Source organism: Lissotriton helveticus, assembly GCF_964261635.1.
Source record: "Lissotriton helveticus chromosome 1_1 unlocalized genomic scaffold, aLisHel1.1 SUPER_1_unloc_33, whole genome shotgun sequence".
NCBI lineage: Eukaryota > Metazoa > Chordata > Amphibia > Caudata > Salamandridae > Lissotriton > Lissotriton helveticus.
In genome coordinates, this window is record NW_027611674.1 from 468,740 (window position 1) to 540,828 (window position 72,089).

The following is a 72,089-nucleotide window of genomic DNA, read 5'->3' on the forward strand; positions in this document are numbered from 1 at the left end:
CCCTACCAGGGATGGTGGCCTGCTGGGCTCAGCAGACCACCATGTCTGGGACTGCTTTTTAATAAAGTAGCTTTTTTTTGTAAATGCAGCCCGTTTTTCTTAAAGGAAAACGGGATGCATTAAAAAAAAAACAATGAAACGTTTTAGTTTCATTCTTTAAGGGAAGGCAGTGGTACCTGGGACCACTGCCGGCCCGTAAAAAATATTTTTAGAGACAGTCACAAAGTGGAAGGGGTCCCCTGGGGTCCCCTTCGAAATTGTGACTGCATTACCACCGTCTTGAAGAGGGTGGTAATTTGCAAGTGTTTTGCGACCGCAATTGTGGTCACAAAACATTCACACATAGCATTGCGAACGCAATTAGGAAGGGAATGCCCCTTTCTAATTGAGACTCTCAATTCCTAAATAGCAAATAAACTGCGACTCGCTATTTTGGAATTGTACATGGCCAACAGCGATTTTGCATGTGCAAATGGGCTTGCAAACCCGTTTGCGCATGCAAAATAACGTCGTACATCTGGCCCCCTGTGATTGATTCCACTGACTCGCTAAACATTGTTGCAGAGGACACATGTGAAGCCTTGCATGAGGTACGATTGCAACGCAGGATGCCATCATTCCCAGCAGATGCATGAAGACTCTGACTGGTAATGATTGGTTGGGTTGAAATTGTAATAGTGTGGCCTGGATATTGTGACTCCTGGCTATATTGGGAGTGGCTAGAGCTTTGAGAGTGTTGATGGAGGCTCCCAGATAAGATTGCACTTGTGCCAGACACAGGTGAGATTTTTGTCCAATTATTGAAAACCCAACTGGTGAATGTAGATGTACTGTTGTCTGATTGTGTAATGTCCTTGGTGAGAGAGAGGATGAGCTGGGTGTCATGGGCATAGGAAAACACGTTATGGGACCTTCCTTTTTTCTCGGCCCCCGCTTCAAATGCAATATTTTAGACCCCGGGATTTCTCCTTCCCACGTAGCTAATTTTTAAACAAGCACAGGACCCCGCGCTTCGTTTTTATGTTTTTTTTACGGCGGATCCATGCACCCAGCGCAAAATTCTCCATTTACAGATGCGCGGATCCACTGCGGCCATAGATATATATGTACTTTTGATTGAAATTTTCTCATAAACTACTGAATAGATTTACACCATATAAGCAAAAGGCATGAGTCTGAACCAAGGACTACAACTTTGCCAAATTTGGTGTAATTCCGTTCAACCGTTCGGGCTGTAGCCGCGATGAACGTTACCTATGGAAAATTGCATGGAGAAAACACGTTTTGGGACCCCCCATTTTTCTCAGACCCCGCTTCACGAATCACCCCAAGACTTTCAGGATAGGAGCGTACCAGAGCGCCCCACCAAGTTTGGAAATTTCGCAAAGAATCGTCAACCGGCACCAAAGTTATTCCAAATAGAATGTTGTGGATTTCCTATGGAAAATAGGACCTAACTATAACTACCTACTGGCGACTGCCAGTAGGTAATATATATATATGTATGTATATATATATATATATATATATATATATATATATATATATATATATACATATATACATTACCAACTGGCGGTCGCCAGTAGGTACGTTATAATTAGAACCTAGTTTCCATAGGCAAAACATTTTTTCATTTGCGAATAACTTTGGCGTCGTTTGACGAATCTTCCTGAAATTTTCGCAAAAATAAGTCTATCCAGGTCAGCTCCTATCCGAAAAGTTTGGGGGTGATTCGTCAAGCAGGGGCTGAGAAATAAGCGGGGTCCCAAAACACATTTTCTCCATGGTAATTTCCATAGGAAATTTTGCGACAAGCTACAGCCCGAACTGCTGAACGGAATTACCCGAAATTTGGCAAAAAGGTAGAGCTTGGTTCAGAATGCAACCTTTTTTTAAATGGTGTAAATCCGTACAGTAGTTTTTTAGAAAATCAAAAAATAAGAGTAAAAAAAATCAATTTCCCATAGGAAAATTTGTGCAAGGCTACAGCCGAAACTACTGAACGGAATTACCCCAAATTTGGCAAAAAGGTAGTGCTTGGGTCAGAAGGCGACCTTTTTAGGTCTCACCTGAGCCACTGGCAAGACTTTTAATAAGTGGGCTTTAGAAAATTCTACCACTGTGGCCTAGAGCTTGCGGTTACGCTCTCGGGCGTGCTCTCACGAGCAGAGGAGCTATCTGGCTTTCCTCTCTCCTCATGGGTCATCAGCTTTCAAAATACGAGAGCTTTCTTTCACATTCCTGAAGTTGATAGCTTCCTTTTCATTTGACTATATATCCCTACCTCTCTTCTACCCCTCTACCTCTACTCTACCCCTCTACCTCTACTCTACCTCTCTTCTACCCCTCTACCTCTCTTCTACCCCTCTACTTCTCTTCTACCGCTCTACCTCTCTTCATCCCTCTACCTTTCTTCTATCCCGCTACCTCTCCTCTACACCTCTACCTCTCTTCTACCCTCTACCTCTACTCTACCTCTCTTCTACCTCTCTTCTATCCCCCTACCTCTCTTCTATCCCTCAACCTCTCCTCTACCCCTCTACCTTTCTTCTACTCTTCTATCCCTCTACCTCTCTTCTAGCCCTCTACCTCTCCTCTACTCCTCTACCTCTCCTCTACCGTTCTATCTCTACTCTACCTCTCTTCTACCCCTCTACCTCTCTTCTACCCCTCTAACCCTCTTCTACCCCTCTAACCCTCTTCTACCCCTCTACTCCTCTAATTTCCCTCTTCTAACCCTCTACACCTCTTGTACCCCTCTACTACCCTCTACCATAATACCCCTCTAACCTACTACCCCTCTATTACCCCTCTACCTCCCCTCTACCTCTCTTCTACCCCTCTACCTCTACTCTACCTTTCTTCTACCCCTCTACCTCTCTTCTACCCCTGTACATTTACTCTACCTCTCTTCTACCCCTCAACCTCTCTTCTACCCCTCTACCTCTACTCTACCTCTATTTTACCCCTCTAACTCTCTTCTACCCCTCTACTATACCTCTACCCCTCTTTTATCCTTCTACCCATCTACCCCTCTACCTCTCTTCTACCCCTCTACCTCTACTCTACCTCTCTTCTATCCCTCGACCTCTCTTCTACCCTTCTACCCCACTACACCTCTATCCCTCTTATACCCCTCTACACCGCTACCCTTTGTCTACCCCTCTACTACCCTTCTACTCCCTTCTACCCCTCTTCTACAGCTCTACCCCTCTTCTACCCCTCTACCCCTTTCTACCCCTCTAACCCTCTAATAATCCTCTACCCCTTTTCTACTCTTCTATCCCTCCTCTACCCCTCCTCTACCTCTGCACTACCTCTCCTCTACCCCTCAACCTCTAGTCTACCTCTCTTCTACCCCTCTACCTCTCTCCTACCCTTCTACCCCTCTACCTCTACTCTATCTCTCTTCTAACCCTCTACCCCTCTTCTACCCCTCTACCTCTCTTCTACCCCTCTACCCTTTTTCTACCCCTCTCCTACCCCTCTACCCCTCGTATACCCCTCTACTATACCTCAACCCCTCTACTACCCCTCTACCACTGCTATCCTACCACTCTACCGCTCTACTACTCCTCTTCTACCACTCCATAACCCGCTTCTCCCGTGCATCATAGATCCAAATGCGGTACTTCTATCACAACGTAGGGGGGCCAGAGGTTTGATTAAAGCCACTGAACAAGGTAGGAGACTAAGGTGAGTCAACAAGGACAGTGAGGCATTTTACAGAATCTTACTTACACAGGCCGAGTCCAACGTTTGGAAGTGTTTGGACTTGGAGGTTGAGGGGGCAGACCTGATCAAGGCATTTGAGGGAGCGGCCAAACAAATAGATGGCTTACTTAGGGGCAGGAAGATCAACAAGGAACACAGTGCACCAAGGTGGTTCGATCATGACTGCACCCTCACCTTGTGGGATCTGAAATCGCCTCTGAAATGCGTAACTAGGGACAGAGGGAAGGTTTCAAGCTGCAGGGCTAGGTACAATAAAACACTAAGATGCAGCAGAACCGTATTGCAGAACCAGGTATAGGAAAACTTGAGAGAAGCGGCCGAGACAAAGGGCTTGACTGCTTTTTGGAGAGTTGTTAATGAACCATGCTTTCAGGATTCAAATAAACGCAAGCTGGCCTGCCACATCCTCCCAGAAACCTGGCTTGAGCATTACAAGGGCCTGTATAACCATGGTATCATTGAGAACTGGAAAGTGTGAACCCACCCCAGATTACCTTTTCCTTGGGAGAAATAAAGGCGGGGATTGAGGGACTAACCCGTAATAAGGCGCCAGGACCTGATGGGATTCCACCAGATCTACTCTTAAGCCAGAAAGAACTCTGGGTGCCCATACTCACCAGAGTAATGAATACCGCAGTGCAAACAATGATGCCAATATCCTGGTCTACGGCCACAATAGTCCCCATATTTTAAAAAGGGGACAGAAATAGCCCTCAATGCTATAGGCCTATCTCATTAATTGATGTTACCGTGAAAGTGCTAGGTAGGGCCATTCTTAACCGATTGATTGATTGGGCGGAGTAACATGAGATCATTACGGATACCCAGTATGGGTTTAGGTACCACAGATCAATGCCTTAATTTATATCTCCTGGCAGCCAAGCACACCGTAGCCAGTGAGGGCACGGTGTACATGGCTTTCATGGACCTCACCGCGGCATTTGATCGAGTAAATCGGAAGAAATTGTGGGGACTATTGGGGGCCTTGGGAGTCGACCCTGGTCTGGTAAATATATTACGGACACTGCATCAGAATACTTCTGCCCAGGTCAGATATGATAAGGAGGGAAAAGTCACAGACCACGTCCCATGCTCAAGGGGAGTGAGGCAGGGATGTATTTTGGCCCCCTTCCTCTTTACTTTATATATAAATGGTTTGACCCAGGCGCTGGTAGCTCTAGGGGTGGACTGCCCGCAGATAGGTTGGAGAGGGATACCGGTGTTACTGTATGCAGATGACGCGGTACTCTTGGCCCGCACTGCGCGTGGACTGCAGCGCCTCATAGATGGCTTTGTCCATTTTATGGATAGCTTAGATTTGTCTCCGAACCTCACCAAATCATATGTTATGGAGGTAGGGAAGGACCATACAACAAAACTAAGTATACAATAGGCACACAGGGACTGGAAAAGGTCAAGTCATTTTCATATCAGGGGATCATGTTCGACAGTCGCCATAGTTTTAAAGCCCTTGTGGAGGAGAAATGCAATAAACTAATTAACTCAACAGGGGCAACTATGAATTTTGCAAAAAGGCTAGGCCGATGGTCTCCGGAACAAATCCTGAACCTCTACAGTTCTGTAAGCTGTGCCAAAGTTTTATATGGGAGTGAGGTCTGGGGCTTTATAGACCCGCTTAAGTTACAAATAGAAGGAAACAAATATTTGAGGCGGGTACTGAAAGTCCCACAAAGCATTTCCTCCTACGTGGTTCATGAGGAACTGAGTATAACCCATCTGTGCGATAGGCTGCAATGGAAGCCCCTCGCATGCTGGATTAAGGTATGGACAAACCCAGAGGCGGCGTTAAGTCAACAAATAATATCAGACTGCATTGCACGGGCACGGAGTTACAATATTCCTTGGAGTAGACACATCAAGGAAAACCGGTTAGCCATGGGTTGTGTTGAATATTTTACCTACCCGACCAAATTGCTATCTAAGGATAAGGGCTGTATTAAGTCAGAATTTTTAAACAGAGCCACGTCAAATAGGGAAGCAAGAGAGGTGACTAAGCCATCAGTAAGAACTCATCAGTTAACAAAGTCGTGCCTGGGCGTGGAACCTTATTTGAGTCTTATTTACAATCCTCAAGACAGATTTCTCATGACCCGTTTCAGGCTAGATTTGTTACACCATACTTTGGCGGTTCTAGCAGGGTATACAAAGCATTTGGAGAGTAAGGGCTCCTGTGGCTGCAACCAACGGTCTCCACAGGATACGCTCCATTTGGTCCTACTATGCCCATTTTACGCTTACCCTAGGTGACTATTTTTAAAAGGTATTTTAAGGAAGGCCAAGTTCAAACAAGTTAAGGTGGTCCTACTGTTTCTGTAAATTGTCAGTAGAGCCTTTAACACTTTCCTGTGTAGTATATTTTCTAAGATTAGCGATGAAACTCAGAACCAGTAGAGGGGAGGAATAATGGTCCTGTGTGTTCAATATTTGCTCTGATTTGCACTATACTTTGGATGAAACATTTTTAACCGGGTACCTCCTTGTCATTTCTATAAGATGATCCCCGTGCCAAATCATTTATCTTTTATGTATTGATGTTAAACAGGTTTTTAGTATGGTTTTTATAATGTATGAGATATTGTTTTTTAACACTGTACTTTTATGGTATTCGTTTATGCCAAATAAAGTATATTTTGAATTGACTTGATTTTGTTTTATTTTAACAAATGTACATAGCAGATATTGGTGCTTGCTTGTTTCACAAAAATGATCGGATACCTGCCTCGGAGCGCACTTCTTACAGACGAGTATGGGGGTATCATGTTGCTGCTACAAGGTCCTTACCTGTGTGAGTTATCGGGAACGATGCAGGGGGCAGACCCAAACCAGCCACACATGGAGATCAATGACAAATACTGAAGAATTAACTGAGCGTCCAAGCTGATGACCATTACTTAATTGACCTTGAAAATAAAAGACACGTTTTAGTATCCTGGTGACTCATGACCATAAAAAACAAAGGTTATAAATTCAATATTGTGTCAAATACTTAAAAAATTTAACTGGATGTGCTGAATCGGAAGTTGTCCCAGGTCATGCGTGACACCTTCCACCACTATTGCTTATGGGACTTGTAGTTTTGTTTTTCTCATTAAAAGGATGGGCTCTAACGTCCCAGTGTTCTAAGCGATGTTGGTCAAAATCAGAGGCCTGACGGAGGATGAAGCATGACATGGCCCTGCTTAGCAGTGAGATGAATGACAGTTCCCCAGCCCTTCCAATCTTTGACAGACAGAGGCTCGTTCGCCATTCATATTTTTTTGCAATGACAAAGAAACTTTTATTGTAGCTTCTGTCAACTGAAGAGATAAAACCCCTGGGCATGTTTAATTAACTACTGACAAACATGAAAAATCAAGAACATGAGTTTCTGGAAAACTATCAAGCACCCAATCAGAATCAGCCGCCCTTCACACCCAGGAATTCTTGAGGCTTGGCTTTGGAGAGGATGAATTGCACGTGGTATAAGCAGTGGCGGTTGGTTCATAGGGGCGAATGGGCCGTTGCCCCACTAGCCTCGGGAGTCGGGACGGGGAGGAAGACAAGAGAGACACGTACCACACGCACGCAATGCAGCAGCGTCAAATCAATGAACTGCTCACTGCCCCGTGTGTCACAAATTAAATTCAGTCAGTCTGACTCCGACTGTTTTGTCTTTTTTCGTCAAGGGACGGACGATGACGAGGGCACAGAAGGTCAGAGACCTCCTGCGCATGTGCTGGCCGGGGCGAGGAATATTGCTCACCCTGGAAGCACATGCGGAAAGAGTGGTGTCACCATGAAGGGAGTGGCGTAATAAAGGGAAAAAAGGCCTGGTTTCAAATGGGTACAAAAGGGGGTGGTGATGGACGGCGCATCTGAACCAATCAAACACTCACACCCAGTCAACAGATCTGGATTTAATCCATAACTGTTCTTTAGCCCACTCTGCCACCCCAGTTCAGACATGGCCATATGCAAATCTGTCTGACCCTGTGCCTCATGGGAACAGCCCAGCCCGAACTGCCAAGCCATGCCTTCCCTGGACCGGAAACAAGCTTCCTAGGACCGTTTTCTGGCATTTCAGCTGAACAAAGCGGTCCATCACCACCCCCTTTTGTACTGCTTTGTTCGCCATAAGTTGGCAGGGTATGCTCGGACGTGAGTCCCTTGCTCACTATGCCACTGGATTCGAGCAAGCCTGGCTGAAGACGGCTGAAATGACAGAAACCGGTCCTAGGAAGCTTGTATCTGGAGCGGAGACACCCGCGAGCAGCAGGTTAACAGCAGCAGCATGTGCGCATTTCTATTTTGCTGCATTGTTTTCCTGCCCTGAGGAAAGGGATGGCTTACTTCATTTAACTACAGTAGATGCGGCTTCATTTTGCATACGTTATGCCACTTGATTGGTAAAAGAAATAAATGAAATACCGCTATTCCAAATATTGGCAGGTGTAGCTGTGACGTTAAATGGGTGCTGTGTTGATGTATGTGACTGTTTTTGTATCAATACATCTGTCTCCCATTCCATGTTTGCATTGAGTAAAAGACAGCCTGTTTCTGTTTACCAATCTATGTACAAGCATTTGTAATGCAATAGGTCTCGCAATTACACGAGTTTAAGCTATTGGTATTGTAAATGACAATGCCTTTTATTTATGTTTTAAAAACGAATCAAAAATAAAAGGCATTGTTATTTGTAATGTTAATAGCTCAAACTCGTGTAAATGCGAGACCTAGTGCATTGTAAATTGTTGTTTTGTAAAAGCGCCCCATACTGCTCTTTCACTTTAATGGCGACCCACCCCTTTCTTTAGACACGGCTCGTCTAAGAAAAGGGGCCCGGACAACATTAAAGTTAATGCGCTGCATGGGCGTTTTTACAAACAGGCATTTGCAATGCAATAGGTGTCGCATTTACGAAACTCTGGTAAATGCGAGACCTATTGCATTGCAAATGCTAGTTTCAATTTACCATGAGCAATATCGACCTTTTTAAAACAAACTCTTTTCCATGTGCACCTTTTGCATTTTCGTGCTAAAGCAATACATATATTTTTGATAAAACAAAGAGGGTGGCACATAACTCAGCAGGCCACAGGTTGGTCATTTAGACTCAAATGTGCAAATGGCAGGTCAATACACATGTCCAGCGCTTACAAATCCAAGGGCGTGAACACACATCTTTCTGGGGGTTGGGGCAATGCACCAGTGAGAAAAGACCAGGTAGAATGTACTACTTTTCTCAGTTCTCCCATTAGAATCGAAATAATGTTGATAACTATGCAGTGTAAGCATCTTGTAGAGTTAAGCACCTAAAGGAAATAGGCCCCAGAGCTGTGAACACTTCACAACTAATGTGCTTGCACCATTTGCTTTGTGGAAAGATCGAGCTGTAAGAAATAAGACTAGAATCAGTTCCTATTGTAAACATTTTGTTACATTGAGCAGAAAAAATGAGAAGACCGAATGCACTCAACTATACCTGGAACAAGAAGCCAGGTGCTTTGAAATTCCGTTTAACTGTATCCACTCTTCAAAAACCCGCCATGGGGCCCCCTGAGGAACTAAAAACTGAGACACCTTGTCCCAGACCCACCTGGACACCCAGGGAGCTGTCAATGGCGCCTGTGCCAAACAACCTATCAGCGCGGGGTAGAGGCTTTGCATTAACTGCGCATGCGCTCAAGACAGACACTGGTGAAGATTGCATATGCTTAACAACTGCGCATGCGCTGAGGATAGACAGCGATTGCATAATGATTAACAACTGCGCATGCGCGGAGGACTGATCACGGCTGGCGATTGCTACTGATTAACAACTGCGCATGCGCGGTGTTCTTCTATTTCGTTCCCACTGCGCAGCCCCCGAGCGAGGGTTACTGAGGGTCTTTTGGATGAACCACCTGAGCATGCGCTGAGGACAGACAGCACTGCGAGTGTGGGTTGAAGATTGTCTTTTGATTAACAACTGCGCATGCGCAGAGTATTGACACTACGATCCCACTGCGCAGCACCCGATGGAGGGTTACTGAGGGTCTGTTGGGTGAACCACTGCGCATGCGCGGGGGACAGACGGCACAATCGGGCCTTATATCAACAGCTGAGCATGCGCGGAGGACAGACAGCTCTCTCGGGCCCTATATCCAGGGCACGAGTCGGGGTACCACGCGGGTGGACGGCATCCCCCCACTTATTTCTGAGGGTTTTTCAGGGTGGACGCCGTCCACCCTGCTAAATCAAAACCGCGTCCACCATTAAAAAAACGGGAGCGCGGCGCGCACAAAGTAAATAAAGCATTTCCGTAATTTGAACCGGGCACAGCTTGCCCCCACCTCCCTTCTTGACTCCGAGGCTGTATGAAAGCTCCGACCCCCAGCAGCAGCAGCACTGTAGAGGCACAGCGGGATGGCAGCCCTCACACCTCCAGCCCTTGATGAGCTGTTAAGAGGTGCGTGAAGGTGACAGAGGGAGGTGCTGCAGGTTCAGGAGCAGGGCATCCATTCGCATGCAAACAGCCCTGAATGCGTCTTGTATCTGCTATTTAAAGGGGGGCTCACACATTCCATTTCTACCCCAAACATCCTAGACTCGGCCAGATTACACCCCTGATTACACCGAGGCAGCACCTGCTTCTCTTCACCGAGCTTAATTACTGTCCCTAATTTGTAAGCAAACCTCGGTTCTTCAAACATGCATAATGTAATACAATAAAGAAATGGCACAATCGCACCCACACTGATGAACAAAGTATGGAGGACAATCAGTTCAATCAGTTCTCTTAGAGTATCTTCTGTAAGTACTGTATATCACAGTGGGGGGTGGCATTTTGGACATAGAGCCTGTCTTCTTGTTGTCTTGTGCAGGAGGGAGCGAGAAGCCCAAGATGATACTAGAATACTGCATGCCCACCCTGGTGGATCACCTTCCCTCTCCTGTGATGACTCCTGCTCCTGTCCCCCCATGTTGTGGCTCCAGTCCACCCCCGCCTGTGATGGCTCCTGTCCCCCATGTGGTGGCTCCAGTCCACCCCCGCCTGTGATGGCTCCTGTCCCGCATGTTGTGGCTCCAGTCCACCCCCGCCTGTGATGGCTCTTGTCCCCCCCTGTGGTGGATCCTGTCTCCGCCCTGGGTGGCTTCTGTCCCAGTCCTGGAACGGCCCCTGCAGCGAGGGTGAAGTTCTTGATGGGCCTCTTCTCAAAAGGGCTCAGCTCAAAATTAATATGGAAAGGTGGGCGAGTGAGTAAGTGAAGGGATGTGTGAATGGCTGGATGAATTAGTGAAAGGGTGAATGGATGAATGAAAGATTGAATAAATGGATAATGAGAGAGGATAGATGGATTGATGAGTGAGGGGAAGGATGGAGAGAAAATGTAAATAGCTGGATGTATGGGTGGAAGGGTAGCTGGATGATTGATGAGGGGAAAGATGGATGAGGGGAAGGATGAGGGATGGAGGGGAAGGATGGATGAGAGGAAGGATAAATGGATGAGGGGAAGGATAAATGGATGAGGGGAAGGGGGAAACAACCATTACAATGCATGAGTCATAATCGGCCCTTTTTTTAGGAACTATCACAAAAATAAACAGTATTAATACAAAGTAAAGCAATGTTTATATTTTGTTGCACTGAAGTAAATTAAGGCAAATAAGTCAAACTAAAATATACCAAAACTAAATACATTTCCTAAAATAAATAGAAATAAATAAATCTGCTAAAATAAATACAATGGCCAGTTAATATATCTAAAATTTAGGCATTGACCCAAGCTAATGCCCCGGCAGCTCCATTGTCTTCAGCCAAGATTCCCAATGTTAGACTAATGTTCTGATTTGTTACCTTTGCTGCAAATTGTAAAGCGTTCTGATATCCTTCGGGATCAAGTTCGCGCTATATAAAACTTTATAAATAAAATAAATAAATCTAGCCACAGCTAGAGAGAGGCAGCTGGGACAAAACTATTTAATACAGAGTCGCTAGTTTACAATAGGTGGGGAGATAACATATAACACTCATCAATAGAATAACGTGAATATGGAGCCCTACTGTGTGTAATAGTCATTATCGAGTGTGGGAAGCAGCCTCTCTGGGAACCTGTAATGTATACTAAATCTTGCAGTCAAACTTTCCTGTAGCGTTTTGAAAATGTGTTCATGTCACCTTCGCCAAACTTCATCCACATTTGGGCTGCTAATTCCTCCATGCAGGGACCTTAAGTCACAGGCTTAAGTACCAAGCAGCTTCAATTGTTAAATCTTGCATTATATGCAAATGATAGATCTGCCTTACATGTGATGTCACTTCCTGCTGTGATGCCACTTCCTGTTGTGATGTCACTTCCTGTCGTGATGTCACTTCCTGTCGTGATGTCACTTCCTGTGACCACGCCTACCTTGGAGAGTCCCCCCACTTCTTTTTTTAGGACTTGTGCCCTGCCTATATCACCAGCTGAGCATGCGCTGAGGACAGACACTGCCCCCTGTACCGGGGCACGAGAAGTCATCGAATGAAGTGCATTGGAAGAAATAAATATCAGAAATTTCTATATTTTGAACAATGAGAACCTCTAAACAAATTTTGAAAATAATGGGAAACAACTGAAATGAAAGGTCACTAACATATTTATTTATTTATTTATTTATTTATTTATTTATGCGATTTTCTATAGCGCGAACTTTACCCGAAGGTGTCAGAGCGCTTTACATAAGCACCAGTTGAAAAACATAAGGACTTAGGATTACATGTGTTACAAAAAGGTTACACACGGAAAAAATTGCAAATGTACAAGATGTAAAGTCACACAAGGAGGAGATACAAGTGGATATACTCTAAGAGTCATATAAGAATGGTAGATAGTATAAAGGTCTACAGCATGTACTAGTGAATAGAGTTATCTCTATATACAGAGGGAAGGGATACGAATGGATATACTCTAAGAGTCACATAGAAATGGAAGAGAGCACAACAGTCTACTGCATATACTAGTGATTAGAGTTATCCCTATATATATATATGTATACACACATAGTAGAATTTCTTAGGCAGAGGTCCCTTAAGTGGGGTCGTAGGGGGGCATGTGGTCACAACACCAAGGGAGGGTGGGAGGGAATCAAGGGTAAGGAGAGAAGGCAAGGCAGAAAAGGGAAGAAAACATTTGAGGAACATCGAGGGGGAAACGAGGGAAAAGGTTAAAAGACGAAGGAATGGAAAGGAAAGACGGCCGAGAACAGCAGCAAAATGGCGGGCAGGACAGAAGGGAAATTAAAGAAATCCATGAGAGTCTGTGGTCCACAAATTCAGTGCCCCAAGTGTTTCCCGTACCGGGGTCTGTAATTATGGCCATCCGACTCTCCGATGCGTCTAATAGGAGTGCCCCTGGCCATTTTGAAGTCAGAATGCTCTTCGTGCGTACAGACTTGCTGACGGGGCGATGGCCAGAGCGATTAGTTTTTTCCAAGGGGTTCCCCATTGTGCTCTCATGGGTGTCTGTGCTCCGCTTAGTCAAATTGGGGGCATTGGGAGTCAGCAAACTTTATTTGTTGTTGGGGAGGTCGTGAGTGGCGGCCATTTTCAAGTCAAGTCAAGTCAAACATTTGTATAGCGCGCTACTCACCGGAGGGTCTCAAGGCGCTTAAGGAAGATGAGTTCACTACTGATCGAACAGCCAGGTTTTGAGTTGCTTTCTGAAGGAGAGGTGGTTCTGTGTGAGACGGAGGTGGGTGGGGAGGGAGTTCCAGGTCTTGGCCGCCAGGTAGGAGAAGGATCTTCCTCCCATGGTGGCTTTCCGGATGCGTGGAATCGTGGCGAGGGCTTGGTTGGACGATCGAAGATGGCGGGTGGGGGTGTAGAAGGTCAGGCGAGTGTTGAGATATCTGGGACCTAGGTCGTGTAGTGCCTTGTGTGCGTGGGTGAGGAGACGGAACGTGATTCTTTTGTTGACTGGGAGCCAGTGCAGGTCTCTCAGGTGACCGGATATATGGTTGTGGCGGGGTATGTCTAGGATGAGTCAAGCGGAGGTGTTCTGAATACGTTGAAGTCTTTTCTGCAATTTGGCTGTGGTTCCGGCGTAAAGGGTATTTCCGTAGTCCAAACGACTGGTGATGAGTGCTTGGTTGACTGTCTTCCTTGTTTCGGTGGGGATCCATCGGAAGATCTTTCGGAGCATGCAAAGGATGTTGAAGCATGATGAGGAGACGGCGTTAATTTGTCTGGTCATCGAGAGGGAGGAGTCTAGGATGAATCCCAAGTTGCGAGCATGGTCAGTTGGTTTTGGTGCATTGCCTAGTGCCGGGGGCCACCATGAGTCGTCCCAGGCAGAGGGAGATGTGCCTAGGATGAGGACTTCCGTCTTGTCAGAGTTCAGTTTTAGGCGTCTATTCTTCATCAATGCGGCTACGTCTTTCATCCCTTCGTGTAGATTGGTTTTGGCGGTGGTTGGGTCTTTGGTGCGGGAGAGGATCAGCTGGGTGTCGTCTGCGTATTAGATGATGTTGAGGTTGTGTTGGCGTGCGATGGATGCGAGGGGGCACATGTAGATGTTGAAGAGGGTGGGGCTGAGCGATGATCCTTGTGGAACGCCGCATATGACTTCGGTGGCCTCTGATCTGAAAGGGAGGCGGCAAACTCGCTGGGTTCTTCCAGCGAGGAACGAGATGATCCAAGCTAATGCCTTATCCTGTATCCCGACGTCACTGAGGCGTTGTACAAAGGTGCGGTGGCAGACCGTGTCGAACGTTGCGGAGAGGTCCAGGAGTATGAGGGCCGCTGTTTCTCCGTTGTCGAGCAGGGTCCGGATGTCGTCTGTGGCTGCAATGAGGGCGGTCTCGGTGCTGTGGTTGGCTCGGAACCCGGATTGTGAGGGGTCGAGGGAATTGTTTGATTCGAAGAAGGCGGCGAGCTGACTGTTAACGGTCTTCTCTAAGACCTTGGCGGGGAACGGGAGGAGTGAGATGGGGCGGTAGTTTTTAAGTTCGGTGGGGTCTGCTGTAGGTTTCTTCAGGAGGGCGCTGAGTTTGGCATGTTTCCAGCTTTCCGGGAAGGTAGCGGTGTCAAATGAGCAGTTGATGATGTCCCGAAGTTGGGGTGCGATGACGGAGTCGGCCTTGTTGAAGATGTAATGGGGACATGGGTCGGTTGGAGATCCGGAGTGGATGGAGTTCATCATGCGGATGGTGTCTTCACTGCTGATCAGGGTCCAGGCGTGGAGGGTGTTGGTGGGGGGCTTCGGTTCGGTGGTGGGGGGAGTGGACTGGTCGCAGAAGCTGTTGTGTATGTCTGCTATCTTGCTGTGGAAGAACGAGGCTAGAGAGTCGCAGAGGTCTTGAGAGGGAGTGATGTCGTTGTTGCCGGCGTTGGGATTGGTGAGCTCTTTGACAATGCTAAAGAGTTCCTTGCTGTTATGAGCGTTGTTGTCTAGTTGATCCTTGAACGCTGATTTCTTGGTGGTGCGGATTAGCTGGTGGTGTTTGCGGGTGGCGTTCTTGAGGGCGGTCATGTTGTCTGTGGTGGGGTTTCTTCGCCAGGTTTTCTCTAGGGTGCGGCAGTTCTTTTTGGAGTTCTTGAGGTCGTCATTGAACCAGGAGGCTTTTTTGCTTCCTGTCTTGTTGGGATGGTTTTTCAAGGGTGCTAGTTCATCAGCGCAGTGGGTGATCCACTTTGCGAGATTGATGGCTGCTTGATTTGGGTCCGTTGATGTGGCAAGGGGTTTTTGGTTCAGAGATGTGGTGAGCTGGTCGTGGTAGTTTTGTTCCAGTTTCGGTGGGGAATTTCTTGCGGGTGGTGGTGGGTCGTAGTCTTTCTGAAGCTAAAGTGGACGGAGCTGTGGTCTGTCCAGTGGAGTCCTATGATATAATTAAAGGTGATGTGCTTGCTGGAGGAGAAGATTGGGTCAAGCGTGTGACCGGTGTAGTGGGTGGGGGTGTTCACCAGTTGTCTGAGTCCAAGATTGGCGAGGTTGTCCAGCAGGGTGATGGTGTTGTTGTCATTGTTATTTTCCAGGTGGAAGTTGAGGTCCCCAAGGAGAATGTAGTCCTCGGAGGGGAGGGCGTGTGGGCTGACGAAGTCAGCGAAGTCTTCGCTGAATTGTGTGTGGGGTCCTGGGGGTCTGTATATGAGAGTGTTGTCTTGGGGTCGGTTTGGATTTGGAAGTGGAGGTGTTCGGTGGCTATGGGGGTGTCGTCGGAGTTGGTCGAGATGCGGATGGTGTTCTTGTGGATAATGGCGATGCCTCCTCCTGTTTTGTTGATGCGGTCTCTTCGGATGATCTTGTATCCGTCCGGGATGGCTATGGCGATGTCGGGTGCTGATGAGGCGTTCATCCAGGTTTCCGTGAGAAAGGCGACGTCCGGCGCTGTGGTGTCGAGTAGGTTTCATAGTTCAATGGCATGTCTGTGGACCGAGCGGGTGTTGAGCAGGATGCACTTCAGGTGGTTGTTGTTGGAGTTCAGTTTGGTGTTAGTGATTGCAGCTTGGGTCCTGATGCAGCAGAACGTGCAGGAATGGCAAGTGAAGGGTCCATGGGTACTTCCTGGGGCGGCTCTGTGACAGTCGATAAGGCGTCCGGTGTTGAGTGCAGTGAGGGTTGCGGCGTCGTAAGTTCGGCGGGTGGGATGGTCTCTGGGTGGGCCAGGGGGTCTGGCGCTGGGCGCGGTCCAGGCGCGGACGGGCGTAGACGAGCTTACCTTTGGCGTGCCTTCAGTGGGGAGGGGATCGTGATGCTGGAGGGAGCGGGGGTGGGGCCGCGGGGGAGCAGCGGCGGGGATCGCGATGTACACAAAACTAAATTAGGCACAATAATAAAGCAGGCACAACAGTATCAGCAGGGGCATGGAGGACGATGAAATAAAATCAGTGCAGCAGCAATACCAAATGAATGCAGCCTCACAACACAACAGTACAGCAGGGGCACAGAGGACAATAAAATAAAATCAATGCAGCAACAATACCAAATGAATGCAGCCTCAGAACTTATCTCCGGAGGGCAGCGGCAGCGATGGGGCGTGAGGAGCGACCGGCACTGACCAGGTCAGGTCGGATCACAGCTCCTGGCTTATCGGACCTCTCCTTTTGGTTCCAGTGGGAGGGAGGAGCAGCTGGGAGGCGGGTGCGGGGTTGCGAGTGGGGAGGGGATCGGTGATGCTGGAGGGAGTGGGTTGTGCCGCGGGGGAGCAGTGGCGGGGATCGCGATGTACACAAAACTAAATTAAGCACAATAATAAAGCAGGCACAACAGTATCAGCAGGGGCACGGAGGACGATGAAATAAAATCAGTGCAGCAGCAATACCAAATGAATGCAGCCTCAGAACTTATCTCCGGAGGGCAGCGGCAGCGATGGGGCGTGAGGAGCGACCGGCAGTCAGATTGCTCTTCGTGCGTCCAGACTTGCTGACAGGACAGTGGCAAGAGCGATTATATTTTTGTATGGTTCCCCTTTGTGCTCTCCTGGGAGTCTGTGCTCCGCTTAATCAAATTGGGGGCATTGGGAGTCGGCGAGCTTCATTTGTTGTTGGTGAGGTCGCGCGTGGCGGCCATTTTGGGGTCAGGCGTCCTACCTCCGGCGCTACTCCAGTGGAGAGTTGGACTTGAATCCTTCCAAAAATAAGATCAGCAGTCCGTGCACATGGCTGAGTATTCGGTCGGATTGGGGTCTCACTTGGTGGTTTCTCGTGGGGCTGCAGAGGAGGTTCCAGGCGTGCTGCAGGGGGATCCTGGTCGGGCCGTTGTTTCATCAGAGGAGTGGCGTAGGAAGCATCCATTAGTTTTCAGCAGACGGTGCCAGGTCCAGGCGCGAGGGCACCTTCTGCCCCGCTTCCTGCTGTTCCCGTCCGGCTCCCTCCGCAGGATCTGCCGCAGTGCCTTTGAGATGCCCTCGAATCTGCCTCCTTCACCAGGCGTCTGCTCGTCCGTGCAGGGCCGCCATTTTAAAGTCTCGGTCAGACGGGCTGCTGCGGGTGAGAAAATGCACTTTTCTTCCATGCCGATCTCGCTACTGCGATACTGCGCATACAACCTCTTTCTAATATAACTACATTTTTAAACTAATAGCGGCAATGAAGACACATGAGAAGGAAGTTTGATGGGGCTGTGAGACACTTGCTTAGCTTGACAAGACCTCACTCGTGGTCGTGGATCAACACTGGGAAGCAGCAGACAAAAAGGAAGTTTTAGAGGCCAGTGCGTCAAGAAATATAGACGGGCCAGTTACTCTGAATCACTTTTGCAAGTGTGCGCTCTGTACAATTATACAAATCTCAATCTCAGCTGCACAGAGAGTGTTATTATTGGTGCAGAAAAGAATGATGCTTCATTTCAACCGCGCTATTCTAAAATACAGACTCTTATTTCCTCTGCAAACAACGTAATAATTAGTTGCCCGTCAATTGTCAAGGTACGAAATTGTGGCTAACATGAGGCTTTTCCAAAAATGACATTGCCATGAAGTAAATGCTAAGTAAGGGATTTTTGCACATTGGTCAGGTGGGCTGAGGGACTTCCTGACGCTTTAAATCACAGACGGGCAAAGTTAGTTTATGCCATTGTTATTTACGAGTGGGAGGCCAAGGGGGGGGAGTCGAAAGCACCTCCGCTGTGTAACTGTGTGTAAGTGTCTAAGTAGAGTAAGTGAGGAGGGAGCGTGCTCGGTGCGGAGGGCCGGGCGGCAGCGTTTAAACAGCAATCACGTAACTGCCTCCAGATGCTATTGTTTGTGAAATAATTTTTTCTGTTGATGATCAGACAGACTTGTGCCGCTCCGCAGCTGTACTGACACAAAAGTACAATAATAAACTGACTGTACAGTTCTAAGTCAGTCACGGCTCTGCCTGACGTGCAGCACTTTGCCTGTTGGGCTGATGTAACTTAAGTAACACTTACTTGGACTAGACGAGTTCAGACTGCTGTCTCTTCCTGGTCCGTCAGCAGTGCACCTTATGCCACACAATGCACATGAAGGACATGTTGCCGATGATGCCCACGGCGAAGATGATCGAGGAGAGCAGCATCACGGCATAAGCGCTATACGAGTTCTCCGTCATGGCGTAGAGTGGGTTCTGGACTTGCGGGCGCTTCTGGTCGGTCGTGGTTCGGTTCCCCAGGGTTCCCGCTCTCAACCCTGTCTGTCTCCGAGGCCCCGCCATGCCTGACTTTGGATGCGTCTGTGATTGACGTGAGTAGTGGCTTGGTAGGCCTCAGGTGGCTCACACTGCTGCACGGCCTTACATCTGAAGTCCCAGGTCTTTACAGGTATAAATGCTTGTTTGTGTGAAATGTATTCACTGCTGGAGGCGGCGGTTCCGTCAGTGGCCACTAGAGGGTTCTCCTCGCCTGCTGATGAAACCCGCTAAGCTGCACATTGGATGAAAGGGAGAAGGGTTTCCTCTTCCGGGTCAGCGCCGGCAGAGACAGCACCAGCAGCGGTGCTGGCATCACTTCCGGCCTCTCCTGGTGTGTTCAGCCTGCTGCAGAGGAGGAAGGAGCCGTGTCTGGTGAGCAGTTACCTTCATCTTTCGACCCTCACAGACCCCCCCCCCGAGACACCAGATCTGCCCCCCCCCCCGCCCCAGCCCCAGGGAGAGGAGAGAACCTGGACATATCTGCGCAGGTCTCTGCTCAGGTAGGAGATTGTCTGCACCTTCTGCTGTGTTTGTAGAAATAGACTGAATAATCCTGGAGGGATTCTCTGCAGGTTTGCTATGTGTGACATTTTCATAATTTTAGTGTAATTGTGAGTGACATTTCAAGGACTAAGAGTGACACTTTCTCGCGAGCAAAAATCAAGAAATTAAACATAGGGAAACATAATATTAGAAATTACACCCATTTGACCAACAAGAAACCCTTGCAAGGTTTTAAACCTACTGCAAAGCACCAGAAATTGAAAAACGGGTGTGCCCTTGTAACCACCAGATCATAGTGTTAAACGAATGAGTAACCATGATATTAAACACGTTTTTCAAAAGCAGTTATGTATTAAAGTTCTGTGCCCATACGGTAGACATACTCCAAGGTTGGGCAGGAGAACAGGCTGAGGCAGGAAAACATCGAAGCTGGGCTGCTAGAGCCTGGTTGGAATGATTGATGTGTTGTAAATGTAAATGTATTTGAGCTTATATAGCGCACAGCTACCCGCAGTGGGTTTCCCGGCGCTTGCTTAGGGAACCCGTCTTGGTATTCCCCTGTGAGATAACCACAGGGGACGGCAGGGTATCCACAAGGTGAAAGCCAGGCATCCCGCCGCGAGGGGCCGTTGTGGAGATTAAGCAAGCTATTGCCCAGAGTCGCAGAGTGTGAACCCGTGAGTCGAGAAGGCACCGGAGCGAGAATTATCGAGTCCGTGGAATTTTTAGCCCAAGACCCGCCGAGGCGGGGAATTGAACCCTGGTCCAGGGACGATCTCAGCTTCCGGGTCTGCCGCCTCTAACCCCTGAGCCACACTTCTCCACTAGTTGCCAGACAGATCGACAGAAAAGCCAATTACCAACAGATTGCCATAGCCAGGCTTTGCCGACTAGGCCCCTGACTCCTCCCTGGCTATTAATGGTGCGCAACTGCAGACCATCACAGTGTGGACTCCAGGGCCTTTCTGTCCCACGTGGGACCCGGCCCAAACAGGATGCAAGGCCCCAACAAAATTCTTATCTTGGCCCTCAGTAGTGTTGCAGGATGGGCAGAAGAAAAACAACTTGATTCCTCCCTCAGCCCGCCTTTGCCCACTGGGCCCCACTGGATCCCCTCAGGGAACCCATCAAATGCAATAAGTCTTGTCTATGAGGCTTATTGGCTCTACCAATCCATCATGCTGTACTCTTTACGGCATGAGCACAAAGAGGGAATAAAGGCATGATAGAGCCTACGTGATCCTTTATATGTGTCATTATGCAAGGGCCTTGTGCATGACCATGTTTCCAAATTGACTCAAGAGCCTCTTTTTGACATTTTGTTACGAGAGGAATAGGTAAATCGCTATGCTTTTAAAGCGATTTCCCCGAATTTTTTATTTGAAGTATAAAATTAAAAAGCAGTAATATAAATACATAGGACTGAGGTGGGGGCGGAGGGGGGGAGCAGCACTCAAGGGAGAGGAATACTGTGGGATCGGGAGGAGCATTCAAACGAACGACAGCAAGAGGGAGCCTGGGTGAGAAAGAGCAACATGGAGCTGCTCCCATGCTACAGATGACTTGCGTACAGAAGGATTATCAATGCACGCTGCACAACTGTGATACTTCTGTTCCATTTGAATGGCACCTAAACATGTTGCATCACTTCTATTTGCATGTCACTAGTATGCATGACTAAGCAAGGCTTAGTCATGCATACTAGTGACATTGGTGGGTCACAGCTGAGTCGGCAGCCAGGAAGTGTAGTTATTCATAAAAACTATGACTACTCTCTCGGGCCAAAACGAACTAAATCATTACCCCAAAGTGGATACTTTCCTAGGCCCGCACGCAATGCCGCCAGCAGCACAGATGTGCTTGGGTCTCAGCAACATATCTTATAACATAGAATCAACACCCAAAAGTCAGTACCAAACGCGCGAACTCGACAGCAGCACCTCCGGGGATTGATTAGGCAAGCCTAATGCTGAGGCACCGCAACAGGCGCTGTAATTGTTATTACAAGACGCGTTGGACGGCTCATCGCTTAAATTACACTGCTGAGTCCTCCCTCTCAACCCGCACACCTGACCCACACCTAACGGCATCATCCCTGGCCGCTGTTCTCCCACACCCTGCTCTCCCCCAAACCCTGCTCCCCCTGTCCCCACTCTACCAGTAGCTGAGCCCAGCATTTACAAGATGCAAGGACTCACACCCTGCTCTCCCCCAAAGCCTGCTCCCCCTGTCCCCACTCTACCTGTGGCTGAGCCCAGCATTTCCAAGATGCAAGGACTCACACCCTGCTCTCCCCCAAACCCTGCTTCCCCTGTCCCCACTCTAAGTGTAGCTGAGCCCAGCATTTCCAAGATGCAAGGACTCACACCCTGCTCTCCCCCAAACCCTGCCCCCCCTGTCCCCACTCTACCTGTAGCTGAGCCCAGCATTTCTAAGATGCAAGGGCTCACACCCTGCTCTCCCCCAAACCCCGCCCCCTGTCCCCACTCTACCTGTAGCTGAGCCCAGCATTTCCAAGATGCAAGGACTCACATCCTGCTCTCCACCAAACCCTGCTCCCCCTGTCCCCACTGTACCTGTAGCTGAGCCCAGCATTTCCAAGATGCAAGGACTCACACCCTGCTCTCCCCCAAACCCTGCTCCCCCTGTCCCCACTCTACCTGTGGCTGAGCCCAGCATTTCCAAGATGCAAGGACTCACACCCTGCTCTCCCCCAAACCCTGCTCCCGCTGTCCCCACTCTACCTGTGGCTGAGCCCAGCATTTCTAAGATGCAAGGGCTCACACCCTGCTCTCCCCCAAACCCCGCCCCCTGTCCCCACTCTACCTGTAGCTGAGCCCAGCATTTCCAAGATGCAAGGACTCACACCCTGCTCTCCACCAAACCCTGCTCCCCCTGTCCCCACTGTACCTGTAGCTGAGCCCAGCATTTCCAAGATGCAAGGACTCACACCCTGCTCTCCCCCAAACCCTGCTCCCCCTGTCCCCACTCTACCTGTGGCTGAGCCCAGCATTTCCAAGATGCAAGGACTCACACCCTGCTCTCCCCCAAACCCTGCTCCCCCTGTCCCCACTCTACCTGTGGCTGAGCCCAGCATTTCCAAGATGCAAGGACTCACACCCTGCTCTCCACCAAACCCTGCTCCCCCTGTCCCCACTGTACCTGTAGCTGAGCCCAGCATTTCCAAGATGCAAGGACTCACACCCTGCTCTCCCCCAAACCCTGCTCCACCTGTCCCCACTCTACCTGTGGCTGAGCCCAGCATTTCCAAGATGCAAGGACTCACACCCTGCTCTCCCCCAAACCCTGCTTCCCCTGTCCCCACTCTAAGTGTAGCTGAGCCCAGCATTTCCAAGATGCAAGGACTCACACCCTGCTCTCCCCCAAACCCTGCTCCCCCTGTCCCCACTGTACCTGTAGCTGAGCCCAGCATTTCCAAGATGCAAGGACTCTGTTGGATTCGTCAAAGCAGAAAAAGGGATTGAGGCTTTAAGGGCCGCACCGAGGGTCAAGTTCCTATTGTTACTATAATATGGGTGCAAATGGTCTGGGATACAACCCCCTAGATCCCAACATAAAACAAATAGGAATTTGTTCTATACATCAAACTTCACAAGTTGACCTCGCACACCAAAAACAGTATAATAAACACGATATTAGTGCTTGGTAAACATTTGTTTTGTGACAAAGATGGAATCCAACAGTTCTCCCAAGAAAATTCCAAGTCAATTTTCTTCATTTTATTCTTTCTTTTATTATTCAAAATTCGCAGATAAAAATAGCCAACGCGTTTCGTCCGAAACCGGACTTCTTCAGGGCTACATTTAAAAAAGATACAAAAGTATATATAAGTGTGTGTATAGATACAGAAGTACGTGCACAGATAAATAGATCATACAATTTAAACTCAGAGAAACAATTTATAATACACCAGACAATTTAGAAATGTACAACATACGAAAAAGAGGACTTGGAAGAAATGCATATAAATTCCAGGGAGAACATATGTTGTTGCCAAAAATTATTCTAGATATAAAACGATATACTGTATACAGAGTATTATTAACCTAACCATTTAAGAAAGGGATTGTGAAAAGAGAGTGACTACTGAACTCTAACTTAAGTACACATTATGGTATTTACATAACAACTTTATAAACATAAATGGTTTTAAATACCTTTACGCAGTGTATTTTTATGCTATGCGTCCCATCCGTCTTGATAGTTGTCTGAACAATGGGGTTCTATAAGTAAATATATCCATGTTTTAGAGAGCATGGTCATATTTAAGATCCTATATTAACAAACAACCGTTGGTATCTATAAGGTTTAAAACTAGTTTTGGTAGAAGCATAGTCGATATCTAAATAGTATGCCTAATCTATGGGGCTATTTTATGAAAATATGCTTTTATTTAAAAACAATAAACTGGCAAAGGAGAGCCTACCTGTTTAAAAACACAAAAGTGTATATAGGGGTTAGAGAACGTTTGTTAATCACAGAGATGGGAAAATGAGCACTTACTATAATTGTGTAGTTGGCAAATCTAATAACATCCATTCGTTAAGATCCAGTGGGACAAGAGAAGAACAAAGTGTATGCCTGAAAAGAAGGATTGGCAGAATATTACAAAGAGAAGTGAAAACTATATGTTATAAGACCAGAGACAACAGTTATTAATTAGTAAATGGTAGTCATCAGAATGAAAGCCTTTCTACATATATCCGTATGAGTAAACGAGGAGTGTTGGACAAATGTCTAAAAAGCCCATAATCACTGTAGTCAATATTTAGACATGTGCGATTTTGAACACATCGCGATAGTGAGGGAGTTCAACTAATTTGAGAAATAGCCTGAGAGTACTTAAATCCCTAAGAATTGAGCACTATCGATATTACGTAAAGATGCAAAAAATACGTGTTAGTTGAAAAACAATCACGCAATAAGGCTAAATATATTATGAAAAGCTATCTCATGGTACATAAGCACAAGCGGCAAACAGATAAAATAAGCCGATTGTGCATGATAATAGTCAAAAAGTAATCCCCAACCTGTTACACAGTAAGTCATGTACCGACCGAAAAAAGACACGAGAACGTGCCCGCCATCTTAGCGCGTATAGCCTGCATAGTCAGTCAGCTACAAAAGTCCATACACAGTAAATATTATGATAGGATTAGACCCAGTGAGGCAGCATAACTGTCAGAGGGTTATAAAAAGTATGTCTAAAAAGACAATTCAGGAACCCCATATAGCGTTATCCTTTGGGACTCACCATTTATTCGGCGGCGTCGTCTCGTGCGTATGTGGTCGTCTGGTCTGCCGGTGAATAATGAGGGCATTTTTTGGAGGGTATATATATCCTCCAGAGGTGTATAATTAATCAATTGAGATCACTAATTAGTCAAACACTAAAAGCGCGCAGTCCCTGATTACGTGAAGGACAATACTAACATGGCCGCCATCTTAGTCTAGTCAAGAAAAGGCGGAGAAAGTAACGAAAACGGATGAAGAGACGGTTTCTTGTTCTTTTATGCAAAAAGCAAGATTGTTTAGTGGCCGATAATATTACTAGGGATGGTTATAATTAGAAATCGTGCTAGCAAGTTAAAAAAGGAGCCTATTTATGGAATATTTATGGACGGTAAGACAAATATGTTAAGGTCCCAAAAGACATAAGTGCGAGCAGACATCTTGTACTGGTAAAAAATGGTCATGAGAAGCCATAGACACTTAGAAACAAGAGTCATACATATCGTTATTGGGCTTACAATTATATACTGGCGTGATGTGAACAATTTGAAAGCAAAATAAGCGCAATTGAATATTTTGCACATATTTATCAAAAAGTCCCGAATTATATCCCGTTTGAGGAATCTTTGCTCACCTCAAATATTGGTGCTTATATATGCACGATTAAAGGTAAGGAAGCTAAATAACGCACATACATTTATACTCACAGACCAGGCATGTATAATGGCCAGCAGTGTGGAAAAAGGGTCAGATGTTAGTTTAGAGAGAACGCACTCAATGTTGTACAAAACTGGCCATTGCGTCTATGGCCAGATATAAATGAGAATCTAATCGATATGGCTATACAACACAAATGTAGTCATGGTCATCAACCAGGCCAATGTATTGGCCAACAGACTAAGTATTAGATCATGGCATTGTAAACACATGTGACAAGTAGAAATTATTTGATACCTGAGCAAATGATTGGTGTAATAGTAACAGAAAATGTTAGGTCTAAGTTCAAAGGAATAACTCAACAAAAAGCTCACATCAGTTACCCAGATGTGATACTAAAAAAGCCCCAGTCATTACACAAAGTTCTAACTTTATGTACTTGAATTTAGACAGAAAACAACCAAGGACAGATGCAGTTGATCTAATGTGAAAATAACATGCAATGACATACAAATCAAGTCTCTAATGTATTTGTAAGAGACCGACAAAAAGAATTTCTGGGTCAGCAGTAATCTTACAAGGAAACCTCAAAAAGATAGGATGGAATAAGCTGATTCACAAAAAGTGATGGAATTCATTGTTCGCATTTAATCCCTGATCTACAGCTCTAAGTCTACATATCCAGCGGGCCTCAAGTTGTCTGAGGCATGTGATCCTGTCACCACCACGTTTTCCTGGCGCCACCCTATCAATTGCATGGAATTTGATTTCTTTTTCGTCCGGGTGGTTGCCTGTGATATGTTGTGCCACTGGGCTACGGAGATCATTGCTTTTGATGTTTCTAATGTGTTCCTGAATACGTGTTTTTAAGCATCTGGTGCTGCTACCAACATAGATCATGTTACAGTGGCAAATGATTACATAAACTACAAAAGTAGTATTGCAGTTAATAAAAGAAGTAACCCTATGTGTCCTAGGGCTGTTATACCTGTAGTCAACCAATTTGTTTATGCCGTATTCACACACTGTACAGTTACCACATACAAAAAAGCCAGCCGGCTTCTCTGTAAGCCATGCAGAGCCACTTGTCTTTGGGGGATCTACATGACTGGGGCAGAGAATGTTCTTAATGGTTCTGCCCTTTTTGTAAATGACCTTAGGTTTGTCAGGAATAATACCTTTCGGTAGTGTGTCAGATTTTAAGAGGTGCCAGTGCCGCCTCAAGATGTTGTATATATGATTACTATACATCCCGTATTCAGTTATGAAAGCACATTGATCATGGGGTACACTGGTGTTCTTTTTGGGTTGTTTGAGCAAGGTTTCATGGCGTTTCTTTTTTCTAATTTTACTCTCTGCCCTGTCAACATCTTTCTCAACATACCCCCTCGCCAAAAAATCATTCTTCATTCTTTGTATGGTGTTTTCAAAGTTGGTATCTTCACTGCAATTTCGGCGAGCACGTATCATCTCACCATAAGGAATAGCCACTATGGTGTTCCTAGGATGACAACTTTCAGCATGAAGTATGCTGTTGCAGGAAGTAGGCTTTTTGTGCATTTTGCTCTGGATGCTGCCTTCTTTTATATAGAGATGCAAGTCAAGAAACACAATTTCACTTTGGGAGGAGCTCATGGTGAGCTTAATATTACGATCATTACTGTTAAGGAAGCGAAAGTAATTGGTCAACCCATCAGTACTGCCCTTCCAAATAAGGAAAATGTCGTCAATGTAGCGTACATAAAAAATTATGTCATCTATCCATTGACTTGCACCATGACCCCAGGCATGCTCCATCTCAAACAGACCCATAAATAGGTTTGCATAAGATGGAGCAAACCTGGAGCCCATGGCAGTCCCCTGTGTCTGTAGGTACCAATCGTCTTCGTGCAAAAAGACATTGTGAGTCAAAATCAATTTTTCTAGTCGGAAATGAAATGAACTTACCTGACCTGACCCAAAAAAACTATGAGATCTTAAAAAAGGAATTGACTAGTTACCAACTCTACATCAAGGGTAAGAAACAACAAAAAATAGAGCAAGATCGCGGGGACTATGAAAGGGGACGTATATTTACCTTTGCGCGAAAATTTGATGATGTAGCCCCAAGAAATACCACGGCCCCTATTGCTGTAATACGTACACCAAGTATATCATCAAGCAGCACGTCTATCTCCTCTATTTCATCAATTGAAACTGACCCAGGGGAGGGAACTAGTACTGCTACCTCTAACCCAATCCCAGAGTCGGATTTTTTAAAAGAGGTACAGAGGTACTGATGAAGCAAAGCTTCGCATATTTTGCGGCTTGCCGAAATCAAGAACCTCGTTTATGTGTAATAAGGTAACAAAAATGTATGTTTTACTAACATTTATTTTGTTTAAGCAAAGTTCCCGAAGCTTGCCTATGTGTATTTCTAATGAATTAATCCGTGTCCCTAAAAAAAAAAAAAAAATGGCCGCCGCTTGTATTTTAGTTACTGCGCATGCGTCAGCCACACTCACGTGTCCTGACGCGTCTGCAGAAGTGGAGGGAAAGTTATGCGCATGCATAATTCATAGCTGTGCTTATCATGTGGTACTGCTCGTGCCACTGCTCTTGTGTCCGTATCAATGTAGCTAATATTTAGATGCAATAAGTTTATTTCTTGATGATGAGTTAAAAGTACAAACCCTGTGATGTGTTTTCATAATGACATTATTATGTATTAATTTGTTTTCGCTTACTTTTCATGTACCGCGGGAAATGGGGGTCTGAGTGAGAGGAGAGCCATATTGGAGGTCCCTTCTGCGCCTGTGCGACATTCGGCAGCACGAGGGACCTTGGCTGATGGAACATAGCCAGTTGGCAGTGATGGGCGAGATGCTCCTGAGAAAGTCACCTCTGCCCTGCGAGAACAGCGAATGTGGCTCCTTATATGATACATTGTAATATTGCGCTACTGTTTGCCGTGTAACTTCTCATGGGAACCCCAAACCTGCTAGGCGGTACCCAAATATGTTAATGAAGGCTTCAAATCGTGTATTGTGATTGGTGTGTTACCCAAACCCTACCTTAGGACCAATCGAAATTGAGGGATTCTGACACTTTGCAACATTGGGGGGTGGTACACTGTCCCCAAACTGTATATCTACCCTGGGTTCACCTAGTGAACCGTCCGACTTGTCTGGTTTAGCTGACCTGTCACTGACCCAACGCACTCAATAGGTGACTGAAGATACAGAGCGCTGCGGAGCACTCTGTCCGAATTCGACCATAGACTAAGGTTCTACTGAACCTTAAAGTGCTGGCGAAGCACTTTGCTGGGAGTTTCTGACCCAATCGGGGTCTTGATCGATAGCTGTAGAGCGGGTGGAGCGCAGGCGTTGCTTCCGAACTGTGGGTTCCGGTCCTGTCCTGAAGAGGGTCCTGTCCTGAGGGTTTGCTGTCCTGTCCTGAGGGTCCTGTCCTGATTCCTTTTCCGAGGGTATCCTGTCCTGTCCTGGGTGTCCATTCTGCACCTGCTGTCCTTTGAGGGGTATCCTTCCTTGAGGGTTTTCCTGTCCTTAACTGACCCGTGGCCAGGGTTTGGTTTCCACACCTTTCTAGGTAAATATTGCTCTGAACCTCTTGAAATTCTTGCACCTTCTGAATTTCTAACTTTTGCTTTAATAAAGTTCAATATTGCATATGTTATATTTTCCATGCCTTTCCGCAACTATTGAAAGTCATTTATAATTTTTGCAAAGTTATTCCTATGCCTTCTCATTTGGTAGAAATTATATTTTGCATAGCAGTGTGTCATTTCCTGATATGGTCTAGAACTTCGTTGCCTAGATTGTTCAAAGGCCACTTCACCTTAAGTGAAGCGTGGTATTCATTATAAGCTCTCCTATAGTCACACACACTTAGCCTATCCCTGTTTAGATAATACTGACTTACATAGTATTTTTCTCGCTACATTTTATTAGTACCTTGATGATTACTCTGTCATTATTTCTTCATGCTTATGTGATTTACGTTATCTTGGTTATTGATTGCCTTATTTTACTGTACCTCATGCAAGAAAATATTGAACTTTAGATAAACATTTTAAAACTTCCAGTTGTCCGTGGTCATTTTAAACAGTATTTGAATGTTATTGGTTGGGTTTGTATATGCTGCCTTTCTTTTACAGCTAGCTCCCTGATTCATTGTGGTCATTAGGCACCCGCATCGGTGGATGGTAAGTCGGGTGCACCGAAATTTGGTAGCAGGGAACACACACACACCAACTTGATAGAGCTCGTGAAGTCACCTGATCGATGTATATGGTGATTTGAAAAGTATATGGGCCCTGAAGCCGGAAACGGCGAAAACTGTTGGTCGGGTGGCCTCGCGCGCTCTATCAGTTTTCTGGTAGCTAGAGGATGGTTAGGGACTAGTTGAGAGTAGGGCAGGGATTAGTTGGACTAGTTAAGTCGGAAGCTGCTATTATATTAATGCTGCTATAAGAGCGGCTGTTCTGAGAGAACTGATCACTCTCTTGTGAATACGCTGCTGAAATTCATGAATTGCTGTATTGTTATTATTCTTGTTCTTATATTGTTATATGTACTAATTCATGCAATTGTCAACCGTTTAGTTAAGTGTTGTCCGAACTCCCCGGGGAATTGAAAGGGCAAGTGGTGAATAGAATCCATTGTCCTGAGGTCACAGGTTCGAGGAAAGTTAGGTGCAGGTTAGGATAACCGGGAAGCACTAACTAGGGTTTTCTGAATACATGTGTGAATAAATGACAGTAACGGGGTTCATTGGCAAAATTCCCATAGTGGCGTAACCTAGTAAGGGTCACATCGGAAGAGTAGCAGGTTCCTCGGAGCTAGCGTGAAAGCAGAGGGGTCCGCTGAGAAACCTTAAACTCGGAACATATCCCGGAAAGAAGTGGATGAGTTTAGGGGAATAACAGGTTCACCGATGCTAGAGTGAAGGGTAGGCGGAAGAGATCTGCCCGCAGCGCGTGAAAGGTAAATGGAAGTAGTTTACTTGCAGTAAAAGAATTCTTTCTCTGTCTAGACACTTGAGCACTGTGGCGAATGTGTATTTGTTGTAAAATAACCAAGCACTGAGCACTTTAAAAGAAAGAAAGTTTCCGTTACCTTGTGAAGGGAGGGAGTCAGTCGCGAAGCGCCTCTGACGTCACTCTGTGCCGCGCTGGGATTGGTAGAAGCAGCGGGCGGGTAGCGGAGCTGAAATTGTAAAGGAGGGGTGAGCGCCGGAGCGTGGGAACTGTCTCACGAAGGGGCCGCGCACCCATTGGCGGAGCTTATTTAGTGTCGCGCACCCATTGGTTGCACGAATTTCTGAAGCGCGTTCTGATTGGAGGTAGTTTGTAAACAAAGTTAGCGCAGAAGTCGTATGTGGCACTCGCAGACTACAGAGACTCGACCTGATCCAAGGCATCTAGGGTTTGAAAGGGATCAGTGGAAGGCTAATAGATACGATATTATGTACGGAACCAAGAGAAAAATGTCCCTTGTAAGTAAGGTGAAAAATTATTTTAAAACGGACAAACCGATTAAATCTAGAGAAGGTGTTCTTGTCCCAGCACCCAATACTCCCGCCTCATTCATGATGTTTGACCGAGGGTACAATACCTGTGTGTGGCTGGAGAATTGGGTGAAGTACACAAAAGATGACGGAGTATTGGCTTTTCCGTTAGATGGTACTTTCAATGGTAGGATCTTATTTAATTTAAGAACCCGAATGAATGAACTGCATCCCAGACCGAGACTAACGCAGTATGAGGCATTAGAGGAATGGGAGATTGAGGCTTTTGAAAGAGAAAGACCCCGAATGGACAAGGGTTTGACCAAGTGGTACCCCAGGCAGAAACAGGAATCCAGGGATAAAAGGATGAAACAGTGGAGGCAGAGCATGATTGTTGAGGGTCTGTTTCCCATGATGCCTGCATGTCATAACATTGGAGCGGGTGAGAAAAGTACTGAAAAATGTACGCATTGGGGGGCCCTGGGGGATTCAGATGATGAACTAATAGATGACATCTGTACCAGAAGTCCGCCACCTTACAATGAGGGAACCCGACCTTCCAGTGTAGGAGATGTTCCCCGACGCCACTTCCTAAAAGAAGAAGACAGGTCCCTGGGACTGGGAGGGGGTGGTCAAGTATTGCCCTATCCTGAAAAACCCGAACTGACGGAAACAAGGGATATATATCCCAAAGTGCCCGCAAGTCAGGAAGAAAAATATTCACGTACGAAAACCTTTTTTCCCAGACCCTTGTATGAAAGCGAAGAGAAACCCTCGAATTCAGGACTGCCTTTTGTTCAACCTCCATATGGGGAAGAGCGCAGGTCCTTTAATACTGGAACTTTATTCCCGAAACCAAATTATGGGGGAGGACCAAGTGAAACGCATCCTACTGCCCCGAGTTTTACTCCTCCATTGACCCCCCAGATATTACATGACACAACTCTAAGAAGGGTACTAGTGGAAAAGGAGCAAGAGGCTCTAGCTAGACAAAGAACAGAAATAATTCAGAAAATTTCTCAGTTAAATACCAGTCCTGAGGCATTGACTATTCCAGTAACTATTGGACCGGTGGTCCCGTTATATGGAAATGGTCAGGGAAATCCGATTACTCCAGTTATGACCCCAGTCATGGCAACCCCGAGACAGGAACCGATCATTATAGATGATCAGTCCAGTGAGTGCGAGTCTGAAGTTGCGTTTTTGGAATTGCCAAACAAACAGACTGGAAAAGGAACACAGCAGAGGTATAACCCTTTTAATACAAAAGAAATTAAATTAGAGACAGCAACAGGTACTAGGAATGTCTCTCTGGTAACTCCGGATGAAATTGAGAGTTGGAGTCGTGAATTAGAGAAACAGACTCCGCAAACAAAACCTTTAGACCTCTACAAACTGAGGGTCGAAATAGAAGAATTAATGGCAGGAAATGTGGGGTTGGATCGATTGAATACCTACTCTGAAGAAGAATTGTCGTTCATATGTAAAAGCTTTACAAGGAACACCAGAGTGCTCCACGAAAAACTGACCGAAACAGCAGTTAGTATGGGGGTAGATATCTCAAAATCCAAGCCCTTACAGAAACCGTACAGAGCAGACTTCTCAGACAAAGATATAGAACACCTGAATGTGGCAGGGAAGAAGTTGCAGATTAAAGAATTAATGGGGGTACTGCAGAAATGGGGAGATGTGGAAAAATGGAGAAGCAGGTGGGCGAAAAAGAGGGAAGAGGTTCGCTCCCGACAAGTGACTCCCGAGTTTGCTTTAAGAGAGGTAGAAAAACCTGAGCAGTTATGCCCCATGCGCGAAGTTCCAGGGGGAAAATATGTGCATGTCCCCTGGTCTAGGCAGGATATTGTGTCCTTCACGAACGATTTTCCAAAATTACGAGAGAAACCAGTTGACTGGTACAGGCAGGTGGAAAGGTTCGTGAAGGTACAGAAATGTCTGTGGAAAGACCTGGATGGGTTTTTCGACATTGTGGTTCCGGTAGATTTATGGACCCAGTGTAAAATAAACATAGACTGGCCGAGTGAGGAGTACCCCAGAAACAAGGAAACTGGAGAGCCATCAAAGGATGTCATGCGAAAATATGAGCAGGTAATTCAGCATTTGAAAGAAAAGGTGCCCGCAAAGGAAACTGATTGGACAAAAATAGATAGAACAACACAGGAAAGGGACGAGACAGTGCACTCCTTCTATGAGAGGTTATTGCAGGTATTTAAAACATACAGTGGTATTGACAACATCGACCTGAAGGATATGACGCACTTTATTTACAGGTTTGTAAATGGTTTAAGACCTGAAATTTGTCAGTGGATAAAAGATAATAAAATCTGTTGGCATACTAAGAAAATGGATGAGGTCCTGCGGTACGCTAAGTACTGCGAGGACGAGATGGCAGAAAAGAAAAAGGCCCTTAAGGAGAAGGTTATGTGGGCTCAGGTGAAGCTTGCAGAACAACAGGAAAAACAATTGAGTAACATGGTTAAAAATGCTGAGAACAAAGGTCCTGGGGGAGGGGGTGGAGGAAAGCCCCGGCCCAAATTTAGCAGGGAAGAGGCTATGAAAAAATTTCCCTGCCATCAGTGCGGCGAAATTGGACACTGGCGAAACGAGTGTCCCCAATTAGTCGATGTTAATGAGAAAACTCCTGATTTAACTCCACAGACGCAGAAAGAAAGACCAAGAAAGACTCAACCCCAGGTAAAAACAGTTCAGGTGCCTCGAGCACCCAAGCAGGTATACAGGGGAAGACAGGCAGAAAATGAAGAGATAGAGGTTTGGGAAAGCGGGGAGAACAGAAATACAGCAACTTCGCAGTATCTGCTGAATGATACCTTCCTTTGTAATGATCAGGACTGACGGGGCCTGAGAGGGGAGGACGAGGAGTGCGTACTTGGCGCTTCCTTGCCGGTAGACCAGTCTGGACCATATATTGAAGGAAAGGTTGACGGAAATGATGTCACCTTTCTGTTGGACACTGGCGCTACCCGTTCTACTGTAAGAACAGTGGACGTTCCAAACCTACCCCTCTCGGGAGAAAATATCCAAGTAGTGGGTGTATCTAATCAATTGATTAGTACTCCTGTTACCGAACCAATGGAGATTTCAATTGGAAATTTTAAACAGATGCATAGATTTGTCGTCTGTGACACCAGTCCAGTGAATCTACTGGGTCGTGATTTGCTGTGCAAAATGAACTGTACCATCTTTTGCACACCAAAGGGTGTTGAAATACAGACCCCAGATGAAGACGGCATTTATAAATTATTGTTGCTTAGACCTGACTCAGAAATTAAAAGATTGACCCTGCAGGACTTGCCCCAAGAACTCCAGGAAGCCGTAAAGCCAGAAGTGTGGGATTTCACTGGAAAAGATGTGGGTTTGATGAAAGATGTGGACCCCATACAAATAGCCATCAAGGACAATGCAGTATATCCTAACACTAGGCCCTACCGAATGAATGCTGAAGTGAAAGCAGGTGTCACTCTGGAAATACAAAAATTATTGGAAGGAAACATCATACAGGAAGTGATGAGCAGCCCATGCAACTCACCGATTATGGGCATCAAAAAGCCTAGCGGCAAGTATAGGGTAGTGCAGGACCTGAGAAAGGTTAACAAAATTGTAGTTCCTTGCTGCCCTATTGTCCCAAACCCTGCAGTGATATTATACCAGATTCCTTGGGATGCTGAATGGTTCACTGTGATTGATTTGTGTCATGCATTCTTTTCGATACCCCTGCACCCCGACAGCAAATTTCTTTTCTCATTTGCTTTTGAGGGTCACGTGTATTGTTGGAACAGGGTCCCTCAAGGGTATACAGAGAGCCCCTCTATCTTTAATCAGATCTTGAAAAAATGTCTAGAGACTTTGATCTTACCTGGGAACTCTGTGTTAGTGCAGTACATAGACGACCTTCTAGTGGCGTCTAAAAGTCACCGGGACTGTGTGGTTGACACCATTGCCCTCCTAAATCATCTGTGTGAGAAAGGGCATAAAGTAGCCCCTGACAAACTACAGTTCTGTGCGAAATCTGTAAAATATCTGGGACACCAAATAGAAAAGGGTGTCAGAAAAGTCACATCAGAAAGAGTGAGAATAATTAAAAAAATGCAGTTGCCCCGTACTCAAAAAGATGTCAGAATGTTCCTGGGTGTATTAGGGTACTGCAGGCAGTGGATTCTGGGATTTGCAGCCTTAGCCAGGCCCTTGATAAAAATGACCACGAGAGGGATGCCAGATGTTGTACAGTGGGACGATGAAAGTCTAATGGCTTTCACAAGATTGAAGAACTGTCTGTGTACCGCCCCTGCGTTGGGAATGCCAGATTATTCCAAAGAGTTTGCCCTTTTCTGTGACACTCGCGATAATTGCGCATTGTCTGTCCTGACTCAAGAACATGGCACGACCAGAAGGCCTGTGGCTTATTTCTCTGCCACACTGGACCCAGTAGCTGCTGGGTTACCAGGCTGTCTGAAAGCAGTAGCTGCTACCTGTGCAAGTTTGGAACAGAGTGAGTCCATTGTCATGGGACATCCTGTGACCGTGTATGTTTCACATGGAGTGGTAATTCTATTGACCAGAACTAAAACACAGTATCTCACCCCTAGTCGGCTGACTAAATACGAGAGGATTCTTGTGGGTGCAGCAAATGTAAGCATTGTTAGGTGCGGTATTCTGAACCCTGCCACCTTACTCCCCGATCCCTTGGAAATGGAAGGTGGGGATGATGATGAACATGATTGTATTGACCTGACAGAGTTCAGTACCAAGCCACGCCCAGACATAAAAGAAGTACCATTGCCTGAGCATGATAAAGAACTATTTGTGGATGGTTCCTGTCTAAGACATGAATTAGGAGGCTTGAGTGCTGCTTATGCAGTAGTGTCTTTCACAAAAATTGAACAAGCAGGTTACCTATATAACATCAAGTCTGCACAAGTAGCCGAATTGATAGCCATGATAAAGGCTTGCAAAATTGGGAAGGACTTACGCATAACAGTGTATACTGACAGTCAGTACTGTTATGGCGTTGTGCATGACTTTGGCCAATTATGGCTACAGAGGGAATTCATGACTTCCTCAGGTACTCCCATTCGGAATGCAAAGGTTGTTCATGACCTTTTAGAGGCCATCCAGTTGCCCAAAGAACTGGCAGTGGTAAAATGTACTGCTCATCAAAAGAGCATGGACAGAGTATCACTGGGGAACGATTATGCTGATCGAGTGGCTCAATGGTGTGCCAAAGATCGGTATATTGTAAATCCAAAACGAGGGGGGCCAGGAACCAGCTGCCAGCTTCAGGTGTTTGAGGAAGTGCCTACATGGGATGAGGTGAGAGAGTGGCAGGAGTCGGCTCCTTGGCAAGAAAGAGAGAAATGGAAGGAGGATGGGTGTAGACCGAGACGTGTGGATGGTGTGATTTTGGGCCCAACTGGTATGCCTGTGTTACCCCGACACTTGCTTGGCACAATGGCAAGATTAATACATGAAGGATCACACATTGGTAGGGATGCCATGATTCTGGTATTTCAACAGACTTGGTACAGTAAAAAGTTCAGGAAGGTAGCAGAGTCCCTCTGCCAGAGGTGCCTGTCATGTCAACAGATGAACCCAGGCAAGAGGACAATGGTTGAACTGAGCAAGATTGGGAGATCAGGGGGTCCCTTTATAAGGATACAGGTTGATTTTATCACCATGCCCCGTTGTGAAGGGAAACGATATGTCCTTGTCATTGTTTGCGTATTTTCAAAATGGGTAGAAGCTTACCCTACTCCTCAAAGTGACGCACTGACAGTAGCGAAGTGTTTACTAAAAGAACTGATACCTAGGTTCGGAATACCATGCATTATTGAATCAGATAAGGGTGGACATTTCCAGAATGACATACTGGCTGAACTCTGTAAGGCCTTCGGAATAAGGCAGAAACTCCATTGTGCATACCACCCAGAGGCTTCTGGAATAGTGGAACAAGTAAATGGAACTATCAAAAACAGACTAGCAAAGCTGACAGATGCTACTGGCATGACCTGGGTGAAGGCCCTGCCCCTGGTCCTGATGGGACTAAGAAGTGTTCCAGACCGCAAGACAGGCCTAAGTCCCCATGAAATCATTATGGGAAGAGTGATGAGACAAGCATGGGTGCCAGGAAGCAAACTGTTGAGTATTACTGATGATTTGGTGCTTGAATACTGCAGAAGATTGGGTGACCAAGTGCGTTCTATCTCTCGCCAGATTGGAGACGACGGCATCCTCAATCCAACGACTCCTCTCCACAGCTTGGTTCCAGGAGATTGGGTCAAAATAAAGAAGCACACTCGATCAAGCTGTCTGGCACCAAGGTGGGGAAAGAAACGCCAAGTAATCCTGGTGACAACCACTGCAGTGAAGGTCGCAGGTGTTCCTCAGTGGATCCACGCTGGACACACCCAGAAGGTATTGCCAGACAGAGGATTTGAAGAAGAAGGGCAACCAGCAGAGGACCCTGAAGGAGCCAGACCAGAAGCAACTGACAACGAGCAGCCCAGCACCAGTCAGGTTGCAGGAACAGCAGACGTTGGCCCAGGAGTAGTTGACTACGAACTGCCAAGAATCCAGCCTGCTGAAGAGGTCCAGGAAACTGAGCCAGGAGTAGCTGAAGACGAGCTGCCAAGCATATGGCCAGAAGAATGGATACCGATGATTGATCTGACCGAAGATCCTATCAGAACAAGAGAACGACTTAGTGAAGGTAGAGAGTGGACTAGTCAGGAAAAGCAAGGCACAGGCGAAGAACCTCAGCCGCTTGAGATTCAAATCAAAACTGAGGAAGGAGAAGGTCAGACAGGGACAGAGCAGGTATTCGATACACCACCGCGAACACCTGATGCAGATAAGGGAGAGACTAGAAAAAGAGTGATAGTTCGAGCAGAAGAAAATCAAGAGATCGAAGTGCTTGAACAGGATCAGAGAGGGTTAGAAGAACGGGTTCAGGAAACAGAAACAGAAATAAAGACAATCGAAAGCCAAAAACAAAATATTCCTGAACAAGGCCAGATTAGCAACCAGGCAGAAGAATTTGATGCTAGCCCTGGAACTAGCCAGATAAGGGAAGTAGGAGAAGAAAGTGGAGAAGAATTACCACAAGATAGAGAGAACAAGAAAATAAGAAAAGAAAGTGAAGTCCAAGTACCGACTAAGAGACTAAAGAAAAGAAACAACCTTGAGCCTAGGTTTGTGAAAAGATTGAGACTTAGGATAAAGACAGTGGAAGAAAAACGTGCAGAGGCAAGAAGAAGTGCTCGAATAGCAGAGCAAGAAGAAGACTCTTCCAAAAGAAGGAGTGAGCGAATAAAAAGACAAAACAAAAAGTACAAGTCTCCTGAATGGACACTGGTTTTGGAAGAACTTGAAGATCTTGATATAACTGACGTGAGCGACGGGGAGCCTGTCCCAGAGTACTCAGCTGAAGAGGAAGACGAACCACCGTGAATTTGCACAAAGTAAGCTAGTTGTGTAAAAAGCTAAAAAGAGGGGTGAGAACACTCCTTCTGAGCTAAAATGTCTGATTCAACAGTGAATGGTAGACCTAGTTGCAGCCGTTTTAAGACGTGTTGCAAGGTGTGTATATGTAGTGTAGTAGTACTGATAGTTATCTGGATAGGATTAACAATTTTCATTCCCTTTGCTGTAAGTAAAGATACTAACATTGTCCCTACTGAAGTTGTAAATACTGACAGTGAGGAGCTAACAACACAGAGTGTAGCACGACATGAAAGAGCCCTGAGACAAACAAAACAGAATTTAGAAGCATCAGATGAGGGAGGACTACATTATCATGGAATGAAGAACAGGACACACTTAAATGTTTTTGCAAACTTATTAATACACTATGTAGAGACTATGGAAATTGAAGATTGCTATGTCTGCATGAAGCTACCTACTTCGGTGGCTGAAGGCGTGACATACCATCATCTGCCATTGACATATGGAATTTCCTGTAGCATTTTAGCTAGTTTATTTTACAAAAGGGGACCGTTACAGTATTATTACTCTAACAATGACGTGATCTTTTCTGAACTTCCTATACGTGGGAACTTGAATCCTGTACATACCAAAACTGACACCATAAGATATATGGGAGACTACTTTCTGACTATAGGGAACATTGACATAGCAGACGCACACAGAGATAACTTGACTTGTTCTTTGCGTGAGCAGGAAAAGATGTTCCTGAACATGGCAGAGAAAAGGAGAATTAAAATTCAGAAGAAGGCTAATGACGAAAGTCAGAAAAAGCCAAAGTGGGCAGAAAACATGGAAGGCACATCATCTGGTGGAGCGGGTCCTGCTCTGTTGCTGGATTTTGAAAAGAAAGGCAAGCTATGTCTTCACCGCGAGAAGACTAGCTATTATAATAATGTTTTCATTGGTTCCAGTGAATGCGAACATAATTACAAGGTAATTGGAGGTTGGGGTTTCAAAAATGGGTCAGAGCCTGTGTTTCCTGGAATTTATTATATTTGTGGGGACAAGGCTTATTTCAAATTGCCGGATCACTGGTATGGAAGCTGCTACTTTGGCATTGTTTTCCCGAAAATATACCATGTGAATGGAAAAGCTGGAAGCAATGAAGATACTAATGGCTTAGTGCGTAGTAAAAGAGAGAGTATAGGTGAAATTATGGGTAGTATTTTCAGTGCACTGATACCTGGAGTGGGAGTGGTTCTGAACACTCACAGAATTTGCAAATTGTCTACTATAGTAGATGTGCTGTCTACTGAAACAGCTCATGGATTTCTGCTGGTCAATACCGAAATGGTTGCGATCAGATCAATGGTTTTACAAAATCGACTTGCTCTTGACACCTTATTAGCGAAAGAGGGCGGAGTCTGCCGGATGTTGAAGGCGCAACATTGTTGCACTTATATTCCGGATAAAAGTGTACAGATCAAAAGATATGTGAAAAACATTACTAATTTGGCAAAGGAACTCAAACCACTCGAGGTTGATAGTGCCTGGAAGAGACTGGTAGATGGTCTCTCAAATGTAGGTCATTGGCTTGCTAGCATAGGTAAAAGCTTATTATTCAAAATTCTGATGCCAATTGGTATTATAGGTCTTATTATACTTTCCATTTTCTTATGCTGTAAATGCCGCAAGCGCACCAAAAAGCACGAGGTAAATGCAAGAGGAGTGAAACGAAGTGTGGATGAGATTGAATTAGAGGAAGTGAATGATCAGATATACAAAAAGGTGAAGACTTCTCACCCTGCTAAAACTGAAAGAGAAAAGTTAGAACGGTTGCTGGAAGAAATAGAACTTTATAAAGTGTGAAAGAAAGTTGGCATCTGGTTCCATTATAATTTGTGATGATAGTAGATATCATCAAAGAGGGGATTGATGAAGCAAAGCTTCGCATATTTTGCGGCTTGCCGAAATCAAGAACCTCGTTTATGTGTAATAAGGTAACAAAAATGTATGTTTTACTAACATTTATTTTGTTTAAGCAAAGTTCCCGAAGCTTGCCTATGTGTATTTCTAATGAATTAATCCGTGTCCCTAAAAAAAAAAAAAAAATGGCCGCCGCTTGTATTTTAGTTACTGCGCATGCGTCAGCCACACTCACGTGTCCTGACGCGTCTGCAGAAGTGGAGGGAAAGTTATGCGCATGCGTAATTCATAGCTGTGCTTATCATGTGGTACTGCTCGTGCCACTGCTCTTGTGTCCGTATCAATGTAGCTAATATTTAGATGCAATAAGTTTATTTCTTGATGATGAGTTAAAAGTACAAACCCTGTGATGTGTTTTCATAATGACATTATTATGTATTAATTTGTTTTCGCTTACTTTTCATGTACCGCGGGAAATGGGGGTCTGAGTGAGAGGAGAGCCATATTGGAGGTCCCTTCTGCGCCTGTGCGACATTCGGCAGCACGAGGGACCTTGGCTGATGGAACATAGCCAGTTGTCAGTGATGGGCGAGATGCTCCTGAGAAAGTCACCTCTGCCCTGCGAGAACAGCGAATGTGGCTCCTTATATGATACATTGTAATATTGCGCTACTGTTTGTCGTGTAACTTCTCATGGGAACCCCAAACCTGCTAGGCGGTACCCAAATATGTTAATGAAGGCTTCAAATCGTGTATTGTGATTGGTGTGTTACCCAAACCCTACCTTAGGACCAATCGAAATTGAGGGATTCTGACACTTTGCAACATTGGGGGGTGGTACACTGTCCCCAAACTGTATATCTACCCTGGGTTCACCTAGTGAACCGTCCGACTTGTCTGGTTTAGCTGACCTGTCACTGACCCAACGCACTCAATAGGTGACTGAAGATACAGAGCGCTGCGGAGCACTCTGTCCGAATTCGACCATAGACTAAGGTTCTACTGAACCTTAAAGTGCTGGCGAAGCACTTTGCTGGGAGTTTCTGACCCAATCGGGGTCTTGATCGATAGCTGTAGAGCGGGTGGAGCGCAGGCGTTGCTTCCGAACTGTGGGTTCCGGTCCTGTCCTGAAGAGGGTCCTGTCCTGAGGGTTTGCTGTCCTGTCCTGAGGGTCCTGTCCTGATTCCTTTTCCGAGGGTATCCTGTCCTGTCCTGGGTGTCCATTCTGCACCTGCTGTCCTTTGAGGGGTATCCTTCCTTGAGGGTTTTCCTGTCCTTAACTGACCCGTGGCCAGGGTTTGGTTTCCACACCTTTCTAGGTAAATATTGCTCTGAACCTCTTGAAATTCTTGCACCTTCTGAATTTCTAACTTTTGCTTTAATAAAGTTCAATATTGCATATGTTATATTTTCCATGCCTTTCCGCAACTATTGAAAGTCATTTATAATTTTTGCAAAGTTATTCCTATGCCTTCTCATTTGGTAGAAATTATATTTTGCATAGCAGTGTGTCATTTCCTGATATGGTCTAGAACTTCGTTGCCTAGATTGTTCAAAGGCCACTTCACCTTAAGTGAAGCGTGGTATTCATTATAAGCTCTCCTATAGTCACACACACTTAGCCTATCCCTGTTTAGATAATACTGACTTACATAGTATTTTTCTCGCTACATTTTATTAGTACCTTGATGATTACTCTGTCATTATTTCTTCATGCTTATGTGATTTACGTTATCTTGGTTATTGATTGCCTTATTTTACTGTACCTCATGCAAGAAAATATTGAACTTTAGATAAACATTTTAAAACTTCCAGTTGTCCGTGGTCATTTTAAACAGTATTTGAATGTTATTGGTTGGGTTTGTATATGCTGCCTTTCTTTTACAGCTAGCTCCCTGATTCATTGTGGTCATTAGGCACCCGCATCGGTGGATGGTAAGTCGGGTGCACCGAAATTTGGTAGCAGGGAACACACACACACCAACTTGATAGAGCTCGTGAAGTCACCTGATCGATGTATATGGTGATTTGAAAAGTATATGGGCCCTGAAGCCGGAAACGGCGAAAACTGTTGGTCGGGTGGCCTCGCGCGCTCTATCAGTACCGCCTGGGGAACAACAAAAAAAGAGCACAAAACGAAGAACCAGGCGGGGTGGCCAGAAACACAAGATCCACAACAAAGGCAAAAATGGGAAACAACCAATAGGCCATTGTACTCAGATTGTGAACCATGAAATGGACAGGACTATGGTAAATGATAAAGGTAACGATGTGAATGTGATTAATTTGTCCTCTAAAACTTTTTCTGATTCAGAAATGTCTATTCTGCAAAAAGGTTTGAACTTTTGTGTAACTGAAAAACAAATGTTGGACAAAGTACATGTTGATCTTTTCTGTTTCACCCGCAAGTTGAAATTAAAAAAATACTTTGCTGAGCAACCTGATATACGTGTTCCTGTTCAATCTGTAAAAAATGTTTCAGAATTTACAATTGCTGAAGTTGACACTTCCCACACTATTGCTACATTGGATGAACATGATATGGTGGGAGATTTGATCATGCATGCCCGAAATCTTGATATCTATGAGGACACGACTATAGATAGCGGCTTAAAAAATCGCTCAAAATTCATACCACCTAGTTCTAAAACTGCCATCGATGAGTTCTCCATCAGAGTGACACAGGACCTTTACAAATTAGAAGACGTGCATTATTCTAATAACAAATGCAAACATCCTTATAACATCAGCAAATCTGATAAATTGTTTTTGCAGACCATACGTGATGACTCGTCCTTGGTAGTTCGTGAGGCTGATAAGGGCGGCAATATTGTTATAATGGATTTCATGGACTACTCCAATGAAATAAAGAGACAGTTGAATGATGTTGCCTGCTATACTCCATTGCGAAAAAATCCCATTAAAGATGTTGAGAGTAAGATCAACTCGAGACTAGTAGAATGGAAGGAATCAGGACTGATATCCGACCCAGAATACAGATATTTGAGGGCGGACAACTCACGTTTTCCATGCATTTATGCCCTTCCCAAGGTGCATAAGGGCGGTGCATTTCCTCCTGGAAGACCCATTATATCGGGCAACGGAGGTCCCACTGAACATCTAGCTGAATACGTGGATTCCTTTCGTCAACCTTTTGTACGGAACCTGCCTTCATACTTGCAAGATAGCAGGGAACTTCTCTGCAAATTAGAGGATGTAATTTGGGAGGACAAGCTTTTCACGTTTGTAACCATGGACGTGGAAAGTTTGTATACCTGTATAGAATTGGAGAATGGGATGAGATCTCTGAAGTACTTTCTTTTCAAACGTAATGCTTGTCACCTTGAGCATACCCAGATGCTTCTGGACATGGCCAAATTGATTTTGACTCACAATGTCTTTTTGCACGAAGACGATTGGTACCTACAGACACAGGGGACTGCCATGGGCTCCAGGTTTGCTCCATCTTATGCAAACCTTTTTATGGGTCTGTTTGAGATGGAGCATGCCTGGGGTCATGGTGCAAGTCAATGGATAGATGACATAATTTTTTATGTACGCTACATTGACGGCATTTTCCTTATTTGGAAGGGCAGTACTGATGGGTTGACCAATTACTTTCGCTTCCTTAACAGTAATGATCGTAATATTAAGCTCACCATGAGCTCCTCCCAAAGTGAAATTGTGTTTCTTGACTTGCATCTCTATATAAAAGAAGGCAGCATCCAGAGCAAAATGCACAAAAAGCCTACTTCCTGCAACAGCATACTTCATGCTGAAAGTTGTCATCCTAGGAACACCATAGTGGCTATTCCTTATGGTGAGATGATACGTGCTCGCCGAATTTGCAGTGAAGATACCAACTTTGAAAACACCATACAAAGAATGAAGAATAATTTTTTGGCGAGGGGGTATGTTGAGAAAGATGTTGACAGGGCAGAGAGTAAAATTAGAAAAAAGAAACGCCATGAAACCTTGCTCAAACAACACAAAAAGAACACCAGTGTACCCCATGATCAATGTGCTTTCATAACTGAATACGGGATGTATAGTAATCATATATACAACATCTTGAGGCGGCACTGGCACCTCTTAAAATCTGACACACTACCGAAAGGTATTATTCCTGACAAACCTAAGGTCATTTACAAAAAGGGCAGAACCATTAAGAACATTCTCTGCCCCAGTCATGTAGATCCCCCAAAGACAAGTGGCTCTGCATGGCTTACAGAGAAGCCGGCTGGCTTTTTTGTATGTGGTAACTGTACAGTGTGTGAATACGGCATAAACAAATTGGTTGACTACAGGTATAACAGCCCTAGGACACATAGGGTTACTTCTTTTATTAACTGCAATACTACTTTTGTAGTTTATGTAATCATTTGCCACTGTAACATGATCTATGTTGGTAGCAGCACCAGATGCTTAAAAACACGTATTCAGGAACACATTAGAAACATCAAAAGCAATGATCTCCGTAGCCCAGTGGCACAAGATATCACAGGCAACCACCCGGACGAAAAAGAAATCAAATTCCATGCAATTGATAGGGTGGCGCCAGGAAAACGTGGTGGTGACAGGATCACATGCCTCAGACAACTTGAGGCCCGCTGGATATGTAGACTTAGAGCTGTAGATCAGGGATTAAATGCGAACAATGAATTCCATCACTTTTTGTGAATCAGCTTATTCCATCCTGTCTTTTTGAGGTTTCCTTGTAAGATTACTGCTGACCCAGAAATTCTTTTTGTCGGTCTCTTACAAATACATTAGAGACTTGATTTGTATGTCATTGCATGTTATTTTCACATTAGATCAACTGCATCTGTCCTTGGTCGTTTTCTGTCTAAATTCAAGTACATAAAGTTAGAACTTTGTGTAATGACTGGGGCTTTTTTAGTATCACATCTGGGTAACTGATGTGAGCTTTTTGTTGAGTTATTCCTTTGAACTTAGACCTAACATTTTCTGTTACTATTACACCAATCATTTGCTCAGGTATCAAATAATTGCTACTTGTCACATGTGTTTACAATGCCATGATCTAATACTTAGTCTGTTGGCCAATACATTGGCCTGGTTGATGACCATGACTACATTTGTGTTGTATAGCCATATCGATTAGATTCTCATTTATATCTGGCCATAGACGCAATGGCCAGTTTTGTACAACATTGAGTGCGTTCTCTCTAAACTAACATCTGACCCTTTTTCCAGACTGCTGGCCATTATACATGCCTGGTCTGTGAGTATAAATGTATGTGCGTTATTTAGCTTCCTTACCTTTAATCGTGCATATATAAGCGCCAATATTTGAGGTGAGCAAAGATTCCTCAAACGGGATATAATTCGGGACTTTTTGATAAATATGTGCAAAATATTCAATTGCGCTTATTTTGCTTTCAAATTGTTCACATCACGCCAGTATATAATTGTAAGCCCAATAACGATATGTATGACTCTTGTTTCTAAGTGTCTATGGCTTCTCATGACCATTTTTTACCAGTACAAGATGTCTGCTCGCACTTATGTCTTTTGGGACCTTGACATATTTGTCTTACCGTCCATAAATATTCCATAAATAGGCTCCTTTTTTAACTTGCTAGCACGATTTCTAATTATAACCATCCCTAGTAATGTTATCGGCCACTAAACAATCTTGCTTTTTGCATAAAAGAACAAGAAACCGTCTCTTCATCCGTTTTCGTTACTTTCTCCGCCTTTTCTTGACTAGACTAAGATGGCGGCCATGTTAGTATTGTCCTTCACGTCATCAGGGACTGCGCGCTTTTAGTGTTTGACTAATTAGTGATCTCAATTGATTAATTATACACCTCTGGAGGATATATATACCCTCCAAAAAATGCCCTCATTATTCACCGGCAGACCAGACGACCACATACGCACGAGACGACGACGCCGAATAAATGGTGAGTCCCAAAGGATAACGCTATATGGGTTCCTGAATTTTCTTTTTAGACATACTTTTTATAACCCTCTGACAGTTATGCTGCCTCACTGGGTCTAATCCTATCATAATATTTACTGTGTATGGACATTTGTAGCTGACTGACTATGCAGGCTATACGCGCTAAGATGGCGGGCACGTTCTCGTGTCTTTTTTCGGTCGGTACATGACTTACTGTGTAACAGGTTGGGGATTACTTTTTGACTATTATCATGCACAATCGGCTTATTTTATCTGTTTGCCGCTTGTGCTTATGTACCATGAGATAGCTCTTCATAATATATTTAGCCTTATTGCGTGATTGTTTTTCACCTAACACGTATTTTTTGCATCTTTACGTAATATCGATAGTGCTCAATTCTTAGGGATTTAAGTACTCTCAGGCTATTTCTCAAATTAGTTGAACTCCCTCACTATCGCAATGTGTTCAAAATCGCACATGTCTAAATATTGACTACAGTGATTATGGGCTTTTTAGACATTTGTCCAACACTCCTCGTTTACTCATACGGATATATGTAGAAAGGCTTTCATTCTGATGACTACCATTTAATAATTAATAACTGTTGTCTCTGGTCTTATAACATATAGTTTTCACTTCTCTTTGTAATATTCTGCCAATCCTTCTTTTCAGGCATACACTTTGTTCTTCTCTTGCCCCACTGGATCTTAACGAATGGATGTTATTAGATTTGCCAACTACACAATTATAGTAAGTGCTCATTTTCCCATCTCTGTGATTAACAAACGTTCTCTAACCCCTATATACACTTTTGTGTTTTTAAACAGGTAGGCTCTCCTTTGCCAGTTTATTGTTTTTAAATAAAAGCATATTTTCATAAAATAGCCCCATAGATTAGGCATACTATTTAGATATCGACTATGCTTCTACCAAAACTAGTTTTAAACCTTATAGATACCAACGGTTGTTTGTTAATATAGGATCTTAAATATGACCATGCTCTCTAAAACATGGATATATTTACTTATAGAACCCCATTGTTCAGACAACTATCAAGACGGATGGGACGCATAGCATAAAAATACACTGCGTAAAGGTATTTAAAACCATTTATGTTTATAAAGTTGTTATGTAAATACCATAATGTGTACTTAAGTTAGAGTTCAGTAGTCACTCTCGTTTCACAATCCCTTTCTTAAATGGTTAGGTTAATAATACTCTGTATACAGTATATCGTTTTATATCTAGAATAATTTTTGGCAACAACATATGTTCTCCCTGGAATTTATATGCATTTCTTCCAAGTCCTCTTTTTCGTATGTTGTACATTTCTAAATTGTCTGGTGTATTATAAATTGTTTCTCTGAGTTTAAATTGTATGATCTATTTATCTGTGCACGTACTTCTGTATCTATACACACACTTATATATACTTTTGTATCTTTTTTAAATGTAGCCCTGAAGAAGTCCGGTTTCGGACGAAACGCGTTGGCTATTTTTATCTGCGAATTTTGAATAATAAAAGAAAGAAGAAAACGAAGAAAATTGACTTGGAATTTTCTTGGGAGAACTGTTGGATTCCATCTTTGTCACAAAACAAATGTTTACCAAGCACTAATATCGTGTTTATTATACTGTTTTTGGTGTGCGAGGTCAACTTGTGAAGAAGAACTCTGTTGGAACCTGGGATGTCAGGTCACCTAGGGTAGCCTGGCCTAGGGGTAAGACATGCAATCCTAAAGGCACAAGTGTGAAGGTTGCAGACCACCCAGCAGTAAATCCACGCAATAACACTTAAAAAGGACACTACACCAATTTGTTATGAAAATATGTACTGGTTTATAAAAATAATATCCTCTGCTCTTCAGTTTCAAAATGTACAGTTTAGGCACTTCAGTTTGCCATGGAAGCATTACTATACTCTTAAACTACTAACACATTTTAGCAACCAGCAATTACAGTACCATACATTTAGTCACGCTCCTTACCCTTGTCTGGCAGGTAACACTTACACTTCCATAGGCTAGTTTAAATATGACCTGTACTCTACAATTGGTCTCAGAAATAGCAATAATACTTTTAAACTGCTACGCAAGTTATCAATTAATTTCAATAGTTCATTACATTTAAACATGCACCATAACCATGTCTGGTAGGTAACCCTTCTACTTTCATAGGACAGTTAACTATGCATTGCGCTTTACTTGGCTCCTCAGAAACTCTACTCCATCAGAGGGGGGGCAAGCTGTCACTAATTGTCAATAACCAGGGGTTTATTGAGACTTTTATATTCCTTGCACCCCACAGGTAACCAGGCTTCTTGAATCAGTCAGTTTGTAAAAGTTATGCCACTCCTTTTCCAGGCCCTCCACCCTCTTCCTCTCACTCAGTACTGCCCAGTGTGGGGAGGAAGCCAGACGATCAGGAGGCCTAACCAGCTCTCCCTCGCCACCCCTCACTCCTCCCTGCTTACTTGTGAGGGTGGCCAGCAGGCGGATCTTCCGCTCACCCTCTGTGCCTCAAGACGCTTCTCCTCCACTGCTCGGCCTCCCCGCCCCCTCACAGAGGAGCGGAGGCCCTCCCAGGAGCAAAACCGGAGCGCTGACACGGTGATACAGCCACTCAACAGGGCTGCTCCTCACCGTCAAGGATCTGTCCCTCGGCGCTCGAATCGGTCCCCAGCCACTCGACGAAGCCGCCTCCTCCTCTCAGCTCTCCTCAGCGGCGGACGTCGTCGACTTCCACACACGGGTTCTTCCGCGCATGCGCGGAGGGAAAGTGTCTCCGCACCGGGCCTGCTCGGTCCTAGGCCCCTCCTGCAAGGCAGTCCCCAATTCAGTGGGGAATTAGCGCGCTGGCGCCGGGCATGAGCACTACGCTCTCTCTCTCCTGATTCCACCGGGCGATGACACAGAGCGCGGTAGGCGCCCCCGGAGTCCCGTTCACGGCGATGGCCTCACAAGACTGCCCAGGCTTAATGGGACCTTCCTCCAATCTCCAACACCTTGTCAGTTAGTAGAGTGTCGGCTCACTGCCAGTCCTGACACAGGTAAGAGGTGCCCAGCGCCACCCAGGCCAAAAGCTTACTTCTTGCCCTCAAAAGGGAGGGGGAATCAAAGGGGCTTCCACAGGATAAAGCCACAGTGCACTTTTTCAGCACTAGAACACCAGCCCTCCTTACTGGACAGATAACGGGCCACAGGAGTCCTCTTTAGTTCAGTTCCTACCACTGGGCAGAGGACTGCGCTCCACAGCGCCGCAGTCTCCTTCTCCTGTTTACACCCCACTATTTTGAACCTAGGGGTCAGTCAGGCGCCCAGGGTCTCCCTTAAACTTCCACAGCGGGGACAAGACAAGGATCCCAAAGGAGGAGTAGAGAAGTGGATTAATTAGGCTGCTTCCCAGTCCAGGAGATCAACCCCCTCACTAGTCTCCCCCCACCTTCCAAGATAGCCTGTCCTCCAGCTGACTCTCTCAGGTAGACAAAATAGCTGCCCCGCATTCCGCCTTATATAGGCTGACCCTCAGTGGTCCAGAAAGGACCAGAAGGTTCTGGAACGCCCTATACTAGTCTATGGGCAAGTTCTGGGTTTGGCAGTTAGGGCAGTTGGTAGCCACCATTTTGTGGTTCCAACTTTTCCTATCAGAACAGGCCTCTGGGCCTGAGGTGAAAAACTATGAGGGGAAAAAGAACACCTATCCCCTTGGCCAACACCTGGAAAAAGTTAGTGGACAAAAATTATTAAGGGTATGAGGGGCAAAAAGGGGACAAAATAAATAATAAATTGGAGGGACTACGCAAAAAGCCAGACAGGTCTAACAGACTCACACCCTGCTCTCCACCAAACCCTGCTCCCTCTGTCCCCACTCTACCTATAGCTGAGCCCAGCATTTCCTAGATGCAAGGACTCATACCCTGCTCTCCCCCAAACCCTGCTCCCCCTGTCCCCACTCTACCTGTAGCTGAGCCCAGCATTTCCTAGATGCAAGGACTCACACCCTGCTCTCCCCCAAACCCTGCTCCCCCTGTCCCCACTCTACCTGTAGCTGAGCCCAGCATTTCCAAGATGCAAGGACTCACACCCTGCTCTCCCCCAAACCCTGCTCCCCCTGTCCCCACTCTACCTGTAGCTGAGCCCAGCATTTCCAAGATGCAAGGACTCACACCCTGCTCTCCCCCCAAACCCTGCTCCCCCGTCCCCACTCTACCTGTAGCTGAGCCCAGCATTTCCAAGATGCAAGGACTCACACCCTGCTCTCCCCCCAAACCCTGCTCCCCCTGTCCACACTCTACCTGTAGCTGAGCCCAGCATTTCCAAGATGCAAGGACTCACACCCTCCTCTCCCCCAATCCCCACCCCCCTGTCCCCACTCTACCAGTAGCTGAGCCCAGCATTTCCAAGATGCAAGGACTCACACCCTGCTCTCCCCCAAAGCCTGCTCCCCCTGTCCCCACTCTACCTGTAGCTGAGCCCAGCATTTCCAAGATGCAAGGACTCACACCCTGCTCTCCCCCCAAACCCTGCTCCCCCGTCCCCACCATACCTGTAGCTGAGCCCAGCATTTCCAAGATGCAAGGACTCACACCCTGCTTTCCCCCCAAACCCTGCTCCCCCTGTCCCCACTCTACCTGTAGCTGAGCCCAGCATTTCCAAGATGCAAGGACTCACGCCCTCCTCTCCCCCAAACCCCGCCCCCCTGTCCCCACTCTACCAGTAGCTGAGCCCAGCATTTCCAAGATGCAAGGACTCACACCCTGCTCTCCCCCAAAGCCTGCTCCCCCTGTCCCCACTCTACCTGTGGCTGAGCCCAGCATTTCCAAGATGCAAGGACTCACACCCTGCTCTCCCCCAAACCCTGCTCCCCCTGTCCCCACTCTACCCTTAGCTGAGCCCAGCATTTCCTAGATGCAAGGACTCACACCCTGCTCTCCCCCAAACCCTGCTCCTCTGTCCCCACTCTACCTGTAGCTGAGCCCAGCATTTCAAAGATGCAAGGACTCACACCCTGCTCTCCCCCAAACCCTGCTCCCCCTGTCCCCACTCTACCTGTAGCTGAGCCCAGCATTTCCAAGATGCAAGGACTCACACCCTGCTCTCCCCCAAACCCTGCTCCCCCTGTCCCCACTCTACCTGTAGCTGAGCCCAGCATTTCCAAGATGCAGGGACTCAGTCCCCAGATGTCTTAGTTCAGGGTGCGGCTCTCAAGGCTGGCCGCTGGGTCGGTCCTGCCATTAATAACCGCAAATGCGGGGAAGAGCAGAGGCCAGGCACGGGGAAGCACCATTGTACGAGTGCCGGTATTCACCGACTATTGCACCGTGGCTTAGCAAGGAGCCTTGAGATGACCTGTGTCGACTGTTAAGCACAATACTTAAGCGAGAGGTGCGCAGACATGGGGATCAACACAGGGGGGTGAAGGAGGAAGACAGGGATCATAAAAACCCAGATCGGTTGAAGTAGGAAGGCAGGTTGCGGCAAGCGCTTTATAACAGTGAAAGCATATTTATAATGAAGCAGAGTAAAGAGAGTTCACTCTCCAGGCTACACTCACTTTGCCCTCGCCGTGGCTTCAACAACTCCACCCTCGGAGGTTCAGCAGCTGTGTGGAGAGACTGGTGTGCTCCTATGTGCTAAACAACTCCTGTGCTACGCCCTGCCATGGGCGGACAGATCTCTCAACTCCTGCGCTACGCCCTGCCACGGGCGGACAGGTCACTCAACTCCTGCGCTACGCCCTGCCACAGGAGGACAGGTCACTCAACTGCTGGCGCGCCCTGGTGCGGTGAGTCGGCTCCCTCCGGTGCGTGATTAATTAATTTAAATTAACCGTGGTGCCAGCATGCTGAAACTTTCACTCCAGCCACTGGCGGCAGCAGGAGGTGTGTGCTACAACAATGCTTTTCCTAACCTCCTGACTTTGAGTCACGGAAGCATCAATGTAACAAATTGCGCTGCCGGTGGCAAATCTTCGTGTACATCATTCATGTTATACGGTAACAGAGTAGCAGCTATAGCTGTAGACTCTGAGCCGGCCCCGGGAGCAGAGTGCAGGGTGCGCTGCTACTCCTCCCTTCATCTTTAGTTTCAATACTGCTCAGTGGTGTATGATTACTAGGGCTCCTGCTTGACAACTCAGGAGGCGCTATTATGAGCGACAATGCATTTCAGTGCGGTGATGCGGACCACCACACTGAAATGTGTTAGTCTAACGCCTGATGCGTGATACTGATGCTGAGCTGGACTCTTCTATCCCGGGGCCCTGGGGCTGAGCTGGGCTCTTCTATCTGGGGGCCCCTGGGGCTGAGCTGGGCTCTTCTATTCGGGGGCCCTGGGGCTGAGCTGGGCCCTTCTATCCGGGGCCCCCAGGGCTGAGCTGGGCTCTTCTATCCGGGGGCCCTGGGGCTGAGCTGGGCTCTTCTATCCGGGGCCCCAAGGGCTGAGCTGGGCTCTTTTATAACGGGGCCCTGGGGCTGAGCTGGGCTCTTCTATCCCGGGGCCCTGGGGCTGAGCTGGGCTCTTCTATCCGGGCCCCTGGTGCTGAGCTGGACTCTTCTATCCCGGGGCCCTGGGGCTGAGCTGGGCTCTTCTATCCGGGGCCCCCAGGGGCTGAGCTGGGCTCTTCTATCCGGGGGCCCCTGGGGCTGAGCTGGGCTCTTCTATCCGTGGGCCCCTGGGGCTGAGCTGGACTCTTCTATCCGGGGGCCTTTGGGCTGAGCTGGGCTCTTCTATCCGGGGGGCTCTGGGGCTGAGCTGGGCTCTTCTATCCGGAAGGCCTGGGGGGCTTTCCTTCCGCCCTGGGGGTGTTTGTGGGCATCATTTGTGTTAAAGACGGGATCTGTGCACTGCATCTTACTGCACTCTGAGGAGTATGTGCACACTGCACTTCTTATTACTGTACTGTGAGGAATCTGGGCACACTGCCCTTCATCTTACTGCACTGTGAGAAGTCGGCATCTGTGCACTGCATCTTACTACACAATGAGAGGTCTGTGCGCTGCATCTTACTGCACTATGAGGAGTTTATGCACACTATTCTGCGTTTTACCGCACTATGACGGATCTGTGCACTGCACTGCATATTACTGCACTGTGAGGAATCTTTGCACATTGTACGGCAGTTTACAACACTTTGAGAATAACTGTGAACTGCATTTCTGTTCACTATCCTACGAGAAGTCTGTGCACACTCCAGGGATTTTTACTACACTCTGTAAAATCAGTGCACACTTCACTGGCATTTACTACACTAATTATTATTATTATTACTTCATTTCTAAAGCTCTCTATTGTCTGAAAAAGAAAGGCATTCCTACTGCCAACACTTCCAGAGTAAGCAAGCAGGTTTATAGCAACCTCCTAAACTGTCCAAGCTCCGCGGACAGGCAAACTGTCCCAGAGATACACCCCTTGTACCACGAACGCCCTCCCCCACCCCAGGAAAGTCTGAAGACTAGCTTCTGCAGACCGCGGCAGACCACCAGGGCAGCACTAGAGGACTTTTTGCACAAATACTCTGGACCTCTGACCTCCTGGTCGGAGTCACTGCTCTCCCCCCGCGCAGCTCCACCGTTCGGGCACTGCCCTTGGTGCCAATGACCAACGCACTTCTCGCAGCCATCTCCCGCTCCTTGAGACCCTCACGGGTGAGTAGTGCACTCTCAAAAAACCCTGATTGATTGATTGATTTACATACGTTATAAACAGCCCAGTGCCCAATACAGAGAGATTTAAAAGGGATTCTTTAGGCACCGGTAATCAGTGCAGTGTTTTTTAATGCAGACGAGGATGATGAATCTTGAGAAATCTGTATGAACTGCAATGGTTTTTACTTAAATCTGTGCACACCGCACTGCTGGATGCTGCACTGCAGGAAATCTGTGAACACTGCACTGCTGGGTGCTGCACGGCAAGAAATCTGTGCACACCGCACTGCTGGGTGCTGCACTGCAAAACATCTGTGCACACTGCACTGCTGGGTGCTGCACTGCAGGAAATCTGGGCACACTGCACTGCTGGGTGCTGCACTGCAGGAAATCTGTGCACTTCACTGCTGGGTGCTGCACTGCAGGAAATCTGCACACCGCACTGCTGGGTGCTGCACTGCAAGACATCTGTGCACACTGCACTGCTGGGTGCTGCACTGCAGGAAATCTGTGCACACCGCACTGCTGGGTGCTGCACTGCAGAAAATCTGCACACCGCACGGCTGGGTGCTGCACTGCAAGATATCTGTGCACACTGCACTGCTGGGTGCTGCACTGCAGGAAATCTGGGCACACTGCACTGCTGGGTGCTGCACTGCAGGGAATCTGTGCACACCACACTGCTGGGTGCTGCACTGCAGGAAATCTGTGCACACTGCACTGCTGGGGGCTGCACTGCAAGTCATATGTGCACACTGCACTGCTGGGTGCTGCACTGCAAGAAATCTGTGCACACTGCACTGCTGGGTGCTGCACTGCAGGAAATCTGGGCACACTGCACTGCAGGAAATCTGGGCACACTGCAGTCCTGGGTGCTGCTCTGCAGGAAATCTGTGCACTTCACTGCTGGGTGCTGCACTGCAGGAAATCTGCACACCGCACTGCTGGGTGCTGCACTGCAAGACATCTGTGCACACTGCACTGCTGGGTGCTGCACTGCAGGAAATCTGGGCACACTGCACTGCTGGGGGCTGCACTGCAGGAAATCTGTGCACACTGCACTGCTGGGTGCTGCACTGCAGAAAATCTGCACACCGCACGGCTGGGTGCTGCACTGCAAGATATCTGTGCACACTGCACTGCTGGGTGCTGCACTGCAGGAAATCTGGGCACACTGCACTGCTGGGTGCTGCACTGCAGGGAATCTGTGCACACCACACTGCTGGGTGCTGCACTGCAGGAAATCTGTGCACACTGCACTGCTGGGGGCTGCACTGCAAGTCATATGTGCACACTGCACTGCTGGGTGCTGCACTGCAAGAAATCTGTGCACACTGCACTGCTGGGTGCTGCACTGCAGGACATCTGGGCACACTGCACTGCAGGAAATCTGGGCACACTGCAGTCCTGGGTGCTGCTCTGCAGGAAATCTGTGCACTTCACTGCTGGGTGCTGCACTGCAGGAAATCTGCACACCGCACTGCTGGGTGCTGCACTGCAAGACATCTGTGCACACTGCACTGCTGGGTGCTGCACTGCAGGAAATCTGGGCACACTGCACTGCTGGGGGCTGCACTGCAGGAAATCTGTGCACACCGCACTGCTGGGTGCTGCACTGCAGGCAATCTGGGCACACTGCAGTGCTGGGTGTTGCACTGCAAGTCATATGTGCACACTGCACTGCTGGGTGCTGCACTGCAAGAAATCTGTGCACACTGCACTGCTGGGTGCTACACTGCAGGAAATCTGGGCACACTGCACTGCAGGAAATCTGGGCACACTGCAGTCCTGGGTGCTGCTCTGCAGGAAATCTGTGCACTTCACTGCTGGGTGCTGCACTGCAGGAAATCTGCACACCGCACTGCTGGATGCTGCACTGCAAGACATCTGTGCACACTGCACTGCTGGGTGCTGCACTGCAGGAAATCTGCACACCGCACTGCTGGGTGCTGCACTGCAAGACATCTGTGCACACTGCTCTGCTGGGTGCTGCACTGCAGGAAATCTGTGCACACCGCACTGCTGGAAGCTGCACTGCAGGAAATCTGCACACCGCACTGCTGGGTGCTGCACTGCAAGACATCTGTGCACACTGCACTGCTGGGTGCTGCACTGCAGGAAATCTGGGCACACTGCACTGCTGGGTGCTGCACTGCAGGGAATCTGTGAACACCGCACTGCTGGGTGCTGCACTGCAGGAAATCTGTGCACACTGCAGTGCTGGGTGCTGCACTGCAGGAAATCTGTGCATATTGCACTGCTGGGTGCTGCACTGCAAGAAATCTGTGCACACTGCAGTGCTTTTTACTGCACAGATCTGTGGGAACTGCACTGCGTCTAACTACAGTGAGAAAGGTGTGCAAACTGTACTGCTTTTGAGTAAACTACGAAGGGTATTTACAGCCTAAAGAGAAAATTAAAGCACACTGCACTGCTTTTTACCACAGTACTGGAACAAAGTCTGCTGCCCCGTCCATCTATACACGTTTATTAAGTACACATGCCCAAGTATGTGTGTCTGTGTGCTCCACTTGTCTTCTTAAGGCTGTAGGAAGGACGGTGTGTGCATGCATGAGTGTCTGCATGCTCCACTTGTCTTCTTAAGGCTGTAGGATGGCTGGTGTGTGCATGCATGAGTGTGCATGCTCCACTTGTCTTCTTCAGACTGTAGGAAGGACGGTGTGTGCATGCATGAGTGTCTGCATGCTCCACCTGTCTTCTTAAGACTGTAGGAAGGATGGTGTGTACATGCATGAGTGGCAGCATGCTCCACTTGTCTTCTTAAGACTGTAGGAAGGATGGTGTGTGCATGCATGAGTGTCTGCATGCTCCACTTGTCTTCTTCAGACTGTAGGAAGGACGGTGTGTGCATGCATGAGTGGCAGCATGCTCCACTTGTCTTCTTCAGACTGTAGGAAGGATGGTGTGTGCATGCATGAGTGGCAGCATGCTCCACTTGTCTTCTTAAGACTGTAGGAAGGATGGTGTGTGCATGCATGAGTGGCAGCATGCTCCACTTGTCTTCTTCAGACTGTAGGAAGGATGGTGTGTGCATGCATGAGTGCCAGCATGCTCCACTTGTCTTCTTAAGACTGTAGGAAGGATGGTGTGTACATGCATGAGTGGCAGCATGCTCCACTTGTCTTCTTAAGACTGTAAGAAGGACGGTGTGTGCAAACATGAGTGTCTGCATGCTCCACTTGTCTTCTTAAGACTGTAGGAAGGATGGTGTGTGCATGCATGAGTGGCAGCATGCTCCACTTCTCTTCTTAAGACTGTCGGAGGATGGTGTGTGCATGCATGAGTGTCTGCATGCTCCACCTGTCTTCTTTAGACTGTAGGAAGGATGGTGTGTACATGCATGAGTGGCAGCATGCTCCACTTGTCTTCTTAAGACTGTAGGAAGGATGGTGTGTGCATGCATGAGTGTCTGCATGCTCCACTTGTCTTCTTAAGACTGTAGGAAGGATGGTGTGTGCATGCATGAGTGGCAGCATGCTCCACTTGTCTTCTTAAGACTGTAGGAAGGATGGTGTGTACATGCATGAGTGTCTGCATGCTCCACTTGTATTCTTAAGACTGGAGAAAGGATGGTGTGTGCATGCATGAGTGGCAGCATGCTCCACTTGTCTTCCTCAGACTGTAGGAAGGGTGGTGTGTGCATGCACGAGTTTCTGCATGCTCCACTTGTCTTCTTCAGACTGTAGGAAGGGTGGTGTGTGCATTCATGAGTGTCTGCATGCTCCACTTGTCTTCCTCAGACTGTAGGAAGGGTGGTGTGTGCATGCATGAGTGTCTGCATGCTCCACTTGTCTTCCTCAGACTGTAGGAAGGGTGGTGTGTGCATGCATGAGTGTCTGCATGCTCCACTTGTATTCTTAAGACTGGAGAAAGGATGGTGTGTGCATGCATGAGTGTCTGCATGCTCCACCTGTCTTCTTAAGACTGTAGGAAGGATGGTGTGTGCATGCATGAGTGTCTGCATGCTCCACTTGTCTTCCTCAGACTGTAGGAAGGGTGGTGTGTGCATGCATGAGTGTCTGCATGCTCCACTTGTCTTCTTCAGACTGTAGGAAGGGTGGTGTGTGCATGCATGAGTGCCAGCATGCTCCACTTGTCTTCTTCAGACTGTAGGAAGGACGGTGTGTGCATGCATGAGTGGCAGCATGCTCCACTTGTCTTCTTCAGACTGTAGGAAGGATGGTGTGTGCATGCATGAGTGGCAGCATGCCCCACTTGTCTTCTTCAGACTGTAGGAAGGACGGTGTGTGCATGCATGAGTGGCAGCATGCTCCACTTGTCTTCTTCAGACTGTAGGAAGGATGGTGTGTGCATGCATGAGTGGCAGCATGCTCCACTTGTCTTCTTCAGACTGTAGGAAGGATGGTGTGTGCATGCATGAGTGCCAGCATGCTCCACTTGTCTTCTTAAGACTGTAGGAAGGATGGTGTGTACATGCATGAGTGGCAGCATGCTCCACTTGTCTTCTTAAGACTGTAAGAAGGACGGTGTGTGCAAACATGAGTGTCTGCATGCTCCACTTGTCTTCTTAAGACTGTAGGAAGGATGGTGTGTGCATGCATGAGTGGCAGCATGCTCCACTTCTCTTCTTAAGACTGTAGGAAGGATGGTGTGTGCATGCATGAGTGGCAGCATGCTCCACTTGTCTTCTTAAGTCTGTAGGAAGGATGTTGTGTGCATGCATGAGTGTCTGCATGCTCCACTTGTCTTCTTAAGACTGTAGGAAGGATGGTGCGTGCATGCATGAGTGGCAGCATGCTCCACTTGTCTTCTTAAGACTGTCGGAGGATGGTGTGTGCATGCATGAGTGGCAGCATGCTCCACTTGTCTTCTTAAGACTGTAGGAAGGATGGTGTGTGCATGCATGAGTGGCAGCATGCTCCACTTGTCTTCTTCAGACTGTAGGAAGGATGGTGTGTGCATGCATGAGTGGCAGCATGCTCCACTTGTCTTCTTCAGACTGTAGGAAGGACGGTGTGTGCATGCATGAGTGGCAGCATGCTCCACTTGTCTTCTTCAGACTGTAGGAAGGATGGTGTGTGCATGCATGAGTGGCAGCATGCTCCACTTGTCTTCTTAAGACTGTAGGAAGGATGGTGTGTGCATGCATGAGTGGCAGCATGCTCCACTTGTCTTCTTCAGACTGTAGGAAGGATGGTGTGTGCATGCATGAGTGCCAGCATGCTCCACTTGTCTTCTTAAGACTGTAGGAAGGATGGTGTGTACATGCATGAGTGGCAGCATGCTCCACTTGTCTTCTTAAGACTGTAAGAAGGACGGTGTGTGCAAACATGAGTGTCTGCATGCTCCACTTGTCTTCTTAAGACTGTAGGAAGGATGGTGTGTGCATGCATGAGTGGCAGCATGCTCCACTTCTCTTCTTAAGACTGTAGGAAGGATGGTGTGTGCATGCATGAGTGGCAGCATGCTCCACTTGTCTTCTTAAGACTGTAGGAAGGATGGTGTGTGCATGCATGAGTGGCAGCATGCTCCACTTGTCTTCTTAAGACTGTAGGAAGGATGGTGTGTGCATGCATGAGTGGCAGCATGCTCCACTTGTCTTCTTAAGACTGTAGGAAGGATGGTGTGTGCAAGCATGAGTGTCTGCATGCTCCACTTGTATTCTTAAGACTGGAGAAAGGATGGTGTGTGCATGCATGAGTGGCAGCATGCTCCACTTGTCTTCCTCAGACTGTAGGAAGGGTGGTGTGTGCATGCACGAGTGTCTGCATGCTCCACTTGTCTTCTTCAGACTGTAGGAAGGGTGGTGTGTGCATGCATGAGTGTCTGCATGCTCCACTTGTCTTCCTCAGACTGTAGGAAGGGTGGTGTGTGCATGCATGAGTGTCTGCATGCTCCACTTGTCTTCCTCAGACTGTAGGAAGGGTGGTGTGTGCATGCATGAGTGTCTGCATGCTCCACTTGTATTCTTAAGACTGGAGAAAGGATGGTGTGTGCATGCATGAGTGTCTGCATGCTCCACCTGTCTTCTTAAGACTGTAGGAAGGATGGTGTGTGCATGCATGAGTGTCTGCATGCTCCACTTGTCTTCCTCAGACTGTAGGAAGGGTGGTGTGTGCATGCATGAGTGTCTGCATGCTCCACTTGTCTTCTTCAGACTGTAGGAAGGGTGGTGTGTGCATGCATGAGTGCCAGCATGCTCCACTTGTCTTCTTCAGACTGTAGGAAGGACGGTGTGTGCATGCATGAGTGGCAGCATGCTCCACTTGTCTTCTTCAGACTGTAGGAAGGATGGTGTGTGCATGCATGAGTGGCAGCATGCCCCACTTGTCTTCTTCAGACTGTAGGAAGGACGGTGTGTGCATGCATGAGTGGCAGCATGCTCCACTTGTCTTCTTCAGACTGTAGGAAGGATGGTGTGTGCATGCATGAGTGGCAGCATGCTCCACTTGTCTTCTTCAGACTGTAGGAAGGATGGTGTGTGCATGCATGAGTGCCAGCATGCTCCACTTGTCTTCTTAAGACTGTAGGAAGGATGGTGTGTACATGCATGAGTGGCAGCATGCTCCACTTGTCTTCTTAAGACTGTAAGAAGGACGGTGTGTGCAAACATGAGTGTCTGCATGCTCCACTTGTCTTCTTAAGACTGTAGGAAGGATGGTGTGTGCATGCATGAGTGGCAGCATGCTCCACTTCTCTTCTTAAGACTGTAGGAAGGATGGTGTGTGCATGCATGAGTGGCAGCATGCTCCACTTGTCTTCTTAAGACTGTAGGAAGGATGTTGTGTGCATGCATGAGTGTCTGCATGCTCCACTTGTCTTCTTAAGACTGTAGGAAGGATGGTGCGTGCATGCATGAGTGGCAGCATGCTCCACTTGTCTTCTTAAGACTGTCGGAGGATGGTGTGTGCATGCATGAGTGGCAGCATGCTCCACTTGTCTTCTTAAGACTGTAGGAAGGATGGTGTGTGCATGCATGAGTGGCAGCATGCTCCACTTGTCTTCTTCAGACTGTAGGAAGGATGGTGTGTGCATGCATGAGTGGCAGCATGCTCCACTTGTCTTCTTCAGACTGTAGGAAGGACGGTGTGTGCATGCATGAGTGGCAGCATGCTCCACTTGTCTTCTTCAGACTGTAGGAAGGATGGTGTGTGCATGCATGAGTGGCAGCATGCTCCACTTGTCTTCTTAAGACTGTAGGAAGGATGGTGTGTGCATGCATGAGTGGCAGCATGCTCCACTTGTCTTCTTCAGACTGTAGGAAGGATGGTGTGTGCATGCATGAGTGGCAGCATGCTCCACTTGTCTTCTTAAGACTGTAGGAAGGATGGTGTGTGCATGCATGAGTGGCAGCATGCTCCACTTGTCTTCTTAAGACTGTAGGAAGGGTGGTGTGTGCATGCATGAGTGGCAGCATGCTCCACTTGTCTTCTTAAGACTGTAGGAAGGATGGTGTGTGCATGCATGAGTGGCAGCATGCTCCACTTGTCTTCTTAAGACTGTAGGAAGGATGGTGTGTGCATGCATGAGTGGCAGCATGCTCCACTTGTCTTCTTAAGACTGTAGGAAGGATGGTGTGTGCATGCATGAGTGTCTGCATGCTCCACTTGTCTTCTGCAGACTGTAGGAAGGATGTTGTGTGCATGCATGAGTGTCTGCATGCTCCACTTGTCTTCTTAAGACTGTAGGAAGGATGGTGTGTGCATGCATGAGTGTCTGCATGCTCCACTTGTCTTCTTCAGACTGTAGGAAGGATGTTGTGTGCATGCATGAGTGTCTGCATGCTCCACTTGTCTTCTTAAGACTGTAGGAAGGATGGTGCGTGCATGCATGAGTGTCTGCATGCTCCCCTTGTCTTCTTAAGACTGTAGGAAGGATGGTGTGTGCATGCATGAGTGCCAGCATGCTCCACTTGTCTTCTTAAGACTGTAGGAAGGATGGTGTGTGCATCCATGAGTGTCTGCATGCTCCACTTGTCTTCTTCAGACTGTAGGAAGGATGGTGTGTGCATGCATGAGTGGCAGCATGCTCCACTTGTCTTCTTAAGACTGTAGGAAGGATGGTGTGTGCATGCATGAGTGTCTGCATGCTCCACTTGTCTTCTTAAGACTGTAGGAAGGATGGTGCGTGCACGCATGAGTGTCTGCATGCTCCACTTCTCTTCTTCAAACTGTAGAAAGGACGGTGTGTGCATGCATGAGTGGCAGCATGCTCCACTTGTCTTCTTCAGACTGTAGGAAGGATGGTGTGTGCATCCATGAGTGTCTGCATGCTCCACTTGTCTTCTTCAGACTGTAGGAAGGATGTTGTGTGCATGCATGAGTGTCTGCATGCTCCACTTGTCTTCTTAAGACTGTAGGAAGGATGGTGTGTGCATGCATGAGTGTCTGCATGCTCCACTTGTCTTCTTAAGACTGTAGGAAGGATGGTGCGTGCATGCATGAGTGTCTGCATGCTCCACTTATCTTCTTCAGACTGTAGGAAGGATGGTGTGTGCATGCATGAGTGGCAGCATGCTCCACTTGTCTTCTTAAGACTGTAGGAAGGATGGTGCGTGCATGCATGAGTGTCTGCATGCTCCACTTGTCTTCTTAAGACTGTCGGAGGATGGTGTGTGCATGCATGAGTGGCAGCATGCTCCACTTGTCTTCTTCAGACTGTAGGAAGGATGGTGTGTGCATGCATGAGTGGCAGCATGCTCCACTTCTCTTCTTCAAACTGTAGAAAGGACGGTGTGTGCATGCATGAGTGGCAGCATGCTCCACTTGTCTTCTTAAGACTGTAGGAAGGATGGTGTGTGCATCCATGAGTGTCTGCATGCTCCACTTGTCTTCTTCAGACTGTAGGAAGGATGTTGTGTGCATGCATGAGTGTCTGCATGCTCCACTTGTCTTCTTAAGACTGTAGGAAGGATGGTGTGTGCATGCATGAGTGGCAGCATGCTCCACTTGTCTTCTTCAGACTGTAGGAAGGATGGTGTGTGCATGCATGAGTGCCAGCATGCTCCACTTGTCTTCTTAAGACTGTAGGAAGGATGGTGTGTGCATGCATGAGTGCCAGCATGCTCCACTTGTCTTCTTAAGACTGGAGGAAGGATGGTGTGTGCATGCATGAGTGCCAGCATGCTCCACTTGTCTTCTTAAGACTGTAGGAAGGATGGTGTGTGCATGCATGAGTGCCAGCATGCTCCACTTGTCTTCTTAAGACTGGAGGAAGGATGGTGTGTGCATACATGAGTGCCAGCATGCTCCACTTGTCTTCTTAAGACTGGAGGAAGGATGGTGTGTGCATGCATGAGTGCCAGCATGCTCCACTTGTCTTCTTAAGACTGTAGGAAGGATGGTGTGTGCAAGCATGAGTGTCTGCATGCTCCACTTGTCTTCTTAAGACTGTAGGAAGGATGGTGTGTGAATGCATGAGTGGCAGCATGCTCCACTTGTCTTCTTAAGACTGTAGGAAGGATGGTGTGTGCATGCATGAGTGGCAGCATGCTCCACTTGTCTTCTTAAGACTGTAGGAAGGATGGTGTGTGCATGCATGAGTGTCTGCATGCTCCACTTGTCTTCTTAAGACTGTCGGAGGATGGTGTGTGCATGCATGAGTGGCAGCATGCTCCACTTGTCTTCTTAAGACTGTCGGAGGATGGTGTGTGCATGCATGAGTGGCAGCATGCTCCACTTGTCTTCTTAAGACTGTAGGAAGGATGGTGTGTGCATGCATGAGTGGCAGCATGCGCCACTTGTCTTCTTAAGACTGTAGGAAGGGTGGTGTGTGCATGCATGAGTGGCAGCATGCTCCACTTGTCTTCTTAAGACTGTAGGAAGGATGGTGTGTGCATGCATGAGTGGCAGCATGCTCCACTTGTCTTCTTAAGACTGTAGGAAGGATGGTGTGTGCATGCATGAGTGGCAGCATGCTCCACTTGTCTTCTTAAGACTGTAGGAAGGGTGGTGTGTGCATGCATGAGTGGCAGCATGCTCCACTTGTCTTCTTAAGACTGTAGGAAGGATGGTGTGTGCATGCATGAGTGCCAGCATCCTCCACTTGTCTTCTTAAGGCTGTAGGAAGGCTGGTGTGTGCATGCATGAGTGGCAGCATGCTCCACTTGTCTTCTTAAGACTGTAGGAAGGATGGTGTGTGCATGCATGAGTGCCAGCATGCTCCACTTGTCTTCTTAAGGCTGTAGGAAGGCTGGTGTGTGCATGCATGAGTGTGCATGCTCCACTTGTCTTCTTAAGACTGTAGGAAGGATGGTGTGTGCATGCATGAGTGTCTGCATGCTCCACTTGTCTTCTTAAGACTGTAGGAAGGATGGTGTGTACATGCATGAGTGTCTGCATGCTCCACTTATCTTCTTCAGACTGTAGGAAGGATGGTGTGTGCATGCATGAGTGTGCATGCTCCACTTGTCTTCTTAAGACTGTAGGAAGGGTGGTGTGTGCATGCATGAGTGGCAGCATGCTCCACTTGTCTTCTTAAGACTGTAGGAAGGATGGTGTGTACATGCATGAGTGTCTGCATGCTCCACTTGTCTTCTTAAGACTGTAGGAAGGATGGTGTGTGCATGCATGAGTGGCAGCATGCTCCACTTGTCTTCTTCAGACTGTAGGAAGGATGGTGTGTGCATGCATGAGTGTCTGCATGCTCCACTTGTCTTCTTAAGACTGTAGGAAGGATGGTGTGTACATGCATGAGTGGCAGCATGCTCCACTTGTCTTCTTAAGACTGTAAGAAGGACGGTGTGTGCAAACATGAGTGTCTGCATGCTCCACTTGTCTTCTTAAGACTGTAGGAAGGATGGTGTGTACATGCATGAGTGTCTGCATGCTCCACTTATCTTCTTCAGACTGTAGGAAGGATGGTGTGTGCATGCATGAGTGTGCATGCTCCACTTGTCTTCTTAAGACTGTAGGAAGGGTGGTGTGTGCATGCATGAGTGGCAGCATGCTCCACTTGTCTTCTTAAGACTGTAGGAAGGATGGTGTGTGCATGCATGAGTGGCAGCATGCTCCACTTGTCTTCTTCAGACTGTAGGAAGGATGGTGTGTGCATGCATGAGTGTCTGCATGCTCCACTTGTATTCTTAAGACTGTAGGAAGGATGGTGTGTGCATGCATGAGTGGCAGCATGCTCCACTTGTCTTCTTCAGACTGTAGGAAGGATGGTGTGTGCATGCATGAGTGGCAGCATGCTCCACTTGTCTTCTTAAGATTGTAGGAAGGATGGTGTGTGCATGCATGAGTGTCTGCATGCTCCACTTGTCTTCTTCAGACTGTAGGAAGGATGGTGTGTGCATGCATGAGTGTCTGCATGCTCCACATCTCTTCTTAAGACTGGAGGAAGGATGGTGTGTGCATGCATGAGTGTCTGCATGCTCCACTTGTCTTCTTTAGACTGTAGGAAGGATGGTGTGTACATGCATGAGTGTCTGCATGCTCCACTTATCTTCTTCAGACTGTAGGAAGGATGGTGTGTGCATGCATGAGTGCCAGCATGCTCCACTTGTCTTCTTTAGACTGTAGGAAGGATGGTGTGTACATGCATGAGTGTCTGCATGCTCCACTTATCTTCTTCAGACTGTAGGAAGGATGGTGTGTGCATGCATGAGTGTCTGCATACTCCACTTGTCTTCTTCAGACTGTAGGAAGGATGGTGTGTGCATGCATGAGTGTCTGCATGCTCCACTTGTCTTCTTCAGACTGTAGGAAGGATGGTGTGTACATGCATGAGTGTCTGCATGCTCCACTTGTCTTCTTTAGACTGTAGGAAGGATGGTGTGTGCATGCATGAGTGTCTGCATGCTCCACTTGTCTTCTTAAGACTGTAGGAAGGATGGTGTGTGCATGCATGAGTGCCAGCATGCTCCACTTGTCTTCTTAAGACTGTCGGAGGATGGTGTGTGCATGCATGAGTGCCAGCATGCTCCACTTGTCTTCTTAAGACTGTCGGAGGATGGTGTGTGCATGCATGAGTGGCAGCATGCTCCACTTGTCTTCTTCAGACTGTAGGAAGGATGGTGTGTGCATGCATGAGTGGCAGCATGCTCCACTTGTCTTCTTAAGACTGTAGGAAGGATGGTGTGTGCATGCATGAGTGGCAGCATGCTCCACTTGTCTTCTTAAGACTGTAGGAAGGATGGTGTGTGCATGCATGAGTGTCTGCATGCTCCACTTGTCTTCTTCAGACTGTAGGAAGGATGGTGTGTACATGCATGAGTGTCTGCATGCTCCACTTGTCTTCTTTAGACTGTAGGAAGGATGGTGTGTGCATGCATGAGTGTCTGCATGCTCCACTTGTCTTCTTCAGACTGTAGGAAGGATGGTGTGTGCCCATTCAGGAGTCTCTGTGCATGACTGCTCAAGATGGTGGGTTTCCTGTAGATTGTGATTTGTCTATTGCAGACCCCAGAGCCTGCCTGTCCTCTTGTTTAGGGCTTCCCACCTGAGGATTAAGTTACCCTGTTGGTGGTGAGACACATCCACATCCTTTCCATTGCAAGAGCAAGGTTCCCTCAATTCAGTCAAGGGTGTGGAATGTTATGAAATATCCATTTGTCCTTGGGATGTGATGTTTTAGAAATCTACTCGTCTCATTTATTAATTCACGGGTCCCTTTTGGATTTATGCAGTAAGGTGACAAGCTGTGATAGTGTTCTTATGCAGGACTCCAATAGTAGGCTCTCTGATTATGCTATGTCTTAACAAGTGCATGAGTGAGACTTTTTACAGGGTGGGCATAAATGGAGTGTAGGTAAAGGGAATTTCCAATGCCACCTCCTCTCCCCAAAGGAGAGGGTTGCTTCCCACCCACTCCCCCTACCACCCAGCACTGCTGTAAGGCATATTGCACAGCATACTGCTCTGCTGTGCAACATCTTTAAAAACAATAACAAAACCAAAGAGCTTCTGCTGAGCTATTTAGATTTGTTAATGTTTTTAAAGAAGTTACACAATAGAAAGGGATGCTGTGCAACATGGCTAAAAAAACTAAGTATGCGCCATGACGGGGCCAATGCTGCCGCACCCTAGCACTGTATTTTCATTTGCTTTGAGCCATGTTGCACAGCTGCCCACATTCTTGTGCAACATCTTTAAAAGAATATATGATGATATCCCGCATTCTTTCATACCGCATACCATCACTCCGCATTTTTTACTGCGAAAGTACCATTAATCCGCAAGCCATTATTCCTCAAACTTTTACAACGCGTATGACTTCATTACGCATGCCATTGCAACGCAAATGCATGTGTGGTGAAGTCATATACTTTGCAAAAGTACTTTATTAAAATATATATATATATAAATATATATATATATATATACTAGCAGCTCGTCCCGACCTTGTCCGGGAGCAATCAGGCTTCCCCGACCGCCGCCTGCCCCGACATTGCCCAGCAGCCCGGTCCCCGGCCGCTCCGTCCCCCACCTGCTCCGACCCCCGCCTGCCCCGACATTGTCCACCGGAGCCTTTCCTCAGCCGATATAAATTGTACCCTTCTGTTTTGTTGTAACTCCCCGTCCCCCACCTGCCCCGACCCTCGCCTGGCCTGACATTGTCCCCCGGAGCCTTACCTCAGCCGATCTAAATTCTATCCTTCTGTTTTGGTGTAAGCCCTGTCCCCCACCTGCCCCGACCCCTGCCTGCCTGACATTGTCCCCCGTAGCCTTACCTCTGCCGCCGCTCCTCAGTTCACCGCTCCTCCTTCTATTTTGGTGTAAGTCCCCGTCCCCCGCCTGCCCTGACCCCCGCCTGCCCGACATTGTCCCCCGGAGCCTTACCTCAGCTGCCGCTTCTCAGTTCACCGCTCCTCACCGCTGGGCACCGCTCCTCCCGCCGGTCCGCTGCTCCTCACCTCCTCCCTCGCGCCATGTCTACCGCTCGTCACCGCTCCTCCCCCGCGCCATGTCCGCCACTCCTCCTCGCGCTCCTGGACGCCGCACCTCCCGGCGCTCCTGACGTCAGCACGCAGGTCCCGGCCAGCACTACTTCGGGGGAACTACTTTTTTTATAATGGAAATTTTTTAAATATAACGTATTTTTTAACTTTATATAGCCTATGTCCATCTGCACACCCCGAGGATTACAACGATGTATGGATTGGCGCTGTGGTTCCTGAGTTTACCCCCCTCAAAGCCTCAAAGTTCTTCCTTTATAATAGTAGTATAGATATATATATATATTTAAAATAAAACATTATTTCTTTTAGATTGTATTATATGTATATCTATATTAATATTACATATATATATTTTCATATATATTCATTTTTTTAAATGTATTAATTACCCTTTACACCCTAAAAACTAATCCCACCCTAGTCACTTTAAATACCCCAGCACCCTTAAACACTAACCCATCCTGACCCTAAAAATAACCCTGTACCCCAAAACCCAAACCTACCCCTGTTCCCTATTAATACCCCTGTACCCCAATACCCAAACCTAGCCCTGAACCCTAAAAATCCCCCTGTACCCCAAAACCCAAACCTTTCCTTGAACCCTAAAAAAAAACCCTGTACCCCAAAACCCAAACCTAGCCCTGAACCCTAAAAATACCCCTGCACCCCAAAACCCAAACATAGCCCTGAACCCTAAAAATACCCTGTCCAAAACCCAAACATAGCCCTGAACCCTAAAAATACCCCTGTACCCCAAAACCCAAACCTACCCCTGAACCCTAAAATACCCCTGTACCCCAAAACCCAAACCTACCCCAGAGCCCTAAAATACCCCTGTACCCCAAAACCCAAACCTACCCCTCAACCTAAAAAATACCCCTGTACCCCAAAACCCAAACCTATCCCTCAACCCTAAAAATACCCCTGTACCCCAAAACCCAAACCTACCCCTGAACCCTAAAATACCACTGTACCCCAAAACCCAAACCTATCCCTCAAGCCTAAAAATACCATTGTACCCCAATTCCAAACCTACCCCTGAACCCTAAAAATACCCCTGTACCCCAAAACCCAAACCTACCCCTGAACCCTAAAATACCCCTGTACCCCAAAACCCATTCCTAGCCCTAAACCCTAAAAATACCCCTGTACCCCAAAACCCATACCTAGCCCTGAACCCTAAAAATACCCCTGTACCCCAAAACCCAAACCTATCCCTGAACCCTAAAAATACCCCTATACCCCAAAACCCATACCTAGCCCTGAACCCTAAAAATACCCCTGTACCCCAAAACCCATAACTAGCCCTGAACCCTAAAAATACCCCTGTAGCCCAAAACCAACCCTATAATTTAAAAATACCATACTCTAAAAATACACTGTGCACCCCATAATCCAAACACACCCTGAAAATACCCCTAAACCCCTAAAACATATACCCCAACACCACCAAAATAAAACCATATACTTACCTTAAACTTAAACATTAAAAACATATACTTTTACCATTCATGCTTTTACATCGAATTTCGTTGTAAAAGCATGCATGGTAAAAGCATAAAAGGTATAATGGTATGCGTTATAAAAGTATTGCGGAGTAATGGTAGCGTAGTTATAATGGTATGCGGAGTGAATGTATGCGGACAAAAAGTTGCGTTCTACACGTATTTTACCTCTTTAAAAAACATGGAATATGCCGATCAGTCTTGCATAGGTGAAACCCATTGACTTTGCCAATGCTTGTTCTATACTGGCATGCATATATTTTACTGAATGATTGATTACTCACAGAATTGTATTTAAAGTTGCTCAGCAGTTTAGGAAAACATTGTCTCTCAAAGTGCAACTTTTTTATGTATGTTTTATTTTTAAGTGAACAATTACAAACCCTCCTTTCATGCTTGTGATTGTATTTCCATATAATGAGGGAACTTCTCGAAGAATTAGACAAAGTATAGAAACATACACACAAGTTTTAATACTGGACCCACTGCACTTCTTTTGAGCGCTTACACTGGAAACGAATGCTTTGGTTTTAATTATTCATATATGCAAATTTAAAGAACGTATTCATATAAACTCAGCCTCTAGTGGCAGACATCCTTTAACAGATCTGTAAACTGGCCTCTAAAGGGTTTGTGGTGCTGTGGGTCAGACCTACTTTTTCACTAGAGAAAATAAACATGAAAACTTGTTGCCCTTTGACCCCACAATAACATGTCCTGTGCATCGGGCTGTAGGGGTTCCGCACCTTGCCCCCTTTTCCAAACATCAGAGTTCCATGGCTTGACTGGTGTAACTCCAATAAACAAACCCACCTAGACTACTTTGGTGTGCTCTTACAGCTTCTAATCTACACTATTGACCCTGGCAATCTTAAAAACACCTTTCTTGCTACGGACCAGAGATAGCTCTGGTCACTATTTAAACAAATAAAGGTTAACGCCCTTTCATCCATGAAGCGCACGGAAACATTGTCATGCAAGAACTACGCAGGTTACATGACAGACAGCTTCAGTGGTGAGACATTGCCCAGCTTTCTTCTCCCCTGGCCGGATCAGTGAGACTGCGATTTATTGAAATTCGCTTTCTATGTCCTCCCTTAATGGAGTTTGGACCATCATGGCCGGCTCTTAAATATCGCTCAAAGCGATGTAGTTTGTGCAACTGCAAACTCGAATCTCTGCTGAGTATCGTTTGTATTTGCCCAGCGCTTGTACATAAGCAACAAAGAAGGCGAAGACTGCTCTTTGTAGCAAGTATTGGCAAAGCCAAACGGTCTCGCCTGAATAAGAGCTATTGGCTTTGGCAGTGCATCTGTGTGATGTTGGGCACCAGTGTGGCAGCTGTTCACGTTGTCTAAAAGTTAGTTCTGTGGAGTGTGGTAGAGTGGAGTGAAGGATCACAGTGTCGTAGAGTGGAGTGGGGGAGTCGAGTGCAGACGAGAAAATTTGTTGGAGCACAGTGTCATATTGTGGAGGGAAGGATCACAGTGTCGTAGAGGGTAGTGCCGTAGAGAGGATTTGTTGGAGTACAGTGTCATAGTGTGGAGCGAATGATCACAGTGTCATAAAGTTTCAGAGGTTTTGAGGCCCCCTCAGGATGGACCTAGCTGCTACGTCTAGATGGCCAGGGGTAGGAGTATCTATTCCTCCTCAGTGGAGTCATCTTCCAACAGCAGGAATAATCAGCCGTATTATCTATATGGGGGCAATCTTGAATAATCAATTCCCATGCCCGTGTGTGGTCTGCACTCCTCAGTCCCTTCTGTGCTTCAGCTTTCAGTATTGTTTCCTCGCATGTGGCCCATTTGATTAGTTTATTTCTCCCCTCTTGGAGTGTGGGTCCCCTGAGGGCTAGATCTGCACATCCAGAGGAAATCATATTGGCCTTAGGTTTAGGAAATACCGCTTACAGCATAATTTCCAGGTTGCCGGCTTTGGTTTCAGTTCCCCAAATGTCTTCTGAGCAGTATAGGGTGAATGTGAGTGCCTCTGGGGCTATCAGGAAGAGTATGGGTGAAAGGGGACATTCCTGCCTCATGCCGTGTCCAATGAGCTGCTTTCGCTTCCTTACCATTTTCTTCTTCTCCACTTCTTTTCTTGTCTGTCATCTGTTTGTTCTCATCAAAGTGTGTACTTCACATTATGTGTTGTGTGCACGCTCAGAGATTATCCTAAGTAAAGATTCAGAAAGTCTAGACTATTATGCATTTCATCCCTAGCTTTATCAGCATCCAAGTTAAACACTGTTACAAAAAGACTGCTCTTCCCAGAGCCCATTGGGATGCATTACTACAGACAACTGCACCTGGTGTACCATCATGACACACTAGATCTCTTAGTTAATCCTCCCGTGCATGCAGCAAGTCCTCTTCTCTGATAATAATGCACATTGAAAATTCATAGACTTTTCTGGTTTCAGTTTCTATGGGTTCTAAAGTGTGGTGTTTTTTTCAGTGTTTTATAAATGTGTAAAAATGTTTTGATCTGTAAAAATTCACAGGGCTGGTGTTTATACTAAGAATGTTGAGTTTATTTCCTTCTCTTGCTTGTCCCTATTGCCATTTCTAATATCCAACTATTTTCTCCTAACTCTCTTATTTGAATTTGCTCTTTCAGGTAATGTTTCATTGATTTGCTCACCTCCAAACCTGTCTCATTTCCCTTTGATCTGTTTCCAGCAGTCTTGTCCCAGGATATGCAGGATGGAGGTATGTTTGCATCTCATTATCTCATATACATATCCCAGTTCCCCCCAACGACTCTCCCCACTCCTCTAGAGAGTAGCATGTGTAGTGTGTTGGCCTCTGCTCGTGCACAGTGCAGGAGAGTATGCAGCCGCCTCTTAGTGTCCGGCACAGAGGCCGCTTTCCAGGACATTTCTATTTGGTGCTTCAAAGGCACGTATGCAAGGTCTGTAAACTGGTGTAAGTATCGGCCCCCTCTTTGCTTTAGGGTGAAGGCCTAGCAGGCAGGATTCAGG